The sequence below is a fragment of the Talpa europaea genome (genome assembly GCF_964194135.1).
Source record: "Talpa europaea genome assembly, chromosome: 3".
Classification (NCBI taxonomy): Eukaryota; Metazoa; Chordata; class Mammalia; order Eulipotyphla; family Talpidae; genus Talpa; species Talpa europaea.
The window spans coordinates 21,951,112-22,023,200 of record NC_140069.1 but is presented as its reverse complement, the minus strand read 5'-3'; positions in this window follow the sequence as shown (position 1 = coordinate 22,023,200).

Genomic DNA, 72,089 nt, shown 5'->3' with positions numbered 1-72,089 from the left:
GATTATTTATTTATTTATTTGTACAAGCACTGGGTACAGTCAAAAGTGCGGGAGGGTGAGAGAATTCACCAGAGTCAGAGGGGAGAGCAGAGCAGGCAGAATGACGAAGTACACTGCTGAGGGGAGCAGCGGGCGTGGCAGGAGAAGTCTGTGTGCCATGTGGGCCCCTCGCCCCGTGGCCAGGATCGAACCAGCGCTGCAGTGGCTGTGGGCAGCTTCGCAACCCAGCGCTCAGCTGCTGTGCCACCGGGAAGACCATGAATAGATTTTAAAACAAAGTCAAAACTTCTGCTGTTTATAAGAAACTCACCTTAACAATAAAGAGAAGCATAGAGTTAGAGCTAAAGGCTAGAAACAGTTATACAAGTAAATGGCAACTAAGAAAAAAATCAGGAAGTGCTATATTTATAGCTGATAAATTAGATAGATAAATTAGACCTAGAGATGATGGGTGTGAGTGGTAACACACATCTGTAGGGGTGTGATCCTAATCCTCTGAATACAGTGTTGTAAATTAGTGTTACCTCAATTAAAAAAAAAAAAGAATAAGAAAGCGATGATACTATGTTATGATTAAGGATTTATACAAGAGGAAGAAATAACACTCAAACATAATCATACATTGAATAATGGAGCACTGAGTTACATAAGATAATTCATAACGGCTCTAAAGAGAATGAGTGATAATAACACACTTTAATTTACCACTTACAACAATGGTAAGATCAATGAGACAAAGCATAAATAAGGAAATGACAGCTTTAAATGAGGAGACAGACCAAACAGGCTTAACAGACTGCTACAGAACTCTTCACACAAAAACCATTGCATACATATTTTTTTAAGTGCATAAGGATAGACCATATCTTTTCTATTATTTTATGTATTTTTACATCATTCTTCATTTTTATAAAAAAGAATAGACCATATCTTAGGACACAAGTTAATTGTGAATAAAACTACAAAGATCAAAATTATACCTAGTACTTTCTCTGACTACAATGTCACAAATTAGAATTTAACTATAAGAAAAAAACAGCAAACCTGTTTGGAGACCAGAGAACATGCAACTTAACAGCAATGGATGAAAGAGGAAATTAAAGCAGAAATTTAAAAATACCACAAGATGAAGAAAATCAATGAAACAATCTACCAGAATCTATGCAGCAAAGTGGTCTTAAGGGGAAGATAATTGCAGTATGGGCCTACATTAAAAGGCAAGAAAAATCCCCTAATAGCACACCTATACTAACTTGTAAAAGAGAAAAAAAAGAATACATGGAATTAGTAGAAGGAAAGGAAAACAAACATGGAAATAAATGAAATAGAGATCAAAAAGAATATACAAAGATCAGTGAAACTAAGAGCCAGTTCTTTGAGAAGATAAACAAAATTTATAAACCTCTAGTTAAACTAAATTTATAAACCTCTAGTTTATAGTTAAACTATAAACCTCTAGTTAACAAAGAGAGAAAACACAAAATATCATAAGAATTATTATGAACAACCATATTCCAATAAATTCAATAATCTTGAAGAAAATGACAAATTTCTAGATCAAATAGTCTACCAAGACTAATCTAAGAAGAAATAGATGCATGGAACAAACCAATCACAGCCATGAAAATTGAATTGATAATAAAAAATTTTCTGTGAAACAAAAACCCAGGACCAGATGGTTTTACAAATATTTATAATCCAACCTTTAAAGAATAAGTAATACCCACCTTGCTCAAATTGTTTTATTTATTTTAAAAGAAAAGAAAATCACAGACCATTTTCCCTGTTGAAAAAAATCTTCAACAAAATACTAGCAAATTGAATTCAACAGTATGTCACAAGGATTATATGCCATGATCAAGTGGGATTTATCCCAGGGATGCAAGGATGATTTAATAACATAAATCAATATTGTATATAATATCAATAAAAGTACATATAGAAATCATATAATAAAGTCAAAAGATACAGAGGAAACATGTGATAAGACTCAGCATCCATTTATGATAAAACCTCTAACCAATCTGGGAATAGGAAGAATCTACCTCAATATAATAAAGGCCATGTATCACAAACCAACAGCGAATATACTATTCAGTGGTGAAAAACTGAAAGCTTTACCTTTATGATTGGAAACAAAAAAAGGGTGCCAAATGACACCACTTCTGTTTAACATAGTACTAGAGGTTTTGGCCAGGGCTCTCAGGAAATAAAGGGAATCCAATTTGGAAAAGAAGTGAAACTATCACTATTTACAGATGATAGGATTTTATATAGGAAATGCTAAATACAACTTCAAAAATTATTAGAAATAATAAAGGAATACAGCAAAGTGGCAAGCTACAAAAGCAACACATAAAAATCCATAGCCTTTCATATACAAATAGCAAACAAGAAGTAATAGAAATTAAGAAAATAGCTCCATAAATAATTTCTTCAAAAATAATTAAATACCTTGGAATTAACAAAGGAAGAGACCTCATAACAAAACTATCAGATGTTACTAAATGACTTAGATAGTGACATAAAGATATGCTCATGGAGGGGTTATCAATATAATCCAAATTACTGTCTTCCCTAAAATAATATGCAAAGTTAACATAATCTCTATCAAAGTACCAGCAATATTTTTTAAAGAAACTAAACAAAAAAACATGGAAATTTTTATAAAACCACAAAAGACCACAAATTGCAAAGGCAATCCTGAGAAAAAAAGGAGAGAAAAGGAGATGTTACATTACCTGACTTCAAACCTTATTATAACGCAACAGTACTAAAAACAATATAGTATTGGCGCAAACGTGGACACATGGATCAATGGTACAAAACCTAAAAAATAGATCTACATACATACCAGCACCTACCTGAAGTTTAAGCTGTCATGACCATAAAATGGGGAAAAAACAATCTCTTTATAAATGGTGCTGAGAAAACAGGAAAGTCACACATAAGAGAATGAAATTTACTTATTAACACCATGTACAAAAATAAATCCCAAAGGGCTTAAAAATTTAGATGTAAGATCAGCAACAATAAAATACACAGAAGAAAATATTGGTGATACATTCCATGGTAAAATAAGATTATTTTTGATGACTTAATCCCTCTGGCAAGGGAATTAAAAACAACAACAAAAACAAAGGAATTACTTCAAGTTTATAAACTTTTATACAGTGAAATAATACACAAGATGATAGAAAAACACCCTGCTGACTGGGAGAAAATATTTACACAATATATAATCGATAAGGAATTAATGTACAAAATGCATAAAAGCTCATACTATTCAACAATGAAAAATGTGTATTTCAGTTATTGTGTTATTTAGTTGTAAAATTTCCATTTGGTTTTCCTCTACATTTATTTGCTGATAATGCTAGTTTAAAAAAATGTTTCATATAAGTTAATAAATGCTTTTTCAAGCACTTTTGTGATGTCTTACTTTAAAATCTTTGTTTTACGATTCTGAAACCTAACCTCCATTGTCAATGATTGTATTCATTTGATTTGAAATCTTCCTGGTTCTTGGCTAGGGAGGACATATTTTGTGAGTTGTTTTTATTTCTTTGTCAGTGCCCATTGGTATTTCTGAGTTACCAATTTCTTTGGCTCCAAATCTGAGATATATGAAGCCAAAAGAAAATCCAGTGTACTCACCAGAGTATTGACTCAGGTCATTTGCTAATCAGCCAACCAGATTTCTTTAGCGGGAAAATTATGCCTGCTACACCTTCCTGGGAGTATAAATCCCTTCAAAGACTATTGAAACACTCTCATTAGCCATACAACACTTTCCCTGAAAAATCCATACTCCTGACCTTTAAAATAATATATTTTCAGCAGAACTTCAATGCTCCCTATGATGTTGATATTATTTTTCTTCAAAAAAATATTAAGAGAAAATAGTTCACTAATGCTGAGAAAATTAACTCATTCACTTCCTTTTTTGCTCATCATACCTTAATTTCAATTTTCTTTCAAATACCACACTTTTCAAATAACCTCTTTTCTGAAGCAACTTAGTTTGAGCTTAGAGAGTTCTTGACTTCACTGTCATGCTAAGTATCTAAACTACTGTTTGCACACAATTTGGATAGTTTGCAAGTAGTTTCCTAATCTTTATTGTAACGCTTGTTACTAGAATATATAAACACAAAAATCTATCAATTTTCCAATAAATCAACACTGGGAATTCTAATAACTACACCTCCATAAGAATAAAACATTTTGGGCCTCCCTGGTGGCACAATGGGTTAAGCACTGTGCTATGAAGCAATCCACAGCCTCTGCAACATGAGTTCGATCCCCCGTCAGCCAGGGAGCAACCCACGTGGTGAAGCAGACCTCTCTCCTGACTCGCCCACTGCTCCCCTCAGCAGTGTATTTCAGGCAGTCTGCCTGTTCTGTTCCCCACTCTGTCTCTGGTGAATCCTCTCACCCCCCGCATCTTTGGCCTGTACCCCAGCTTTTGTATACATAAATAAATAAATATTTTAAAAAAAGGAATAAAACATTTTGGGAAAAGGTCTCCTTTTGGTAAACACTTTGGAAAAATCTGGCACTGTAAAAGATGAACTTGTACTTTATATCCTATAGACCTGTTTCTGTTCCACTTACTGTGTTCCGTTAGTTTTTTTGTCTACTTAGACCAGTTCCATTCTTTTTATTGCTATGCTTTTCTAATTGTCTCAATAACTAGTAGTATGAGTCTTAGCTTTTGGAGATTTTATTATTCATTGTAAGCATTAAAATATTAATGAAATTCTCCAGGTAATTTTTTAAATTAGCATTGTATTGGATTTAAACATGCTGTCACTGGGTATTCTCTTTAGTTAGAGTACTTGAATATTTCCTTTGTAAATGCCTGATCCATTTTTCATTAGATCACTCTTATATTACTACTATACCCAGATTACCCTGTATTTCCTCTCTCTGTTTTAATTTATACAGTATAATAGTATATTTACAAACTTGCTGAAATAGTATATTTACAAACTTGTACTGACGAAGTACACTGCTGAGGGGAGCAGCAGGCAGCAGGAGAGGTCTGTGTGCCATGTGGGACCCTCGCCAGTGGCCTGGGGTTGAATCGGCGCTGCAGCTTTGCAGCCCAGTGCTCAACCACTGCGCCACCAGGGAGGCCCTATGTTACAATTCTTAAAGGGAATGTACTAACAGTGGTTTTTTAGTAGACAACCTTATCAAGTCAATGAAATTTCTTTAACTCCTAATTTTCTGCAAGTTTAGTCACAAATATGTATTGACCTTTATAAAATATAAGCTGTTTTCATTTGTTGAGATGACCATGTGTTTTTTCCTTTTAGTTTGTTAGCTTGTGAATTGTGTTAATAAATTTCTAATATTAAACTATCATAAATTATTTGAATATAACATATGAGATCACAACATATTAACTTTTAAATTGATGGACATATTCTTTGTCTCATAATTTAGGGATTTCTGCATGCTTAAAATATTAATAAGTTAAACACATCAATACTGTCCTCTTTATTGTTCATCTATTTTTTGGACTCTAAGTTATACTAGGTTCATAAAATGAGTTGGGCAGCTTTCCTCTTCTGTTTTTCTGGAACAACTTGTTTGAGAAAGGGATTATCTGTTCTTGAAAATTGGTAGCAATGAACTGCAAAATCATGTGGAACTGAGGTGTGGTCAATTTTGGAAGGGTAGTTTGATTCCCATATCCAGTTGTTTAATGGTGATTCATCTATTCAAGTATTATATTTCTTCTTGGGTTTATCTTGGCATCTTGTATTTATTTTCAGTAATGTATTCATTTAAGCTACATTTTCAAATGTCTTGTCATATAGTGGTTAATAATGTTTTATTTTTAAAAAATCTGTTATGGTTATAGCTTTTTAATTTATTTTTCTGTACTTTAAAAAGCTATATTTCTAGACTTTTTTGTTTACTTTATCTAGTCAAGAAATTATTTAGTTTTGCTTTCTTAACTTTTATGTAATTGACTTCTTACCCTTACTTTTCGCTTTCATGTTCCTGCTTTATTATACTGCCACTTTTTAAAAATCAGTCATTTTATATCTTATGTTTAAATAGATTTATATAAAATTCTAAATATTCTTATATGTGCAATTTGAGTTCTGTCTGCAATTTTGACATTTAGTGCTTTCATTGTCATTCAGTTTGAAGCTTAGTAATTTTTACATTAGTTTCTCTTTATCCCAAAATATCATATTGTATTTTATTTTTAATTTTATTGTTTTATGATTAGAGAAAATGGTCTGTATGCTCATGATTACTTGGTGTTTGTTGAGGTTTCTTTTATGCTTTATTTGTACAAGTCCTGGTTAGTTTTGTGAATGTCCCATCCTTGGTAAAAATGTATTTTCTCTTTTTGTTGGCTGTAAGTATCCTTATATATTCATTACTTCATTGTAATTGATTATGTCCTTCAAATTTTATATACCTTTGTTTATTTTTAGTTCTTTTAAGTTATTAGTTTCTAGAATAATGGAATTAAACTACAAATTTTTTCATAATCCTTGTTATATATTTCGGGACTATATTTTTAGTTTCATATATATTCATAATCAGTACATCTTTTCAATCTCTAGTTATTTTTCCTAGTACGTAATTTTCTTTATTGCTCAAAGGTGAAGGTCAAAAATCAATTTACAAAAGGAAACATAGATTTAGTTACACAAAGTAGGAGACTATCTATCATGGTGTCACTTCATAGAATGAGAACTTTACTAGGCATAATAACTAACATTTCCTGCCTTCTTTTAAAAAAAATGTGCTAACTGATTCCACCGCCCCTCACTTGTGCATAATTCTGGCAACTACTTACTTCTTACTTTTTCATGCCAACTGTTAGTGACTAGTACAAACAACTACAGTGCATTGTTTAACCATTTATTATAAAATGAGGCATATTGACGGTTGATTTCCTGTGTGTGGATATTTACCACCAAGAAGGTACTGCAGGCTACTTGAAGTCTAATCTACCCGCTAACTTATTAATATTTTTATGTTTTTTAATGTTGATGCAGTAGATAATGTAGTAGATTTAACTTTTAAATATTTAAACCTACTATGTTGGTGGGGAAATGTTCTATGGTAACTTTTAAAAAAGAAAACCTAAGTGGTAAGAAATTATATCTCAACTAATTGACATTATTAATTATATTTAAGCACATTTAGATACTTGTCTTTTTTATAAGGCTTTATAGGCTAATGGTTTTTTCTCAACCTTTTTTAGCATTCCCCTACCCTCCTATGAAAAGAAGGTGGTAATAATGGGAAAGTGGTCCAATAGTTCCAAACATCCACCTTTTTAGCTGAGAAACTGTGGTAACAAGGGTGTGTGAGTGTGTGTGTGTGTGTGTGTATCCCCATAGTTTTTATTTTTTTAAAAGATTTATTTATGCATACAAGAATGGGTATAGGCCAGAGGGGGGTAAAGGGGGTTAATAGGATTCACCAGAGACAGAATGGGAGCAGAACAGGCTGACTGAAATACACAGGGAGGGGAGCAGTGGGCGATACAGGAGAGGTCTGCTGCACCATGTGAGTCACCTCCCTGGCCAACGATTGAACTTGTGCTGCAGTAGTTGTGGAGAGCTTCATAGTGCTGATGCTTAAGCCTTCCGTCACCAGGTAGACCCTCCATAATTTTTAAAAGCACTTTAGCATTAGAAATATCAGGGTGAATGTCAGCCCCTTTCTCCTCAATCTTGGAAACCATGACTCTTATCCATTGGTGGTGGTGGCAGGTAAAGGAAACCAGTGGGGAAAAGTGACTCTTTTACCTTTGAATGAAACTTTTGTTACAGTAGCAGTGTCTTCTAAGTATTCTACAGCACTTCTAGTAATTCACTTTTTCATTTGGTAAATCTTAATTACTATTCTCTCTCCTCCTTCCCGTGGCCCATTCTTTGTAGTGCTTGGACAAATTACAATTTCAGTTATATCTCATTATATTGTATTCAAAACAATTCATCTTCATAAACACCCTAATGGACCAAGGAAGTGTCAGGATTCTTTTTCCTTTCATATCAGTTCCTTTCCAAAAGAACTGAAAAGCCAACCATTATTTCCAGATTGTTGGAGAGCTACTCTTTAATCCCAGGAGACCTAAGCATGTTTTTAACCATAATATCCATTAAATTCCCATGGAATTAAAACCAATACGCCCAATTTTCCCTCCTGCCCCATAAGGTGTGCCTGGAATACTCTAGTATTATTTGAAATAATTAAAAAATTGAGATGGCATACAAACTTTTATTTTGGACACTTGGAAGAGAAAAGTAAGCAGCACTATTATATAAGCTCATTAAGGGCGATGCATCATTTGCAAATCCAGGAAGCCATAATTTCATGCTGGCATTGACTAAAAAGCAGCAGGTGAGTAGATTCATAGGGCTTATTATGTTGTTTTATTCTTTTCAATTAAGGTTATATTTATTGTCTTAGTGATATTTCAACACAACAATTACAGTTTAAATAAACAAGTGAAAGAATGCAGACACTTATTCAAAAGAGATGCTGTTAACATTGTTTTGTATTTTTAAAATTTGTGTTCAGTTGACTCCAGTAGGATTTAGTAAGTTGTTTCCTTTTTCAGATTTAATTATGAAACTCTACTGGAATTGTAGATAGTCATATAAGCTAGAGGAATGGGTATATTTTTATTTGACTATATTAAATGATAGTGATTTTTATTTAATTAAATTTCAGTGATGTTTGGTGTCAATTGACTTTTTCTTTTAAGAATGGAGGAGATGAAACCAAATATTTACTTAAAGTCATTTTGAATATTGTAAAAATATGTGCTTATTGAGAAAGTTGAATTTTCTCCAAGAAAACAATCATCCAGTTTTTTTGTTTTGACTGCATATCAGTTTTAAACTGGGGCTTTATAAAACTCCAAGTAAACACAGTAAGTATTCAGAATAACGTTCTATTATTTGTGATGTTGAGCAGAGGCAAAACAAAAGGGAAAGGACTTGGAATAAATTATCCATCACCTGAAATTTTTCTATAAAGGATGACTTAGAATTCTCTTTGAACTTATCAGTCAAGTATAAAAATACATTGGAGTCACTTAGTCAACTTATCCTCTATCACCACAGCTGAAGAGCAATGACATCAATAGTAGCATGAACTCAGTCATGAAGCTTGGACTTCCAACAGAAACTGTCTCTGAATGGTTCTCTCTAATTTACATATATATATATATATATAAAATGTACATATGTGTATATATTATATAGGTTATATAATTAATATATAATGATAAATGCCAGATGGCTCTCAGACCATTCCCACCAACACATTCATATACCTGCCCCAGGAAACTTTAATTCAAATCCTGGCCCTAGTATTTACAAATCTTGTGATATTACAAACAGTGATTAATAAATGACCATGAAGCTTGATTTTTTTCATCTGTAAATTGAAAATACTAATTTCTACTCTTAGGATTTTAGTGAGGTTAAAAAATATAAATCACAAGTCTGGAGGCTCTAGGGAGAAGTTTATGTCTAAGCTCATTCAGTTTATGTTAGAAGAATTTGGGCCTTGTCCTTGTGGGCCTGAGGTCCTTACTTCCTGCCTGGCTGTCAGCAAAGGACATTTCTTATCTACTGACAGACTGTCCACTACATTCTCACATGACTTACACCTATATCTTCAAGTTAACACTGGTGTGTCAAATTTTCCTTCTTCAAATCTCTCTAACTTCCTCTTCTGCTATCAGGTGGAGAAACTTCTCTGTTTTTCAGGATTCATGGGATTAGATTATGGCCACCCACATAATATCATGGTTTATTTATTTATTTATTTATTTATTTATTTATTTATTTATTTATTTATTGTGGGACCCTCGCTGGTAGCCGGGAATTGAACTGGTGCTGCAGAGGCTGTGGGCAGCCTCGCAGCCCAGCGCTCAACCGCTGCGCCACCAGGGGAGGCCCAATATCATGGTTTATTTTTAACACATAATCACATGACTATATCTCATTATGTTCACTGCTTCCAAAAATAAGAGGATGGCATCTCTGAGGGACCACTTAAGAAATTATACCTACTATAAATATGTATCCACTATATAAAATAATTATAATAAATAAATAATAAGTATAATAAGAAGGGATAAAAATAAATCCCAACTCTTCTCCCATAACTTTTGCATTTCTGTTTAGACTGTGTCAATAATTTCTCTGCAACTTATGCTTAAGTGTTGAGCAAATACTACATAATTTGTGAAAACATAAAGTACAGAAAACCAAACTGAGAAATTTTCATTATCTTTATATAAGCTCAGTTTTCTTTTATTAAGCATTTGTTATTCACCAGTTTATAGCTGTATCTCATGTAATCCTTACAGGTAATCCTATGGATGATGCTATTCTTAACATTGTTTTATAAGTAAGGAAGAGAAACAGAGAGATATTAAGTAAAATTCCCAATATGTCACTCATAGTAAATAATAGATCCAGAGCTTGACTTTGACTAGTCTGCATGCAGATACCAGGCACTCAACCTCTGTTTCTCAGGTGCAGCAAATTGTTCCTATTGATCACTCATTTGCCTAAAGAAGATGGCAGCCACTTGGAAATCCAATAGGCTGTTTTTTACAGGTAATTCTGCAACTGAGCTGAAAACTTTATGAAGGACTAAAGGAATAACTTTCCAGTAATTCAAAATAAAATTAATCATAATCAGATCTTTGGAAGATTTAACTGCATTAGAAGGACTCATTAATAGCATCGTGCTTTTGAAGCAGCATGAAGTAGCCTCTATTTGTAGGACTTAAGACAGGAGGCAGAAATGAAGTCCGAAGGACAGTAAACAGAGTCAGTTGAGTGCACATCACCTTTTTACCTGTTCCTTGCTAACATGGTTAAATAAATGCTTACAAATGATGAACAATTTGGGCATAACTAAATCCCACTAATCACAGAGTACCAAAGAACTCATTTAGACACCACAAAAAAAAAAAAAAAGAATTTCATGATCTAATGAGGTTTTCCCATCTCCAGTATCTGTGAAACATATTATTTAATAATACTTCAGAGATGCATATGTAATTTGAAGTAAATTAATATTATAAACAAAGTGTCTATTTTGGAACCCAAATCCAATTGCAATTGATATGTAGCATATTTGTCTTTGTATGCCTGCTTGGTTACTTAGAGAAGGTCTTCCCTAGACTCTGTATTAGACAGGAGAGTCTAAATCTGTTGGAGGCTTGTGTTACTGAGTGACAGAGGATCCTTCAAGGGGTCACAGCAATTCTCTATCTCCAATTCTATTCTTACTGTCCACTTATTCATTCATAATATATTCTCTATAATTATTTGTTGAATAAAAAATAATCCCATAGACAAAGACATTCCCTCAACCTCATCTAAAGAGGTTGAAAGTATGAGCAGCAATACTTTGCTGAAGATCTAGGACAACCTTTAAGAGGATTTTTAGAAGTGACTTGATCAAAGTCAGCACAAAGGCTGGTTAGGGGGCCTCCCTGGTGGCGCAGCGGTTGAGCGCTGGGTTGCGAAGCTGCCTGCAGCCTCCGCAGCGCCGTGCCATCCCCGGCTGCGGGGTGAGGGTCCCACATGGCGCACAGACCTCGCCTGCTGCCCGCTGCTCCCCTCAGCAGTGTACTTCATCACTCTGCCTGTTCTACTCCCCGCTCTGGCTCTGGTGAATTCCCTCACCCTCCCGCACCTCTGACTGTACCCTGTGCTTGTATAAATAAATAAATAAATCTTAAAAAAAAAAAAAAAGCTGGTTAGGGGAATGGAATATGTTTTCTGTAAAACAAAAGCAACCCATTTTTGACTTTTAGCCAGCCATCTTTGGAATATATGCTATGACCTTAAGAATCACTTATTTAACAATGTGGTATATGCTTGGAGGGTTATAGGTAAATAGGCTTGTTACTAGAGAAAATCAATGACTAGTTTCTCAAAGCTTAATAAAAACTAAGAAGTATGTAATAATGATAAAGAAGTACAGACAGCATAGATATTTTACTATCCCAAGAGAAGAACATGGAGTTTACTTCCTCTGGTACATACAGATGCCCATGAAAGGATTTGGCTTCATAGGTCTTAGCAGGTTGGCAATGGTGAGAATGTAAAACTTTTGCACTGGCTCAGGGAATGAGGAACAGAAGTTTTCTTAGAAAGAGGCAATTTTGTGCCTTAGGCATTATAGGTACATGATCTAATGAACATGTACTTTTCAGGGACTCCAAAAAATATTTGAAAACTGTCAAAAAAATATTGATTCCAAATATGAAAAGATAATAGCAAACTGAAAATAATAAATGTTTAATTAAATGTATGTAATGTATGACTTGTTATACTATCAGCAGTACCATGTTTTATTAATTCAATCTTGACTTTATTTATTTATTTATTTATTTATTTATTTATTTATTTATGCATATAATAACTGGGGTGTAAGCCAGAGGTGCAGGGAGTGAGAGGATTCACTAGAGAGAGTGGGGAGCAGAACAGGCAGATTTACTGAAATACACTGCTGAGGGGAGCAGCAAGCAAGGCAGGAAAGGTCTGCTGCACCATGTGGGAAGCTCCCTGGTCAGGATTGGGGATAGAACTCATGTTGCAGTGACTGGTGATAGCTTGATAGCTCTGTCTTTAACCCCTGTACCACCAGGGAGGCCCTTGACTTTATTTAAAAACAATTTGTAAATTGGATTTTTTTACTTTGCCCAAATTCTCAAGAGTGAATGGTAGCTATAGAGAATGTTGCTAATTCTCAATTAAATAAATTATGTATACCCATAATTTCTGAAACAAAATTCTCAGGATCTTTAAAATTTTTACAGCAAAATACATTAATAATTATTTAATAAATTAATGAAGTTTCCCAAGTTCTGAATCAAAGTATAATAAGCAACAGGATGATATCAAGAATTTCTTTTTGAATATCAGGAAAATTCAAAAGAAAACCTCTGAGTAATCTACCTGAGAGCTGAGTCTAGGGATGGAGACCTGGAAACACCACCAGAGAAGGTTGTTAGCAAGTAGCCAGCTTTTCTCCTACACCTTATGGGAAGTGGCAATAGTTAGTCATGGGTCCAGCCCTAAAGAACCAGAACTGAGTTCAGGGTACAGGATATTTCCTGAGGAATAAGTCAGTAGTTAGATCACTACAAACTAACATGAGATTAAAGCTTGATAGCATGTTGGGCTTGTTTATGAGCCCCTTGAGTTTTAAGCTACAATTAAGTTTCCCCCCTGCCCAAAAATATGTCTAGAGACTGGGAAAGGATAAGTATGTGGAGATCAAGACAGTCAACAGGTTTCTAAGCACATACTATATGCCAGGAACTGCACTAAGTACTGGGAAGAGTATAGAAGAGAACAGTCTGTGGCAAAATCCTGGGCCAAGGGGCTTGCTGTGTAGTGAGAAAGACAAATATTAAATGAAAAACAAGTGGAAAAAAGCGACTGAACAGAAATACTTGGTGATTTGAAAGTAACACAGAGACTCTGGGAGCAAGAGACCCAAACACAGTGTTACAGAAAAATCAGAAGTATAGCAAATACCCAGTGCCAGGAACCTTTTGATAGAATTTTCTGCCAGCAGAGGACATCACAGCAGAAGTCATTGGAGGTTTGGACAGGATCTTGGGATGGAGTCGTAGCTATGGATTTTGTGGAACTGCTATATCCATCAGGGCCAAAGAGTTCTGAGTTAGCTCTGCACGGACAAAATCTTTCCCAGTGCAATATCAAGAAATGCTCCCCTGGAATATGTTAGAGTGGTTCTGAATTACTGAGTTTTCACTCATGAACAAACTACCATTTTAAAAAATCTTCTCTTACTAACACTTCCTCTCAGACATGGTGGTTGCTATAATTGGGAATAATCAGTTAGTGTGGGCCTATTGGACTGTCCAGTCGAGAAACCTGTCCTTTTCAATCTTAAACATGTAACTTGGGCTATTGGAGCTTCAGGCATCTCTGACACATGTATAATTCTTTAGAATTATAACTAAGTTGCATTCAACACCAATTAGCATCATCATCAAAAATATTGTCCATGGCACACATCTCATGCTAGCAGCAAGCACTGACTGTACAAAGTACTCTCAACTGGAACCCACCCAGCCCGAATGACTTCATGAAGAGAAAATAAACAGCAGTGAGCAGGCAGCATGATCTGGGTAGAGCAGACTATTATTTGTTGTTTTCTTTTCTATCTCCAGTAACCCCCTTAGTACAGTGCCTTACTCATTAAATATTTGTTTAAAATAAAAAGTGTTCAGAACTTGGTATATATTTTTTCAAACCTAATCTGATTTTGAAAGCCAACCAGTTCAAGTCAAATCACCTAGCAGTTGTAGTGGAGAGAGTGTACCCCTGTCCCTTTGCCTTTTCCTGAGGGGAGAGATGAAATGTGAGAGTAGGGTCATTTGTACTGAGTTTAAGCTGAAAGGCCTTTGTGTAGGTGCTTTGAGTCGCGGAGAAAGGTATTCATTGTTTGTGTCTAGTGTTTGAAGATGACCTCAGTGATAGAGTTGTATTCCCAAGTGACTGAAGGCACTGTGGTCTTGGAGGCGTGTGGGAAGGCCTTTCTTTGGGTTGCAGTGAGAGCCTATTCATGGGGCCTGGTATTTGTAGCGCCACCTTTCTTCAGGCAGCTTGTCAAGATGAGTTGGCTCATATCTGTTAACTGCACACCAGGTTCCTCTGTTGGCGGGTGTTCTATTCCAGAATTCCATAGTTATCGAGAAATGAACTATGTCAACACAAGGTTTTATTGTGTTTTGAGCTACTTTCAAGCCTCTGACAGCTGCTATCATTTTGCAGAGCAAACTGCAGCTGAAAGTTTGGCAAAGGTTAATTTTTAAATGGATGTTATGCTGCTATATGCAGCATCTCTCTTGGTATTTGAATCATTCAGCACATAACCCCACCATTAGATCATTTTTTTGATGAAACTTTTGTTGGTCACCTTTAAAGCTGCATCAATCACTTGGTAATGGAAAAAAGTCAATGTAATGATCTGCTTTGAAAATAAACAGTATAACTTGACTTTGGCATCAAGAGCCTGTTATCATGTGGTAACATCATTCTATTCCAGTGACATTATCTGCTAAGGATATTGTGATAGTGGAAAATATTTCAATTTTTTTTTTATCGAAACAATGAAGCTGTGATATTTAATTACTTAATTATAGAGAAGTATTTTTAATTTGGGGAATCTGGTATGTTGACTCTCACAGTTTACTCATCACAAGCCTGGGCAGTGGTCATCAAGTTTGAACAGAATATTATTTAGTTACCCACCCCTGTTCTTGGTTCAATACTTTACCATGTCTTATTTTTCTTTCTTAAAGTTTAAGTTTTTCCATTAAGTTTTCTGGTTAAAAAATTAATTAGTGAGCTCACTTAAAACACTGCAGAACTATAAGGAAGTACAGAAGTGCTGGGAAATAGAAACTAGCTCCTTTGGCCAGCTTTTACATTTGGGGGCTGAGACCTGAATGAATGACAGTAAGAAAAGTATTTCCAAGCTGAAATTAACAAGTTAGAGGAAGTACATCCTCTCTCTCTGTTTCCCTCTACACATATACAATATGTTAAGGAAATTAAAAATAAAACAAATAGCCCTATAATATGTTGATTTGTTTTAGGTGATGAGTAAAGGCTGCCTTCAACACATTGGAGAAAGTGCACTGATATAAGATTGGAAGATAATATAGGATACTTCCTATTCTACACTAACTTTTCTACTGACAATCAGCAACTTCTTGAACTGTCTTCAGTTACAGCCAGTGATAGCCAAGATATAGGCAAGCTGCTTTTGCTGAGTACGTATGGTGTGTCAGATATCATGCTTGACCTAAAGAAATTTGGAAATGGAATATAGAAATGCACATATTGTTCTCAATGAGTTCTCCATGTTACAGGAGCAAGACACAATAAAAAACTATTCTTAGTGTCCACATGTGATTAGAGATGGGAGAGAGGCCTACAAATGGGATAAGAGTAAGGAAGACCACAGCCTGCTTACTCCTGTCTTGATGGTACATTAACCAGGATGGGTTAATCAGAAAATCAGAGAATCCTACAATTCCCAAGCTGGAGGAAACATAGAAAGAATAGAGTCCACCCTTCTCTGAAACTTCTGAACATCTGAGAGTCACAGTGGTTTTCCCACAGTCACAGATCAAGGACTAGAGTCCAGTCTCCTGACCAGTATTCTTCCCACTGACTCACTTTCCTTCCAAAGTTCTGTTTCCAGCCTGGGGATCAAGAGGATTGGAATTCTGTTGTGGAAGGAGTTTTAGGGCGACATTTGTTCTGTTTCACAGTTTTCCTTGATCGCCAGCCTCAATGTGAAATCTTACATTTCCTTTTCATTTATCTGGGGGCAAAGCATAGATTCCAGGGGTAACCTCTTTCACAAGCAGGCTGTTCTGCAGCTGGGCCACAGACATTCAGTGCCCTGATTTTGGCTGCTGAAACATTCTGAGTCACTACTTGGAGTGTCCCCAGATTTACAAAAGTGCCACAGGGACCACGAAGCAGAACCTTTGTGTATATGGAGGGTTGGGAAGAATGGAGGGTGTTGTATTGAGGGCTACCACCAAATTCACATGGGAGTTGTGTTCTCAAACAGAATATAAGACAAAAATGCCTTTTGTTTCTTCAGGCCACAGTCAGCCTGAAGGCTGGTGACAGTAAACTGTGAAGAAAAGTAATCCAGGCTGCTTTTGAGCTGGCACTGAGCGATTTGGGCTATCCATAGAAATATGACCTTTCTGTCTAGTGTGTCTCTACATTAGCTTGGTGTCTTTTGTAGGCTCTTTTAGTATATACAGCAGCTGAAAGCTCTTCTTTCATGGGCTTTTCAGGTAGAATATATATCTGAAAGGAATAATTCAGGACCTGGTTTTAAATAACCCAAAAGTTTGGTTGCAGGTTAATTCAAAGGTGGGTGCTGAGTAAATATTGGTGTTGTAACTCTTTTAAAGGAAAAAATACTGTGTTCATTCTTTATAACTTTAGTAAGCATACATATGCAAATTTACAGAATTGTCTCTTTTAGTTAAAGAGCCCCAACTCCAAGTCAAAACAACCATGGTTGATCACAAAAGTACACATACCACTGGTAATTTTGCATAACAAACAAAAGGAGGCATAAGTAATAGCATGGCTACCACAAATTCTTCTCATGTCAATACATACCTTTGTGACCCAGAAAACAGTAGATAGGTAAAAAAAACTCCTTGGAAAAATATAAATTCTTTAAATATGGAGTATGTAGATCTTAATCCAGTCAACAGCGTTTTTAAAATAATGCATAAATGTGTTATATTTGCATTCATGTAGAAGGCAGCATGTTGAAAGGAAAGTAAGATTGGAAGTCAAACCCACAGGGGTTAGGATCCTTATTCAGGCCCTGGGAATGTTACTTCACCTTGAAACTCAGTTTTCTCATTGGGCATTCCCTAAATCTTAGTCCAAATTTCCTCCTTATTCCTACCACAATAAATCAGTGGGGACATGATTTTGGAAGCTATTATTAACCCTGAACTTTTTTCCCCATACCTATGGTGGGTGTTTTTCAACTTTATTATAAAATTCCACATAATGACTAACTGTCTCAAGACCCTGCTTTTGTGAGGATGGGTGTATATACCTGCTTGTTAAGTGATAGTTAGGTTATTTATTTTACTGTATATTATTCTAATAAACAACTTCCTGATAAATATACTTTTCCTAAGTTGCTGAGTATTTATTTAAGATCAGATTAACCTGTGTATATCAATTGAGACTTTATGTATTATTCCAACAAAAAAAATATATTTTTACCACTCCATGAGTTTGACCAAGAAAAATAAAAAATTGGTTACCTGAGTATTTTTTCCCCATATCTGCCCTTTATGTGATCAATGCAATCATCACATATCTAAAAAAAGGCCCAGTTTTTCAGTCTATGTAGTGGCAAAGTTCACATTGAAATCAGAGCTGAGCAAGTGAAATTAAAACCTTTATTTCTTAATAAAAAAATAATATTCAGTTTGACATATCTAAATCAACAAATAGGTAAGTGTCCCATTCCTTTGGTAGGAAGGGAAATCATCCCCATTCCATGTAAATGCTTTCTTGTAATTGACAGGATTTGGTTTGGCAGTTAAACTTGCCAAGAATAACAGAACCTGGATTTTCTGAGTCTTTTTTTTTTTTTTTGGCAGTTATTCTGGCAAATATTTTGGAAGTTCTTTTGTAATTCTTGGAGAACACCTTCTGTAATGTGCCTGTATGATTAAGAGACACAGCTCGGCTAGACAATTTAATGCATGTCTGGTAGGACAATCCAACCTGGCCAGAAGTTGTTGGCAAACTATTGTCTATTACCAGAGAGTAAAGAGTGAATAAGAAGTTTCCCGACTACTTTATTACATTCTATTTTATTTAAATTTTTTTGGTATGTAATTCTGAGAATATTAATATATGCATAGCTTCATGTAACCACCACCACCATAATCAGAATACAGAATAATTTCATTGCCCTCACACTTCCTTTTACTATGTCCTTCCATAGTCACACTCTCACCCCTTCCTTGACCTCCGGCAACTACTAATCTGTTAATTATCATTAGAGTTTTATCTTTGAGGAATGTCCTAATAATTGGGACCATATAATAAACCTTTTCAGATTGTCATCTTCTGCTGATACAGTGCCTTTGGGATTCATCCAAGTTGTGTGTACTGATATTCCATTCCTTTTTATCTCTGAGCTGTATCCATTGTATTATTGGTTCCTGGGGTGTTTATCCATTGAAGGATATTTAATTTTCTTCCAATTTTTGGCAATTATTAATAAAGTTTCTGTACACATTAATACATAGGATTTTGTATGTCAATAAATTGTTTTTCTCTAGGATAAATTAGGTTTGGTATTGCTTGGTCATGTAGCAAATGTGTATTTGACTTTATAAAACAATGACAAACTATTTTTTAGAGGGGGTGTGCCATTTTGCATTCTTATGAGCAATGTGTAAAAGTTCCTTTATTCTGTATCCTTGTCAGCACTTTGTAATTTTAGCACTTACTAATTTTAGTCATTAGAATATGTATTTATTTATGTATTTAGAATATGTATTTTGGCTTTAATTTGCATCTAATAAATGACTAGTGATGTTGTGCATCTTTTTATATGCTTATTTTCCTTCTTTACATTCTTTTGGATGAAATTTTTATTCAATTCTTTTGACCACTTTTTAAATTGAACTATTTTTTCAGTGCTTTAGAGTTCTTTAATATCTGGATACAAGTCATTTCTTGAATATGTGATTTATAAATGTCTTAAATATTTTCTCCTGGTCTGTAGTTTGTCTTTTTATTTTCTCAAGAGCATCTTTTATAAAGCAAAATTTTTAATATCAATAAAGCCCAATTTATTTAATTTTTGCTTTATGTATTTTGGTGTCAGAACTCTGCTTAATCCAAAATCAAAAAGATGCTCTTCTATGTCTTCTTCTTGCAGGGATTTGATTAGAATTTCATTAAATCTGTAGATCAATTTGGGAAGAATTTTTATGTTCCTTGTTGTTGAGTCTTCCAATCCATGAACATGGAATGTCTCTCCACTTATGATTAGTTCCTTATTTTTTAAAAAATTCTGTCATCTGAGTTTGCAGTTTTTGGAAAATAGATTCTGTAGATTTTGTTATATTTCTGCCTAAGTATTTCATTTTTGGGTGTGATTATACATGGTCTTATGTTTTAATTTTGGTTTCCAGTTGTTTACTTGGAATATAGGACTATTGACTTTAGGGCCTTGGCTTTTTATGCTGTGAACCACTGGTTCAATTGTTGGGGGAAAGGATGTCCTGAACAAACTCCACAAATAGGTTTTATGGACCCCACCCTCACCCCAGACAAAAGAGATCCAAGACACCAAGGACTACAAATCCCATAATGTCATCACCACTGAAGGGAGGATTGCTGGAAACTGAGGGTGGAGTTAAGCAGCCAGGTTTGGTATAACAGACATGTGGGCCTTGGGGAGTCCTTGGTTTTGGCTGACTTTCAGCATGCTATTGGAGTTCCAGCTCAGCAGAACTGGTAGTACACAATCACCCATTTATCTCTCTCTTTTTCTCCCTGAGTTATTCATTTCTTCATTTTCCCTTTTTGAAATAAATCCTTTATTAACCTTTTTGTGTACCTGCAGTTGAGTCTCATTATAAGCCCCTGTTAAGCACGTGGGTGAGGACCCGCAGTCAGGCCAATCTATTTCACTTCATGGTTGCCCTGTAACATAAGAAAGTATTTTTTTTTTAATTGATAGATTTCTTGGAATTTTCTGTGTAGAGAAACATATATTGCCCTAGCTAGGACTTTGAGTGTGATGATGAATAAGTCAGAGAAGAGATCCTTAACTTGTTTCCAATCTTTTGGAGAAATTTTACCTATCTTTGAGTGTTCAGGAATTCATTTCCTACTTGTTAAGATAGAACTAGTCAGCACTAACTTTCCTTTTTCACACTGATGACACTTTCAGATTTTAGGCTATCTAGTGTTCAGGCCAGATGATAACAGAGGAAAATGAAATTGTGAACTCACCACTAGTTTGTGACACTTTTAATTGTGGTAGTTTCCCCCACTATCTGCTACTGTTTGCTTTCCTGAGTCCTTAGCTGCTCCAAATATCCTGTCCATGTTTTCTAGTTGCATTCACTGGGAGAGACAAGATACAGTGTTTTTCTTCCATCTTACCTGGAGCCAGAACCCTTTATGCCTTCAAAAATCAGAGATTTTTCTTTTGTTTATGTTTTTTATCCATCAAGTTTGGGGAGCAATTTATGGGCAAAATGTTTTAATTAATATTGAATATAGAAAAATTACTTTAGAAAAAATTTTCTCCCCTTTGCATTTCTTTTTTGATGTATGTTTGTTAAAAGATGGTGGTTTATGTATTATATATCTCAATATTTAAGGCAAATGAGATTATAGGGTGCACATAGAAAAAAGTTTTCTTACCACTTAATGCCCCAACAGACAATCAAAAGGCCTAATTCTTACCTTATCTTTCAATCAAATCTTGAATATGCCTCATTACTCATCTGATTACTCTCACAGTAAAAAAAAAAAAAAAATGACCTTCAAACATTTTATTATACCAAACTATTTCAATTCAATAATTATTATGTATATCCTTGTATAATAATGTAAAACCTCAACCTCATTTTAAAATTGATGTTTTATTCTGGCATTGATAAAGACCAGGTTCCTATAGGGGCACAGAGGCAGAGTTATCATGTTTTCTATTTTGCCTACCAACACTTTTTTATATCTTCTCCACTTACTAGGGATCTTTGGATCACCCAGGACTAGAGGATAGAGCTGAAAATGTGGAAAAGAACTAAGGGTCAGGAAAAACATTACTTGGTTGGCCCTATTGTGAGTTGACTTTGGCCCAAGTCTTGGTAGACTTGCATGGTTTTCAGATACTCCCCGCTCATTGCAAATATTTCCTACAGATCCATGACACAGGTGATGTACAGCCTCCACATCAACTCAATTCTCTCTCTCTCTCTCTCTCTCTCTCTCTCTCTGTTTCTCTCCCCTTTTACTCTCTTCTCTCCCTCTTTTGCAGAAGACCACATAATTTCCCAAAGTATAGCCCTCTACTCTGTTGCTGCTTCTCCTCTTTGATGTAAATCAGGCCAGTCTCCCGTATCCCTTAAGCTGTGCAAGTATTCCCTCAATTGAAGTCTAGGTCAGAAAAGAAACTATAGATAGGTTTGCTCTGGGGACCCAAAAATGGAGATTTGTGTCTCATTCTGTAGGATAAACTTGGATAACCACAGAAATGTCTTCCAGCATTCCCACATCTAGAATTTAGCAGACCTTGGGATAGCAAAGCAAAGAGGCAGGGAATGGTAAAGTGAAGATTTTGAGACAAGCTCCCAAACTGTACTGGAGAACATTCAATATTTTTTCCATGGTCATTAGAAGGGAGGGTGGCACATAGCCCAGAAGAGGCCTCATAGATCACAGTCAGCTTCGTCTTGAATACCCAGTCCATGCAGAGCCATGAAGATTAGAAACTTCCAGAAACAGTAGGTTTAGCAGCCAGTGGCCACAATCAGGCAATACACATTAAACTTCAGCAGAAAGGTCATGTAATTATTATGGTCTGGACATGTGCCTGCTCCCTGTACCTCCCAACCTGTGGGACAAGGAGGTATTTTGAGCCTCCTCCAAAACCAAACAACACCCAAGAAAAGGGGAAGGGCAAACAGAGAATAAAACTTCTGAATTAACTAACATGTTAGCATTAAAGAAACTAAGTTTTAAACCATTAAAGAAACAGTTTTAAACCAGAAGTATCTCAAATTGAAAACAGTAAGCTTTCCACTGATGAACTGGAAATTTCAGTTTTGTATAATTGAGTCTATTGCTGTGAAATTAAAATCGATTATAAATATGTATACTTGCCTAATTAATTGTGAACAATTTGAGCTGAGAATCCAATTTTAATATTTTGTCCTGTAGATTTAGTAAAATGCCTGAAACAAGGTAAAAATTGAGGTAACCAGTATTGTATTAAATTAGTATGAATGAAATAAAACTCTTCATTTGCACATTGGTTAATTGTCTTCTATCCTAGTAAATAAAATTTCTGCAACTTAATGAAAGTTACAGCTCTCCAGTTCCTCTTCCTCTGAGACTAGGTCTAGCCTCATCTTTCATGATAGCAAGTGAATTGTCAATTTCTCAGACTTTTTCTTTTTCGGTATCTTTGCCTTCTATTGTTTGCAGATGAAAGTCACTCTAAATGGCTCATCCCTTTTTCCTAAATATTAAAAAAAAAAAAAAAAACAAGAGTCCAAGGAGAAAACCAAATATTCGAAAAAGGGCTTTGAAAAATAAGACAGTACAGTTATTCTTTACCATAAAGACTTTCATCAAAATGTGTTTGTACTATAACTTGATTCTTCTGTTAACATTACCATACAATTTCATAGATGGAGAAGTGGACCTCCTAGATGTCTCTGAACAGTCTACAAACCTCTTTTCTGCCATTTCAGAACAACAACAACAAAAGCCCTACTGTAGGTTGCAGAAAACATGAGAGCAAACCAGAGCGATGGCAGAAATGATGGTAAAATTCAGTGATGTTTATTTTATTTTTACCTTTGAAATTGTAGGTTAATGATACACAGTTTAGATGAGATGGAAATGTATTTCTTGGTAATGAAAGGAAGTATAACAATAAAAATGTGAGCTCCAGGGTGAGACTGCCACTGTTAGGATTCTAATTGTCTGCTTTCTAATTATATGACCTTAACAAAGTAAAATAAGCTGCCAATACCTGAGTTTCCTTAGGTATAACATGGGGATAGTGATATGTTTACCTCAAGAAGTTATAATGAGTTGAATGAGTTAATAAGCAATTAGAACAGAGCTTAGCACATTGTAAACCCTCAACAATGCTAGTTGTTTTGAATAATTACTGATGATTAGATTTTATTGTTATGCCCTAGATATAACCCCCATATTCAGTCAGTCTTGCTATATAGTATTGCCAGAAAGGAGAGTTTAGGATCAGTACTCTGGTATCTAAATCATTTAACCTGAGAGATGTCAAGTGATATTTAATTGGTTTACATCCAGCAATTCAGTACAAGATATGACATTTATTTACCCCAGAGGTACAGAGAGCTTATCTCAGAAAGTACATGTGTATACTATATTTTCCAAAATTGAGCATCATTTTTATAGTGAATCATTGTAACTGACTTTCTATTGTTCTGAAAGATGACTGGCAATTTCTAACTACAAATTCCTAAACTAAAAATCTTATGGTATACGTCTAGAGGTTTGAAGCCATTTATCCATCTGTGGCTTGAAACCAGGCCTGTTTTTCAGAGGAAAATGTTGGCACTGCATGTAAGAAATCTCTTGGCCATCCAAGTGAGGTGGCCCTTCATTTTTGATTAGATTTTCATAAGAAAATGTTAACCTTACTCTCTGCCTATTTGGTTGTTAAATATGTAACAGAATATTTGCACTGAATGCTTCCTCTGGGCAATGTTCTTTGAACTCTTTGAGGACCAACTGTTATTCAAAAAAGAAAATTCATTTGTGATCATATTTATGGAACATTACATAAAGGACATGAAGTATGCAAGTCTTCAGTTTTCCTCTTATATCAAGCAACACCACCAAGAGTTGGGCACTTATCCTCTAGTGAAATCACTAGAAAACTGATCTTATTAAATAATGCTTGACCAAATTCATCATTGAGTATGCTACATATTCATTGTTCAAAACATGATCCACTACATAAAGGATAACACTGGAAAAAATAATCTCAGGTTTCCCAGAGAAAATGATAATTCTTCCATTATAACAAATACATATTTTAAAATTTTATTCTGATTCCTTATTTACTTGGAACTAAGAATCTTGTTGTTTCTAGAAACTTTTCTTTCTAAACTGGTATCAGGTCAGGCACAGAGAGCAAATGCTTATATTTTCATGGCTTACCAAGGTAGATAAGGGAGGCTGCTTGTGGTCAGAGGGAGCCAGCCAGGGTTGGATCACACAACACCTATTTTCACTGAGAGTCTGGAGTTCAGTATCTTTCCATACCCAGACACTATTCATGGTGAACCATTGAGAAATCTCTGCTCAGTGGTATGCATTTATATGACATCCGTTCAGATAATATAAGTAGTTGAAATCAACCTTAAAACCTTTGTGGAAGGGGGCAGGAAATGGAAAAAGTAACAATTTTTCATAAGCAAAGGAACAGCAAGACATGGAGTTTCAATATTATGAAATGTAGAACAGAATTCATTCAGTTCAGTGGATGCTAAAGTAATGGAAATCATCTCAGTAACTTTGAGTTGGTATGTCAGCATAAAGTTGGGTCCAGTGTCCAGACAAAACTAAGAACTATGTAAAATGAAAAGATTATGTATATGATTAAGACAATTCCCAGTGCAGATTAGCAGGAAAAAGATGGGGAGATTAAAAAACCAAACAAACAAACAGGTTTTCAGAAACTAGATAACACAAGGAAACATTGTAATCCACCTTCACTGGCAGAACTGCATAAAAGGTTTTATAACTGCTGATAGAGAAACTAGAGACTGAGATAAGAAACCCCTGTAAATAATATGAAATTAACTTTAAAATAGATACTTGAACCAATATTTAGTAAAATGTCTATTATATTCAATATATGTGTTTAGTAATTTTAAATTACTTTTTGTTCTTATAATCTTCTATAAATCTAAACCAGCAAGTTCCCAACTATTATTACAGTTGGATAATGGAGTAAATTTCACTCTTTTAAGGCAAGATTTTTGAATCCGGAGTAGAATAAAATCAGGTAATTTGTACTTCTCAGAACAGGTTGTTGTAAAAAGTCTTATCTTTCCTTCTGAAAGTGCTACACACTACAATAGCAGTAAACAGCCAGGCCCTACCTTCTATGTACTGACAATTCACATATTAACATTTTTAGTCAGGTAAACTGCTAGAGTTAATACCCAACTTCCCAGTCAACATCTTCACTTGACTATCATCTATACATTCTCATTTCAAAGAAAATGATATCTAGACCTTGCTTCTCAGTATCTTCCACCCAGAACCATCCTCATGTCAGTTGATAGTAATTACATCTTCCAGTCATTCAGGTTCAAGATTTTGGATATTAATTTATCCTTTACTTCCCATATTATATTCAGTATACCCTTTGACTTTATATGTTCAAAATATATGCAAAACTTAATCACTTTCCTCAGCTTCTTCTATTACTACACTCATCCAAGCTGCTCCTCTCTCATTGGATAATTGCAATAATCCTTAACTGTCTCCCTATTGCCTTGCTAGTCCTTTGCAATCTATTTAACATACCAGCTAGAGGGATGCCTTAACATGGGAATCAGATCAGGTCTCTGTTATTATTATATGACCTAATCTCATTATAGAAAGTGCCTGGTATATATTCTGTGCCAATCATGAACACATGGATACCCATTTGTAGAAGAGAACACTGATAATTAGACAAAATTGCTTACTTGCTCAATACTCATAGAGAGTACTAGAGAGTAGAGAGTAGCAGAATTGAACCAAGACATTTGAACTCCACTCAATGTTTCTATAACTCTCATTCATCTTCTTCTAGCCATGTTGATAGAACTTTCATGTTGTATCAGCAGGACATGAGAACCTACCAAACTTTGATTCTCAAGCACAGCTAGTTCTAGCAAACTTCCTAAGTGGGGCAGATTTTCCCAGGATTGCTTGTTCACGGATGACATTTGGCTCAGTTGGAACCCTCAGTGGTGACATAAGCAAATGGGGTTGTTTGGGTAAAACTGAGTGCGACATCTATCTATTTACTTATTTATTTTATGTCTTTGCTTTCTGAAATTAAACCCACATCCCAATTAGTGCTGTGATGCCTTAGGGTTTATAACTCTTTGTGTGGTTTTTCTAGATCCTTAGGTTAGAACTCACTGTGTATAACATTTGTACAAGTATTTGTTTATTCCTCCACCTCGAATATGAGTTTTTGTCTCAAAATACACTTTCCCAACTCCAATTAGTCCTTTATTCCAGCAAAGCTAGTTTTCTTACCTTTCCTCTTAATCTTCTTTTTTAATTTTCTAGATTCTTTTCTGTGTCTTCTTTCCTCCCTCCTTCCTTCTCTCCCTTCTTCCTTTTAGCTTATTTTCTCTGTATTACTTTCCCTCATATTATTTTCCTTATAAAAGACCTTCCTCTCTCTCTAAATATTCTAACATATCATCATTTAAAGATGTAGTTTACCTATGAGAAACATCCTGCTACTGTTCTTGAGTCAGAGAACTAATTTTCTCATTGATTTCAGAAGTTTGCAAATTAAATTGCTAATTTATTCTCCTATAATATACATTTTGGCATTACTTGAATTGCAAAATTAATAAAAACTAATTGAGGGCCTCCCTGGTGGCGCAGCGGTTGAGCACTGGGCTGCGAAGATGCCCACAGCCTCTGCAGCGCTGGGTGGTTCCCCGGCCACCAGCGAGGGTCCCACATGGCGCGACAGACCTCTCCTGCCACACCTGCTGCTCCCCTCAGCAGTGTATTTCATCAGTCTGTCTGTTCTGCTCCCCGCTCTGGTTCTGGTGAATTCTGTCACCCTCCCAAGCTTCTGACTATACCCCATGCTTGAATAAATTAATAAATAAATCTTTAAAAAAACCTAATTGAATTGCAAAAAAAATTCCTTGAGTATACTGCCTTCTACATTACCTCAGTTTAGTTTGCGTGAGATTACTGATGTAAGCTGTATAGAGAATTAGACAATCTAAAAACTTAAGGGAGAACTTTAGTACTTTCCTATTGAGTCTAATTGGAAGTCCTTTAAGATCAACACTGCAACTTAGTTATCTCCTTTTTTTCCCCCCATAGCAACAATGCCTGGCATATTTTAATTATCCAATAAGTATTGAATACTCAACTCCCTAGAGTGGAATTTCTATGCAAATGGAATTATTACTGGTAAACTCCTGCTAGGAATTTGAAATGAAAGAGTTTACTCCAACATCCCAGAAACTTGAGGAAAATTTTCTGTCCCTGAGGATTGTCTTTCTAGTTTCACTTCAGTTGAATCTTTCTATGATACGAGTCTACTTCCTTGAGCTTGCTTCCGATTTTTCACCCTGACTTACCTGCAGTCTTAGGAACTGACAATAATGGGACATTTTCAGAAGTTCTTGAAATCAATTATCCTTCACTGAAACATTGCTGGATATGGAATGAATCAAAAACATGTGGATTAAATTTCCCTGAAAATTTCTTTGGTTATAAAATTAAGAGGAAAAAGTGTTTGGCTAGTTGCATTTTGCATGATGCCAAACCCAAATTGTTTGAGAAATGTGTGTGTTGGTTAGATAAACAAACAAACAAGTTTTATTTCCCTGTTGGCTTGTAAAATCTCATATTCACTGTAACAATCTCAGGTCCGCTTGCTGCTAGGTTTTATAAAGAGTTTTGAGAAGGCTATGGTTTCCATCTTTGATCGTTGGAGGCAAATAGCTATATAGATAATTGTTTCCGAGAATGTGAACAAACAATTGCTGATATTTCTTAGTAGATTTTAATAAACTGAGTGGTGTAAGATGTATTTATAGGATTAATTGATTTCTGAATTTTAACTGAATAATTCATCTAAAATAGGTTACTTCGTGAAAGAACTTAGCTGACTCGTTAGCTTATTCCTAATATATTTAAAAACTTCAGCATGATATACATAATTGAAAAGGAAAAAAATGTCTATTATTCAGAAAACAAGTTTAAATGTAATTTAGTTCTCAGATCCTAGTGAAGGGAATATTTGAGAGTCAAAATGGACTTCATTATCATGGTTGTTATTGTTCTTCTCATCCTCTGCATAAAAAAACAACTAATTGGTAAGCATCTCTGTCCCTATGCCCAGCACAATTTAAGAAGAGCCACATGAATATGTACCCTGGTAACTAGATAGACTTGGATATGTACAGTTCAGTAAAACAGAAGCAAGATATTGAGAAAATCAATGGGTCACAAAATATTTCTGTCAGAGCCTTTCATACTGTGCAGAAGTATCACCTAGAGAAGTTGAAAAATAAAGATTGCAAGTGTCTCCTCCCTTGGCCAGACGTTTTCATCTGAATTAGAGGCCAGGAATCTGAATTTGAATCAACAAGGATTCTGATATGTGTGGGATGAATGTTATTCAAGTAACAAAAACATGAATTTTGCTTTGAGAAAAGAAAAGCTATTAATATTGGGGAAAAAAAGACTGAGGAAATTCTGTCCCAAGACATAGGAGACAAGAACAGTTACTCCAACTAACATCTGTTGGTTTGTATAGATGCTAATTTTAGATTATAATTATATAATTATTTTAACCTAATATATAAATATATTTAATTTAGATTATAATTATTTCCAGAAATGCATCTTTTCATACAGTAAATATTTACTAAGTGCCAAATAAGTCCTGAAAAAATAAAAAAACATAAATCCATATCTTCATGAATATGACATTCTAGTTGGTGGACACATTCAGTAAAGAGTAGGTAAAAGATGGGCCTTCCCTGGTGGCGCAGCGGTTGATGGCTGGGCTGCAAAGCTGCCTTAGCCTCTGCAGCACCGGTTCGATCCCCAGCCACTGGCGAGGGTCCCACATGGCACGACAGACCTCTCCTGCCGCACCCGCTGCTCCCCTCAGCAGAGTATTTCTTCGTCAGTCTGCCTGTTCTGTTCCCTGCTTTTGCTCTGGTGAATTCTCTTACCCTCCCAAGCTTCTGACTGTACCCAGTGCTTGTATAAATAAGTAAATAAATCTTTAAAAAAAAAAAGAATAGGTAAAAGAGCTTATATATCCAGTAGTAGTAAATGTCAAAGAGGAAAAAAAAAAAGTGGCGAGGGATGAAATTTTAGCAAGAGTGGAGTGCTGAGAAATATTAGATGTTTGAGTAATACTTAAAGGAGACAAGAGTATAAGAAATAGTCACTTGGATAACCTAGGCTAAAATCAGTTGTAATGCCTTGAAATAGAAGCACGGCTGGTATAGTTAGAATGGAGTGTTTCAGGAGAGCGAAAGACAGGAGAATGGTTTTAGGGAGTTTCAGCAGATCATCGGCTTTGGTTTCTTTTCTTTTTTTTTTAATATAAAAATTTTATTTTTATATTCCCCATACAATTGCAACCCTCTTATTTTGACCCCAATCCCTCCCCTCCCCGTCCCCTAACCCCCATAGAGTGTCTCTGGTTCATAGTTGTTTGTTGATTTTGATTTTCACTTTCTTATAGTTATTCATTTTCCTGGTCCCTTATTTAAGTTTTCTAGATTCCTGCTATGAGTGAGACCATCCGGTATTTTTCTTTTTCTTTCTGGCTTATTTTCGCTGAGCATGATCCCTTCCAGCGCCATCCATGTTGCTGCAAATTGCATGTGTTTATCTTTTTTGAATGCTGAGTAATATTCCATGGTGTATATGTACCACATCTTCTTGATCCAGTCATCTATTTTTGGGCATTTGGTTTGTTTCCAAACATCGGCCTTGGTTTCTATTTTAAGAAGTGTGGGGTGCAATTAGAGGGTTTGAGCAAAATCAAAACACAGAATGTTTCTACCATAAAATCAGTGACAATAAAATAATGATTTGCTATTCACTTTTTAACATTTGCAGAGCTAACAATGCTCAGTATTTGGGATAGTGGGATGTTATTGGATGGTAGTTGGGGGGAATGGAGAATGTGGAAAACCTGACCCCATGGTCAAATTGTATTGTAACATATGTGGGGATTATTTAAGTCATTTGGTCCTGAATGTTCAAAGTAGTCAATATTTGCCTCAATTTTTAGTGTGTTTTAGCATGTAAATATGGATTATTTTTAAGGAAATTGTCAATGAAATAAATGAGAATCTGGTCATGTTGGAAAGGTATTTGAAATTGGTGGATTAAAGTACATTGTATGTATAGTTAGTGAAATCTTTCATTTCTATTGTGTAAAGACCTAGGGTTTTAAATATTTATTTATTTTTAAAATTTTATTTATTTATGCATACAAGAGTTGGGGTGCAGGACAGAGATGCAGTGGGTGAGAGCATTCACCAGAGACAGAGTGGGGAGCAGAACAGGCAGGTTGACTGAAATACACTGCTGATGGGAGCAGCGGGCAAGTCAGGAGAGATCTTCTGCACCGTGTGGGTCACCTCCCAGGCTGGGGATCGAACTCATGTTGCAGTAGATGCAGATTGCTTCAGAGTGCTGATGCTTAACCCCTTGTGCCACCAGCAAAGCCCCTTAAATAAATTTGTATTAATATCTTGAAGAGAACATTAACTAAAGTAAATGAGAATCACCAAATATCCTGAGAAAGAACCTAAGAAGATGTAAAAAAGGCATGTGAGCTATTTGGGAATAACAAAGTATTCCTGACCCCTTCAAATATAATGACTTTTCAGTCCCTAGCAAATTATAGTTGATATTTCAGATTACAGAGTCAGGGAGTATTTGTTTTCCAGATTGCTAAAATACAGCTGGACTCATGGGAAAAATGCTGATATCTCAAATCAATAGATTGTGCCCATGGTGGAATTAATACTTGATAAACAAATAAGAACTGGTCATACAGTTTGATTAAGAGAGAGCTTTTGTTTGTTGTTGCCTAATTTCTTTATTCTTTAGCAACATCTTTGATCTCATCTCCCTTCTAATTAACTAAAAATGCCAAGTCACCAGAATGACTACTTTTTTAAAAAGATTTATTTATTTATGCATACAAGAACTGGGGTATAGGCTAGAGGTGTGAGGGGTGAGAGGATTCACCAGAGACAGAGGGGGGAGCAGAACATGCAGACCTACTGAAATACACCGCTGAGGGGAGCAGTAGGTGAGACAGGAGAGGTATGCTGCCTCATATGTATCTCCCTGGCCGAGGATTGAACTCATGTTGCAGTGGCTGGCGATATCTTGATAGCTTGTGTGTCTTTAACCCCTGTGCCACTAGGGAGACCCCTACATTTTTTTTTTAATGAATGAACTCATCTGTTATTTATTACCAGAATAGTATCTTCAAATATTTATTCATGACTTCTAGATATTTTTTCCTTGGCACTGACTCTTGGATTCTGTAAGTCCACTTTATCTCTATTTTAATGAAAACGAGGTTAAGGAATGAGGTCCACATTTTTCATGTTCTTGTGTGTTAAAGATATTGGAACCTACTAAACATTATTCTACCTCAAAAAATACTAAAATAAAATAATATTTAGTACTAACAAAGGGGTATAACATTAACAAATAGGGAATATTTGGCAATTAAATATAGAGGTGTAATTATTAGTGTCTTTTTTCAGACGAGGAAATGAAATGAGTTGACTACCCAATGTTAAAGATAGGTCAAGTCCAGTTAATCTGACTTGCCTTCTTATAGTCTGGGTCAGAGATTTAATTGTCTAAGAAAGGGTGGATACTATCTGTGATTCATTACTAAAAAACCCTAGACTTAAGATAAAGAATTCCAGCCAGCCCCATGCACACATTTAACATAAAGTAGGGTCATAGAATGTTAGAAGGGGAAGTCACAGTGTAGAAAGTAGTCCAATTCTCTCATTTTTTAGATAAGAAATGTGTTCTGTTAGACCTTCATGCTCCAGCTGCACCCTGGCTGTAGTTAATTTCTTCTCCGGCTGATACTACTTTCTAACTCAGTACGCTTCTGCAAATCATTACAACGTAAATTTGCTTGTCATGATTATTTGAATTATGACAGCTTATTCTCTTCCTTGGCAGCAAAATAAAAAGTACAGGTCTTCTGTGTGTGTTTTTTTTTTTTTCCAAATCAAGTTTTCTGGTAGCAATCTCAAAATCTTAACTGTAAGCCACTTCTGCTGCTTTGCTAACCAGCGATTTAGAACATAAACTTCTGGATCAGAAAAATAGAGAATTCAAAGTAAAAGAAGAAGTAATATTTGGTTGAGTTGACTTGGCTTTCTTTGCTTCTTTAGTATTCAAGTGGACAATTTGTACAATTTCCCTTGCTTTGATCTTAGCTGCCCACACTACCAAGTTGCAGGCCCCATTACTTGCCCATCCCTCCATCCACTGACTTTGAAGGACATGAAAAAAAATCACCCATTGTGAAATTTCCAGACTGAAAGTGCCTACAGTTGTTGTTACTGCTGACTTGGGCCATATGAGAGGATGCAGCTCCAGCCAGGTCTGCCCCGAAGTCACCCACCCTGCCAAACCTCTGGATTTTGCCAACATCATTTCCTGAATGATGAAGCTCCCCAATGTGTGTCCACTGGCATGCCCTTGAAAGAGCAAAAATACCCAATCAGGAATTAATTAATGGAGAGAAGATGCAAGACAGGGCTTTCTATTTAACTTGGAACCATAATAACCACGAAATGGGCCTGGGTATTTTGTGAATCAGATTGCTGTCAAATCCATGTATTTTTTTTTTTTTTAATCTGGATACACTTCAGTGATTGTACTGTTCTTTGGTAAGAAATATTTGAAGTTCAAAAACCTTGAAGACATTTAGACCATTTTCTTTCCCCCTTTTCAAGTAGAAGTTTGTATTTTGTCCACCACAAAGAGAATGCAAATGCCAAAAGGTCTGAGTTCACTCTGAAAGTCCAAACCCACAAACTCTGATTGGCTTCTCCACTTGGCCAGATATATTCTCCAGGACTTCTGCCCTACATTGAATGGGACAGTATGATGTCATAATGAAGAGTATACTGTGGTGCAGACCACCTGAATTCAAATCCCTAAACTGTAACTTTGAGCAAATTGTTTCATCCTACTTACCTTCAGTTTAGTTTATCATCCAATGGAGGTAGAAAGACAACCAAGGGCCTTATAATACTGTATGCAAAGCATTTAAGGACCTGACATGCTGTAAGCAATTTATGAGAAGATTGAGGGAACTAACTTTTCTGTAAGGTCTATTTGCATTTGGGTATTTTTATGCAAATGAACTGAAATTGTCTTTTGTAATGAAGAAGACTAAGTAAACAATTGCACAATGTTTCCCACTGTTAACTGTAAGGAATCATTTTAAAGAATCCTGAATGGGCACTTATACAGCAATTTCTGTCTAACATATTGCAATGCTGCCACCACTTCCTTCTCTCTATTTTTCCTTTATATTTTAGTCCAAACTAAAATCTTTTTCCATTTTTACTAAACCCAAGTCAGTATCTCCCCCTATTTCCCTTGGTTCCCATACCTGTGAGTGCATATGAAGTACATTTGTTATTATTTTAGTTTGATTTTAAGAATATTTTCTGGAGGAATGTACTAATAATGGGGAGACATTAAAAAGGAAATAGAAATGGAACTTGCAAAACAAGAAGGCAAAGGAAGCTAGGAGGGATAGATGCAGAGATGCCAAAGTGAATGAGCTACAAAGACTAACTGTAAAATTTCCGTAAGACCTGAGAGCTAGTAAACTAGGTGATGAAGTTTTAGTACATTTCACATAGGTGCTGGTGACAGATGAATTACATAATTATGGGGTTTTTTTTTTTTGAGAAATTCAAAGTGAGATCTAAAAAAATTAATTCATTGCATTTGAGTGAAGACTGGCAAGTGAGAATTGAATGCTCTGTTTACTCCACAGGAATATTAACGTTTGCGCTTCATGAAGAGTTTATTCAGACCCTGAGTAAACTCTTGTGTCTATTGCTCTTGATTTTACTCCATGATTTTCCCATTAACTCCAGGATATATATTTTGAAAGTAAGTCATATATTATTTGTAATACATGTGATGCATTTAAGTGAAGAAATACTCTGGAGCAGTGGTTATAGGTAAAAAGGATTTAACAGTGAGGATTGGGACCACTTGCTAGATTTTCTATATTCTTATGGACATGTTTCCTCTTTTAGATCTTTCCTTGGTCTTGACTAGGTCTGCATTTAAATTTTTGTTTGAGATTGTGGTTTCGAACTCAACTTTGTAAATTGGAAATCAATTTCACTATAATTTGATCTCATCCTCAGTTTCATCTTCTGTGACCTAAGGAACGTAAGGATTTTCTGTTCTATTTTGACTGTATTATGGTTCTTGATACTATGCAGTGGTACTTCTGTTACTGGCTACCAGTGCTTGTTAGAGTACTTTTGTAAAGGTTTGATTCTGTGCTTCGAATATTCATTGAAACAGCCAGCCAGAGAGTGCTATAGAAATTGAAATGCCGCTCAGCTCTGACAGTAATTGCTTACATTTGCTAGGGTTTTTTTTTTGTTGTTGTTGAAAAGGAAAATAATGATTCAATGACCTTGTACACTGCTTTGATTTTTAGATGTATTAAGGGAACAAAACAGATACAATGTAGAAGTTTTAGTCACCAGTCAACCCATTTTACCCAGTCACTAAAATGTAAGACACAACGTCACTAAAATGACAAGCCATTGTTGTCAGCATAACTGTCCAGTATTTATTAGGGACAACAGGGCTGTATCAAAGAATCTTTTCAACTATGGTCTCCCTTCTGCAAGTGTTAATTTGTAAGAAACAAAATTATCATTTATCTGTACCAGACTTACTGTTTTGCAGCACATTTGTTAACCTTTACTTAATCCCAAAACAACTTTTTCCTACAAGTACTTTTATCAAATCCAATTCAGCAGGTGAGGAAATGGAGGCACAGGGAACCTACACTCACTATTAATTAACAGAGTGAGTATTCAAATCTGGATAGTATATTTTAGTTATGAATGCTCTTACCTCTGTAACTAGTCTCTCAGGAATAGAACTAGAAAGGTAGAGTAGGAACTCTGTGTAATAATGAAAAAAAAGTCCAAGAGTTAGAAGAATAAGTTTATTAAAGGTTGTAGATATGGGTAATTAATTGTCCTGCTGCCCTGGGCTTCTCTGAATTCCATTGCTTGTAGGACTCAGTGTGAAGACTGAGGCCTGTCCAATGTCAGCAAGAGGTGGAAGGGCCACTTGATAAGTCATAGTATAAGCTGAATGCTGTGTGACCCCAGACTGCTGTCTCCATGGAATGAATATAAGTGTGGTGAGCATCCTTTCTCCAATTTTCCACTGGATATTAGCTATAACTTCTGCCCTGAGAAGATTGAAGCTCTAAGAATTAAGAAAGGCCTCAGGGTTCAGCCTTCAGGTTTCAGGAGAGAAGTTATTCACATACATGCATGCTTCTCTAATTTGAAGTTAGACCTTTTTTAGTTATTCAAACATAAAAACACATTTATATACAAAATATGCTTTATTAAATCCCCTAAATGTCTACATCACTTAATTATGGCCACATGACTTCAGTAGAAATGTGAAAGGCACAAGAATGTGTACTGACATCAGAGACAAAAGATGGCCTATGCCTTTAGCTCCTATTTTTTTTTTCTTCTCCTCATCCTTCTCTTTTCTTTTATATTTAAACAGTTTGTTGAAAACTAGTCCATTTGTCAAAGGGATAAGGAGAATTATCTATTTACGTTTACTATTATCAATGCCCCATAACAGGGATAGTTGCTTGTTTGTCTTAAAGTGACTGAAGTTTATTTGATGCTTATTTTCATCTATACTTTCCTTGACTTTAGTTTTCTTTAATTAACCAGTAGAACTTGTTATATAGTGGGCAACAAATAAATGGCCCATTATATTATATTTTTAACCATAAAAATTTAGAAGAATTTCTAGGAGGTTAATACTACAGAACAGCAGAGATTCCTAGTGTAAAACTGAAGATCATTAGGAAATTTTCCCATCGCATTTTCTATGTGGGATGGTGAGTTGAGACAGAAATATGGATAGATAGGGAAAGACAACTAGAATTTATTTATTAAACATCTGCCAGCAGTTTTCACACATACGTTATCACGTTTCAATCTTTAATAATTTGGAGAAGTAAATATTTTCACACCATTATTTATGTATGAAAAAAAATCAAGCCTCAAGAAGCTCATTTGTTTAATATCATATTCTCTGTGGCAAAGCTAACATTCAGAAACAGGTTTGTGTCTCTAGATTTATGTATGTTCTTTCCACTGAAGTACATTTCTTAGAGGACATCACTTAATAGCTTTCCGCTTCCTAATGACACAGAACATTCATGATAAACTTTTTATATAAATTAATATCCTTTTTGATTTTTGGAGTCTTTCTTTGGTGGTATAGTGTTTTCTTTCCTTTTAACCTCTTCTCTGCCCCTACTGGACCTTCTTGGTAGGAAGTTCTTACTTATTAAGATAAAAGAGAAAGAAACTTGGTTAGCATCATGACATTGAAATGATATTGAGACTGTTCACTCAATCACAGGAAGAAGTGTTTTATTCTGGTTAAAAGAATTCAAAGTATCAATATCTCCTAAAGCTCTTCCTCATGCCACCTCTACTGCAACCAGGGTGTCTGGTCCTTGGCATCTAAGATACATGAAACCTATACTGCTTCCTACATTTTACAAATATGGAATGAAACTTTCAAAAATCTTTCCCCTGAATTTTTTTTTACAGGATATTTTGTTTTATTATATTTTTTGGCAATAAAGAGGAAAAAAATTCTGTTAGATGTTGAAATGTTTAGTTTAACACTATAATGAAGTTACTTCAAAATTTAGTGAGATTATTATTGTAGGGCCTCCCTGGAGGTGCAGTGGTTGAGCACTGGGTTGCAAAGCTGCCCGCAGCCTCTGCAGCGCAGGTTCAATCCCTGGCGAGGGTCCCACATGGAGTGCAGACCTCTCCTGCCGCCTGCTGCTCCCCTCCGCAGTGTACTTTGGTCCTTCTCCCCTGAATTCTCTAAAGAGACAGACTTCTTTTTACATTCCACAATCAAATTCTACTCTCCCAAATCAAAGACTTCACATATATCTTAAGATGAAATCTACCCAGATTTTCAGTAGAGAATTCAACTTTTTAGGAGTACCAATTTATAAAAAGGCATAATGACAAGAGATTCTGAAAACCAGAAAGTACTGGTATATGTATGAACAATCTAGATATCCTCAGAACTCTACATATACAACACTCACAAATGCAGATTCTTTTATATTGGGTATGGAATAATTGCTACTGATAGTGAACATGCTAAATGTGCTACACACATTTTCTTGCTTAATCTTTGTATCAGATCTATGGAGTAAACATTAGTAGTTTAATCCTTCAGATGAAAAGATAGATTCAGACATCTATGGAGTAAACATTAGCAGTTTAATCCTTCAGATGAAAAGATAGATTCAGAGAGTTGAAATTACTTACTCAAGATGCCACACTGGTAATTTGTGGGACTAGTAGTCGACACCATGTATGTTTTTTTAACCACTATGTGCAATTGAAACACTGCAACATGATAAATGTTATTCTCCACTGACATCACTTGAGATACTGTATACTCAGGGTGGCTTTAGAATGGAAGCTTATGTTGAGTCCTGCTCTATTACTTGTGGCTTACCTCACTGAACTTGTTATGCTTTAGGTTTTCTGTAAAAGGGGAATTATGGTAGCTACTCCTAGGACTGTTTAGGGATTCCTTGAAATTATACAAGCATTTTATAATTTCAGTATTACATACATTTTAATATCTTAAATGATAAACATTTTGAAATGAGAGATGAATGAAAATAGTCACAAAGGAATTCAGATTTAAAGTATTTCACAATGAACTTTATATTTATATGTTTCTTTTTGTTTTATTTATTCTCTATTTTATTGATTTGACATTTATAATCATGTCTACATAACTTTGGGGGTAAATTTTCATATCTCATATGTGCATGTGCACATGCTTCATTCACCCTCTGCCAATACTCCCTTGCAGTGACCCATCTCCTCCTTTCTCGCAGGACCTTTCTCCGTCCTCTCTTCCCTTCCTTATATGCCCCCATATTGTTCAGAGTCTAAGAGTTGTTTTTCTTGTGCTTTGCCAATATGTGATCTTTTGTTTGTTATATTCTACAAATAAATTAAACCATCCAGTATCTGTCTTTTGCTTTCTTAGTTCAGTTTCTAATAAATACTTTCCCCTTTCTTTCTTATCCTATTGATTCACTTCTCAAAAACTTACTGCATAAGTAATACTGCCAGGAATATATAGATGGAAGTAACATAGTGCCTATATTCATATTATTTAAAAATCTAGGATTATAAATTATAGATTTTAGAATTTTTATCAAAATAGGAAAATTATGGAATGAAGTTTATTTTGCTTACCTTCCCTTTTAAAAAAATCTGCTTTTAAAAATACTTATTTTCTTTGAGCTAATACTGCCTTACATGATTCAGAGGAATAGATTCATACCTCCTCAGAGAAAAGAAAGCAAAATAAATAAATAAAATTTTACTAAAAAAAAATCTGCTATCATAACTGAGGGAAAAAAAAAAACATAAGCAGCCAGTCATTTTATTTGCCCTGTATTCATTGTTTAGAAATAGTTATGCCTAAATGCTTTAAAAATTAGTCTTGACTGTGTCTCTAGAATCTCATGAGAACATGTGCTCATTTATAGACAGAGTCCTCTATCTGCACATGAGGTCTTCCCAAGGCTGTGAAATTTAGGCCTTTAAAACCATTAAGATTGTTAGCTTTGACTGCAGATAAGTAGAATAAACAAACCTCTTTCCAAGTGGGACTAGTTCTGTTGCCTTTTGAAGTTCAAGGAAGCCACAGTCTCAAAAACAACATATCCCCCAAACTGAGAACTTTCTGATGGGTTTCATTGTGTCTAATGTTTCTGACAGGTGCAGATAATATAATATTTCTATGTTGACTATGAATAACTTTCAATAGTTTCCTAATTCTTGTTAATCTTTCCAATTGTATGTACTTAGTTATTTACTTACCTACCTCTTGGCCCAAAATGGATCTTAATATAAAATATACTTTACTTAGTCAGTGTCTTTTCACTCCTAAATAATCAATCAGTATATCAGTGCAAAAGAGAACTTGAATATGTATTGTTTCTCAATTTTAGAAGAAAGTAATGGTTTTCCTATTAACTCACTAGTTTTGATGCTTTCTTCTAACCCAGTGATGTACCAGGAGCAATTTTTGCTCCCAGTGAATATTGGGCAATGTCAAGAGACGTAAATTGGTATAACCCGAGTACCATGTGGTAGGTAGAGGCCCTAGGGATGCTGTACCTTACAATGCACAGGGCAGTTCTCTGCAACACAGAATTATGTGACCCCAAATATCTGCAGTGCCAAGGTTGAGAAACTGTGTCATTATTATTATTTGAAAAATTTTGGAGATATAATTGTGTTCTTTGGGGTTAATTCTCCCAAACACTGTAGATTTTTCAGTGGCAGAAAAATCTGCCTGTAAACGTATTAAGTTCATCAGCGAAGTAGCATACCCAATGACACCTCACCCAAAAGTTTTTTTTTTTTATTCCAAAAAATGAAAGAAATCAGATTTTGACTTCCTTTGATTCTTTTGAAATGCCTTCTTGCTTTTATTTTAAATGACGTGTGTATGCTTATGTGAATGGGCATGACACCCTAATATTTCAGTGGTTAAGATCTCTGAAGGGGTAACACAGACTTTAGCAGTCAGGTAGAAAGATAGAAGAGTAATGAATGTGATACCACTTGGTAAAGCATTGGAATTTGGATGACTATTGTGAATTACTTTCATTTTTCCATAATCTTGCTAAGGTTTTCTCACTTTAAGCCATTTGTTCACACTATTTCCCTCTTCCTTAATATTAAAAGTCTATCCATTCCCCAAGGCCCAGCCTTTCTAGACAAGTTCAAGAAAAAGTGATTATTTCTTCCTCAATAAACACTGTGGTTTCCAACACTCTTCCTGGGGCCCTCTGTAAAAAAAAAAAATGCATATGTATTTATGCATGTGTATCTTATTAAAAATAATGTCTTTGACTAAAGTTTAATATTTCAAAGGTAAATCATTCTATTTCATATCTTTCATTTTTCTCATAATTTCTGTTTACTGAAAATGCACTTAATTGGCACTCAATAAATTCAAATGGATTGGTTTTATTCCCCCCAGAGTTGAAGACAATGGTAACAATAAAGGTTATTACCAAAATAAGGTTCCTTACAGCAGAGGAACTGTGTGTCTTATAACATCTGAATGGAATTATTTATTCTTTCTTACTTTAATTATCCCTCAAATACCCTCATTTAGATTATTTCACTATAATTACAAGGACCAGAAAAAGATACAGTTTATTAACTAATGTTAGGAAGACAGAGAGCCACACCAAAAAGAACTATCCTTTTTCATTTAGTATATTTTCAAGTATTTAGATTTTCTATAAACCTTTCCCACAGAATGTTCTTTCTCCTTAATGAAAAATCTGGAGGGAGAGAGGAGAAGGTGAGAGGTGAGGATAGATAAGAATTTAGATGTATTTCTTACAGGGCAGCAGAGTGGAGTGGTGCGAGACTTTGACCTGGAGCCCTAAAGCTTATCTCACATATTTGTTAATCATGTGGAAGAAGGAGCACACAGATTTTAAGCCATTAACTGTTGCACAAACCACTCATGTGAGAGAATAGCAGTGATACATGAAAGCAAAGCACCAAATTTTGCAATTCTGCATTTTTCTTTTTAGTTTTCCTAACTGTGTTCATACCAGAAAGAACAAATCAAAATATGATGAGGCAGACATTCTCTATAGTCATGCAATGAGATCACAGTTAAATACTAACATATTTTATTTCAGTATCCCCTTGAAAGTGTTTTCATCTATTGCTTTCCAGTTCACAAGTAGCTTTATTCTTCCATCTCAGTACTAAAAATTCTGTTTGTACTGTTGAAAATTTCTTTTCCAAACAAACACAAATTTATATATTGCAGATGTGAATTCTTTAGATTAAACATAGGATCACAGTTTAAAGGTTAAAGATAAAGTATAACAGACTAAATATTTGCTCAGTATACTCTATCAATTATATAGCATTTAATATCTCCAATGTGCTGACTACATTGCCCATTATACATAATAATTTTTGTTGATTTTACTTTTGAGGAAACCTATTCATTTTTAAGACTTTCTACTCATTAATAACCTGAAAACAAGTTTAATTTTACTCTAGGGTGGTTGTAGTTATGTAGTCTTATATATATAGAAAAGAGTTTATATTTGAAAATGCCAGTTACAACCTTTTTCAAACAAACACATTCTTCAAATACAGGAACAGTATGTAAGAGGTACATAGTAGGTCAAGCATACTTAATATAAACTTTATGTATACTCTAAGTCACAGAAGAATAATCAGTGTATAATTGAATTACTCAATAATGTAACCAATTGACTTGATGACCTTGGATATTAAGACCTAATTTATTGAGAGCCAGAATCAAGATTGTTTCTGTTAAACAATGATTCAACATCTCATTTAGTCCCCTTCATTAGCCTCACTGATTACTCAAGGCAAAATTTTTTTAAAATGTAACATTCATTACTCTATTATTCCTATTACATCTACATCTTATATTATTAACATATTATTTCTAATACATTTATTGAGATATTCCATAAAACTTTATTCCATTTGCCTTTGTATCAGAGAAATCAGTTACTCTGAATTCCCCTCATTGTTCAACATTTTATGGTATCATGTATCTTTTCAGTTGATTTATTATCATTTTGTTGATTAATATATGTAGCCAAGGTTTAGAGAGATGCCTAGATGGGCTTGCGGAACTGTTTACATTATTAATGTTTGCCACGTAAAAACTATGTTTAAATTATCTATTTGTGTAATGTAAGAGCAAATTTTTAATTGTGCCTCATCAAATGTGGCATTGTTTTCCCACTACTTTTCATAAGATTTTGAGCAGCTGAAGTACGAGAGGTATTTGAGGCCAGCGACTCAATGACTTAGAAATTGTTGAGAATCTGATATGGGTAATGGTGGTACACAATGGTTATCATTCTGCCTGGCTCTTGAGTGAAGACAAGAGACTATGGCAGTGAGATTTCCATTTGTTTAAATGTATGCTGTAAAAATTCATTGTTTTTTTGCTGGAACCATTGTATATATACAACCTGTCCATTAGTCACCTCATACATTTTATTAACACTTCATACTTTATTTTCTTCCTTTGACCCCAGGAAGATTCCCAAGTAATTCTAAAACCCATTAGTATCTCTGAACACTCACAAAAATCCATAAATGATTTCTTAATGGTCATTACTAATTAGTATTAAGCAATCTTGGGCAGCTAGAAGTCATTATATGGAGACTTTAAAATAGATCTTTAATGTGTGAATTCTCTTATTCTCTTTTGTTATACTATCATTTTCCTTTTGAGTATCTAGAAATAATGCAGCATGTTTACTATTCAGTAAAACCAGTGTAATATATGTAAAAAAATCCATTTTCACTCTACTTTATTACAGTATATTAGTTATAAAAATAAGGAAGTTGCAAAACTGCCGTAACTTACAAAGAGCGTGATGAATCCTTATTGGCATCTCTCCCTTCCCCACTTCTGGTAGGCCCTTTGAATAAAAGCAGCTACAGACAAAGGGCTAAGTAATACTGAGTTTAGGTATGATGTGCCCCTGTGGGCACTTGTACCATCTGAGGAATGATTTATAGTACTTGGGATAGCACAGAAGCATGGGATATAGAATAATGTACATGGAAGACAAATCCTGGATTCACTGTATCCTCATTGTGTGCTTTGGGCATGTCACCTATGAAACAAAGATGATGCTATTACTGATCTTATATATCTGTTAAAGAATAAATGAGAAAATGAATACAATTCCTAGCAGAGTGCCTGTTATGCAGGAAGCACTCCAATAAAGGTTAATCATCATTTTCTTTCTACATTGTGCCTGAGAAATTTCACTGAGAATGACTTCTTACACTGAAAAGGGAGGACCCTTGTGCAAACTGGTCACTGTAATTATACAACAAGAGTTAAAAACAAATCTCCCAAATAAGAGACCGGTATTTTTACTAAAGTACATGATGGGGTGGGGGAATGTTGCTGTTTATTGGTGTTTATTTAGAGTTATAAGCAGATATACAAATAATGGCTCATAGAAAGCTCTGTAATTTTGTTCTCTAAGTTTTACTCAGTGTTGTCACTTAACTTGGTTATCAGCAGACAGTATGTTCAAAAGTGGAAATTTCAGTCTTCAGTGATTTCCAAAGCTGAAACACCTGATTTAGAAACTGTGTAGTTATTTCAAACCAATTGTCATCATTTAGAATTATTAAAAAAAAAAAAACAGCAAAGGAGCTTTTGGAAGGCACTATTGAAACCGATAAGAGTTGAGAGTTTTCTCCCTCCTAATTGTTTTGGCAGAACAGATATGATAAGGAAAGAGGTGTTTTTCTAAGTGCTTTCCACATTCATCATGGGAGGAAGGCACCGCGGGGTGTGCTTAGCAGGGGGACCATATAGACAGGTGTGCTTCTACCCAGACTAGCATATAGATGAGTTTGGATACTCTTAGAAAACCAACTGGAGAGAGCAGGCAAAGGGAGAGACTATTACAGTAAAGAACCTTCCATGCATGGGAGAATAATGCCTGAGAAAGAACTTGGCATTTGCAGTTTCCACAAATTTTAGTTCAGAACTTCCTCCTCTGGGTTAGTTCCTTTCTCAGCCACAGCATTAAAGAAAAGAGCCAGTGTGGTGGTAAAGCATTCTCCGTTGGAAGTCAGATTCCTGAACTTAAAATCTGACTTGGCCAATTTTAGGCCTGGCAACCTTGGGAAATCTTTTTAGCCTCTTAACTACAATTTCTCCATCTCTAAAATGAGATCTAGTTCATAGTTTTTTGTTTTGTTTTTTTTTTTTCTTTTTTGGTGGATAAAATCAAATAATGAAATCAAGGAACTTAGCATATTTAATGGGATAGTTTTAATGCTCAACAAATTAGGATTCTGATTTGAATATTTTGGGGACACTTTTGTTCTATATAAAAAAGCTAATCTAGTGAGATAAAATTTGCTGTAAACTAAATGTTGCAATGGGAGCCTTAGGAATCCAGAGAACTAAGAATATGGAAGAGCTTGCCCTACCCAGCTGCTGGAAGAGTAAAGTTAAAAGGTTATACCACCGAAAAAACCAGAAAATCAACTTAATGTGTAGATATCCTGCATGTTCAGTAGAGTGACATAATATTATCCATCAGCCAAGCAAAGCCCTGTTGTTTAGGATCTTGGCTGTCATTAAACTGATTTGTGGCCCCTCAAGATTAATTTGTTTTAGACCTAACCTCCATTACTACAGATTGTGTCTATTTGGAGATAGGGTCTTTACAGAGGTCATCAAGTTAAAATGAGGTAACTAGGGTAAGTCCTCATCCATTATGACTGGCATCCTTTAAAAGAGGGGAAACTTGGGCATATAGATATGAATAGAGGAAGAATATCACATGAAGAGTCACAGTGAGAAGACAGCTTACAAGTTAAGGAGAGAAGTCTGGAACATATCCTTCCCTCACAGTCCTCAGAAAGAGGTGTTGACATCTTGGATTTTGGAATATGAGACAATAAATTGCTATTTTTTAAGACTCCCAGTTTGTGGTACTTTGTTATGTCAGTTTTAGCAAACTAATACACATATTTAATAAAAAGTGCCCCAAAGTAGAGGATATTGGCAGTGCAGGTAATAACACATTAAAGAAGCAAGGCCCCCCTGGGTTACAAAGCCAAGGTTACAGACTCCAAATCAGGAAAGGCATCTCAGAGGAGTTGCCAGTTTTAATGCTGTTTGACCCTGTTAGGTCATGTGGGGAAAGCCACATCCTAGAATCTCTCCTTTACCCATACAGTCTTTCAAGAATTTTTGGAGCACACTGGGAATAATCCTTCCATCTGCTTTCAACTAAATGTCAAAAGCATGCTCAAAGGACTCAACATATTTAGGTAGGAACTTATATTTGGTTTTAGATTAATGGGGAGTAAAAGGTATGAAACTTACTTCCTAATTCCTCCATTTTTTAAGTCAAATTCATCTGATCATAAATGTCAAATAGAAATATTTCCACTTTTTCCTGACTGATACAAGCTACTGGAGTTGTAGTTAGCTGTGTGAAATTAGTGACATATCCAGCATTTTGTCAGACATTTATTGAAATATTACTGTACATAACCTTCTGTTGACATTGGCATTTCAATAGTAGATAATATTTGGTTCCTGTTCTGCTGTCCTGGGATTACATTCTAGAAAGGGATGTAAGGGTGTAAACAGAAAGCTGTGTCAGAAAGTAATAGTCACTGAGTAACCCGGGGATACTATGAAAGGGCATCTTCCGAACCTGCAGGGATTGGAGAGACTATAAAAGGCTTTAAGGAGTTAATAATGCCTAGGTAGGTAGTAAAGGTCAAGGGAAAAGAGGGGACAACCCAGAATATGGCATAGGAAAATGGAGATGACATGGTGCATCTACATTATACAAATGAGTTTTTGTCAAGATGATTAGGTTACAGAGAGAAAGAGACAAGATGGGAATAAGTAGAGGGTGGAGTGGGGTAGACAAAAGTTATCCTTAAAAAAAGGCAACAACAGAGATACAGCAGTCCCATGGAGTAGGGAAATAACTAATTAGGTGCTAGAGTATTCATTTTGTAGCAACAAAAAAGACCTATGTTGTTTTTTAATGGTGTCACTTCCATGTTGTGTGGGTTCTGAGCACCTAACCTTAAGTGGACACTGCACTTAGTCCCCTCATTGGCACAATGAGAGGACTTGACCATGGTCTTTTAGTTGCAAAATGATTCTGCCATAAACAGTAAGATCAAGGTCTCCTGGCTGATGTGGATAAAATGCAGCGTTGGTTCACCCCTCCACAATTCTAACTCAGAGAACCCTGGACCCTGGTATACTGAGTTAATAATTTCATACTGGGAAGAATGATGTTCAAGTAATGTTCCCATCAGGCAGAAATCCTCTTCTCCTAGAGTATAATAAAATTTATTACTTCTCCTAGAGTAATAAAAGTCACACATTTATGACTTAAGTGAAATAAAAACCATGAGCTTTGGTTGTTTTTGTGAAAAATCTATCATGTCTCTGTGGAAACTGGAAACTGATTTTTTATCACTCAGGCTTACTGTAATAATCACAGACTTTTTTACACTTGTTCCTTCCCCCAAGAAACAACAGGACTTTTACAGCTTAATTTATGAGCAGTTATGGTTATGGAAAAATTAAGTGTTGAGAGGAGAGAAACATGGTTGGCCCTTTAAAAAGCTCTCAAGCAAGTAGAATTTATGCAAGTGTCCCCTTCCCTCACTGATCATGCCATGTTCCCACTCCTTTCTCTCTCTACCCTCACCTCAAGCTGCTATGTCATTTACATTGGTAGCCAATAAATGAGTGATGCTTGTTAGCCACTAATTACGAACTGAAGAAAATGATCTCATATATTCCTTATAAAAATCCTTGAAGATGTTACCATTATCCCCGTTGACAATTAAGGAAACTGAGGCTGTATATGTGAAGTAACTTTCCTGAAAACCATATATTTAACTAGTAAATGCCAGATCTAGAACTGGAATCTTGATCTGGTTTATCCACCAGTTCTTGCTCTTATTCCCTCCCCTGCCCCCTGCATACTCCCATTGTAGTATATCTACAGCTGTAGTTGTAGATATAAATATTGGTTTCTAGACAGTGATTTATACTCTGTCTTTGAGGTTGGTCCTGTTTCTTAATGCGTCTATAGTTTCTAGTCTCACGTATAAATGTGGGGAAACTAAACCTATTCATACTGACACACACTAGGTATAACTCTTCCAAATATGCAGTTTTAAAGCAATTAAACATTATTTAGAGGGGGTGTTTGGTTTTAATGGATAGATTACTTTGCAGAAATCTTGATGACAAGTATCTGTAAGTCAAAAGTAGGTAGACATTTACCAGGTATAAAATGACAAAAGTGACAAGTTGAGGGTCCTAATTGACATTTCATATGCCACGGAGAGAAAAGAAAGTATGTGGGCAGTGAACACAAAGTAATTAGTCAGGAGAGTTTTTATGGCCACATGACTTAACATTCTGGCAGAGGAATCAGAATAGTATAACTGGAGAAACCACAATAGTGATTTCTCCTTCCTTTCCCCAGACCCTAAAAAAATGATAATTAACAAATGATATAGATGATAAAACAACCAAAAAGCAAAAAAGAGAAATTCATGTTTTGTCACTTGTAGAAGGATTTGCTTAGCTTGCCGTGGCATTATTTGGCTATGTTCAGCCTAATAGTCCTCTTATTTCCCTCCAATAAATTGTCCCTCTCCTCTCTCAATACACACACTAGCCTAAAATCAATTAACCATTTGGAAAGAAGGAGTCATCTCTTGCTCCTCTAACTTTCAGAGATGTTCTGCAGGGCACTGTGCCGCATAGCAGTTGAAAGGATATTCAACTTTCATCAAATTGTTTCCTTTGTTTCTGGTAGGATACCCTCTCCCTCCCCCCCTTTCATTGGCCATATGGATGATTCCAGAGAATTCTACATATTAAGAAAATAAAGACTGCTGTTCTTTAAGCACCCAGGGACTAAGTTTCTTTCAACTTGACATTACAGTTGACTCGGACACTTAGTTCAAGGACTAGAATCTTCATGATGACAGAAGGTCTGTACGGTATTGTATGCACAGCACCAAGGCTCTCCAAGATGAACTACAATTCAGAGAGAATAGTTGTAGGGTAAAGAAAATATCAGGCTTTTCTGCCCTTCCGCCATCAGGATAGATGATGGATCCTTGTCCTGAATGCATGCCTGATGGCGGGCACCTGGAATAGGGTGTGGGCATCGGTAGATGGGATTCAGCTGAGCTAAGACTGTGCTTTTAAGGGCGGCATCACGGGGGGACGCCAGCAGCAATAGCAGCAGCAGCAGCAGTAGAAGCCGAAGCAGAAGCCGAGAAGCAGCAGAACGAACGCTAGAGAGCCTAGATAGAGTGAAGACTTGCTGGGGACTAGAGGCCTGCCAGCCTCCCAGCCCCCAGCCAGCACCCCTGCCTGCCATATGCCTGGTGAACCCCAAATAAAAAACCTGCAAAACTACTGAGGACTCTGACTCCTCCTTTACCTGGTCTGCATGGGATCAGAAAACCTGTACTGTGGTCAGTCCTGCCTTTACAATAGTCTAGCATTATAAAATGAACAGTAGGTATTCTGAGAGTTTTCTATGTCCATTAAATTAAGTTTGTCACTATAGAGGGGTTATTAGAGCATTTCCTTCCTCCTTGGTCTCATTCACAGTTGTAGGTTGTCTTTTGTAGATATTCAGCTTAACCTCCAGTCCACAGCCTTCAGTCTCATATTGCCAACCCCTCTTATATCTCTTCACAATTCAAATGTAGCATGTCCAAACCATGTCCTTCACCTTCCCTCCTGAACTGGCTGACCCCTTAATTTCTCACATGTGTGTCAAAAGAGTAATCTTTTACTCCTCCCTCAAATTTCTCTCTCACTGTTCTCAATATCAACTCAAAGAGAATTTTTTTTTTCTGTCATTGATTCTCTCCTGGCCTTGCCACTCAAGAAACTGTTATCATATCCTAGCTGATACTGCTATCACTAGGTTTTTTCCCCTCTGATCCTTTCTGCATATCATGTGGTTACACTTTTCTCAGGAAAGTGCTTTCGGTGTTCCTTCTCAGGTTCTGAAGCCTTAAGTAGAATCCAAGATCACCTGAATCAGCTTTAAATGATTTGCAAATTTTTTAATGTATTATTTTTTATTGATTTAATGTTGTTTCCAATAATATATGATTTAGTTGCAAGGAGAGCCTCTATGTTATTCACCAAACATTCTGTCAGTATGAGGGACTTCAAGGTGCTAGAGAGATGTTTGGGAGAAAAGTAAGACATTTCCTTCAGATCCTTCTCCCTGAGATTCAGAAATGGGGGTCTCTGCTTGTTTGGGGATGGTTCTAAGCATCCATCATAGGTAAGAGGAGCTTTAAGAGCCTTTGTATAAAGTTAACACATGGTCAGTGAAAGATGGTACTTGGAGGTAAAGATGGACATTATTTTTCCATATCTGTGGCAGAAAATCATGGAATTACCTTTAATTCAGCTTTTCTTGGAAATGACTTGTCCTGGAGAACAAAAGTTTCCAAAGATCTGAATACTAACATCATAACACCAGGTCCTACACTGAAGCTTCACTCCCTACTTCTATAGAGGATCCTGCAGTAATCAATGGGCATTATGAAGTGTTTTCAGTCCCTGTCACCCTCCCAGGAACCACTGGAAACTACTTTTCCAAGGACCCATATAACCCTAGTTTCCCTCCAGCCTCACACCTGATACAATCTAGCCTATGGAAGTGGCTAAGTGAGGAATGTGAAACTGCTTTAATCCAGGGAGCCCCAACCCTCTTCAATGACACACTGGGGAGTGCTTCCACCCCTCCTCAAGGAAAAGAAAGGAAAGGAAAATTTAATGCTGTTACTGTGCATTGGCCATTATCAGTCAAGTCAAAGCCAACTTCTACTCATTAGCTCTCCACCATAGTAATACTCCTCTCTTGAATATTGTTTAACACAAGAGCTACCTTGGAATGAAAATGTAGAAAGGGATAAGACCTTGAAGATAAGCAAATCAAACCTCCTGTTACTCTTGCCAAGTGAAAGTTCAAGCATAAATATATTTGGGAATTTTACTGAGGCATATTCTGAATTCTACATGTGCATAGTACACAGGGTGTTCTATATTATTTTAATCTGCACAACAAACTTATAAATTAGAAAGATCAAATATTACATCCATTTTTGAAATGTCAGCTCACTGTAGATGATAATCAAGAAATGCTTATTGATTGTATAGCCTTTTAAAATATCTTATCTCCTCTTGACTAGTGCAGTAGGCAGAATATGTCCCCTACTTTCAAATGTCCATTTCCTAGTCAATGGAAACTATTAATGTTATGTTACATTACAAAGAGACTTTGATGACATGATTAAATATCTTGAGATAAGGAGGCCCTCCTAGATTTTCTAGTGGGGCTCAATATAATCACCAAGATCCTTATAGGAGGCAGACCAGAATGAGAGAGAGGGTGAAATCAGAGACAATTAGGAGAGAGGGAGGGAGGGGTTGAGAGAATGCTGCATGCTTTGAAAACAGAGGAAGCAGCAGCAATGCCCCAAAACTACAGGTGATACCAAGAAGCTGGAAAAAAGCAACAAAATAGATTCTCTCTAGAGTCTTCTGAAGAAATACAGCCCTTTTGATACCTTTATTTTAAGACTTCAGAACTCCAGAACTGTAAGATAATACCTGTGTGTTGTTTTAAGTCAACAAATTTTTGGTACTTTGTTACACCAGCAGTAAGTCTAATAACACTTAGGTAATACCCAATTAATGTCATGTCTTTAGCAACAAAGTTGATGATCTAGTCTGTTTTAGCAGATATGTATTTCTGGATGGAAAGCAAAGTTGGTAAAATAATGATGGATGTAAATTATTTGGCATTCAATTAGCTGTTAGGGTCAATTGTATATTTTCAGCTTCCAGGTATCAATAACTTCTCTGTCTGCTAACATGTTCAGGTGATATACCTTGAGTCAGAATGCACTGCCAAGTGAATATGGCCACAGATGTCACGCTTGGGCATAAAAGTAAAACTGTGGGTAGGGCCAGTGCATATTTTTAAGGGTCAGTGAAAACTTTTGCTTACTTAATGTGTTTTCAAGCTATTTTCAAGGTCCAGTAATACTGTGTCATTTCACAGTTATTAATTAAAAATGAGAATTTGCTTTTGTGACCGTATAAAGAACTCTGCTCAGAAACCTCTACATACTTTTTAGCTTTGGGGGCGGGGGGTGGGGTGGGTGTTCAAGTTTGTCTGCCGAACTTCATTGGAAAGTTTTCAAGGTTGTCTGTTGAACTTCATTGGAAAGAAATAACCTTCACATGAAAACCACATTTTTTTTAATTAAGCATCTATTTCACTATTAATAAGATTCTAGGAAATTCAGGTCCTTCATGCTGTTTTCCCCATTATTTGTTTTGTGGTTTTTTCAAGAGGTTCAAACTAACTCAGCCCAGATACAAGTAATAAGCTTTCAGTAACTTTATGATTTTCCCAAGTCTCTAGCATTAAAAAAATGTATTTCTGTAGAAATAAGCAATCTTCAATGAGACATTACTGTAATTCTTAAACTTATATATTCAGTTATACTGGATAAGATGATTGAAATATAATGGGTAGCCTCTTATTCCTCATAATTACTAGCAATTATTAAACACCTCTATATGTCCAGCTCTGAACTATTTTACATTTACTGGTATGTGCAATTATCAAAACAGTGCTATGATAAGATGTGGTTAGTTGATTATATAAATAGTTCCATTTTTTTCATACATCCTTTGTCTTACTTCTTTCAAGCTACTATGACAAAATGCTACAGAGTGGGTGGCTTATAAATAACAGAAATTTATTTCTCAAAAATTCTGAAGACTGGAAGTCCAAGATCAAAATGCCAGTAGGCATGCATGGTCACGTTCTTCAGTGAGGACCGTGGTTCTTAACTGGTACTTTCTCACTGTGTGCTCACATGATTGAAGAGGCGTAGGGATCACTCTGGACCTTATACGGCACTAATTCTACTCATGAGAGTTCCGCCAGCATGACTTAAGCACCTCCCTAAAATCCCACCTCCTATTACTATCATCTTTGAAAATGAGGATTTCAACATATGAATTTGGGGGCACACATTCACTAGAGCATCCCTGAAACCTTACCCTTTAATAACTTCATTTAACACAGACTCAGGACTTGACCATTTTTATTTGCTCTGACCAATGGAACAATGTTAAACTTGACCCAAGCATAGAGTTGAGAGACTGTTTGTATATTTTCCATCTGTCTCTAGTTAAGCTGTTACTACCAGTGAACAGGCTAGATTAGCTTCTGGAGAGACCTGAGATATATGTGGAGTAGAGTGAAGATATTCCAAGTAAGGCCAACCTAACCTTTTCATCCCCAGCTGCCCTTCCAGATGAGATCAACACAGCCCAGCACAGCCTAGATTCTGAGCAATAACAAATAACTAATACAAGTTTAAACTCTGAGTTTTAAGGTGTTTGGTTATTCATCAGTAGCTAACTGATACATGTAAACACTAAAACTGTACTTATCTTGTATATGAGTAAACTGAATTTTAGAAAGATTGACCAACATTTTCAGGACTGATTCTAAAGTCTATGAACTTAACCATATGTGTCAAACCACAATTTGCAAAACTGTGAAGTGACCTAATCAAACTAATTTTTTTTATACACACACACAGTGTTTCCTTTTTAAATAACTTGTGCTTCTTAAATAACAGTAATGAAAATTATGAAACAGTTGTGATTTTATCATCTAATGGGGGATTAGATGATCTTCATTGTTCTGTTAATTTCACATGGATGACACTTGTGACATCCTGGAAGAAAAATTTACCAATTTTATGGAATTCTTATGATCTGCAGCATGTTTATGGACCTGCCCCTGTAATGTTGCTAATTACTCTCCTCCAGTCATAATGACCTCTGGACATTCCCTTATAGTAATTGTAACTATTCATTTCACATCTACCATCCCATATTTTCATGATTCCCTAGATGGGGAATAGTGCTGGGAAGAGATATCACTTTCAGTAGTGAACTATGGTTGGAATTTTCAAAATATTGGATTTAATACCTAATACAAGTGGGGTTTTGTGCATACATATTAGTGTTTAACAATCATTTAATTAAATTGTTAAGGCTCAATGAATTTTTACAAGGCAAAACAGTATCAAAATTACCTATACTCATGGACAGAAGTACTTAGTCATTGGAAATAATCCTTCTGTGTCCTCTTAATTGCAACCCCTGCCATCCCCTCAAAAGTAACTGCTCTCATGACATTTTTTAAAGATTTATTTATTTATTTATGCATACAAGAGCTGGGGTGCAGGCCAGGGGTGCGAGAGGGTGAGAGCATTCACCAGAGACAGAGCGGGGAACAGAACAAGCTGATTAACTGAAATACATTGTTGATGGAAGCAGCGGGCAGAAAAGGAGAGGTCTGCTGTGCCATGTGGGTCAGCTCCCTACCTGGGGAACTCATGCTGCAGTGATTGATAGCATCATAATACTGAGACTTAACCCCTTGTGCCACCAGGGAGGCCCTGCTATTCTGACGTTTAGAGTAATTAGTCCTTAAATTTCTTTCTTTGTAGTTTCATCGTCTAAATGAGTGTCCTTAGCCAATATTGATTTCTTTTGACTGTGCTTTTTTAAAAGTTATGCTTTGTCAGCCTCTTATCCTCTCCACCACTCTCTTATAATTTATTTGTTGAAGAATCTTGGATGTTTAATGATTTCAAGGCTGAGGCAGTAAATATGTAGGACAAACACACTTCATTGTGGGGTTGGGGGGAAGACCATATCACTTATATGATTAACTTTGTACAGTTTATTAATAAGCTGCATTGTTTCAAAAATACTGTTATTTTGGCATAGTTTGTGTATTGAGATAATAAGCCCATGGATTTTCATCAATTAGCATCAGCGCCAAAGAACACATTATGTTAAACAGTGAGGTTAACAATTATTTCTCAAACAGGCTTGATTGGCTTCTAGGGAAGCTATTAACAACAGTTCTATTCAGCTCATACCTACTCAAGAATGATATCATCACTTTAGCCATTTATATGCCAGTTTTTCAATCAGAAATGATATAGAAAATGTTTTGACTTCAACTCTTTTACTTTGCCCAATTGTTCCTTCATGACTTTTCCCTGCCAATTTAGGAAAATATCAAAGCCTGGTCATTATGTGGGATCATGATGCTACAGTTTGAGCTTTTTTTTTTTTTTTTTTCAGAATCCTCTACTTCAAGTCAGGGTTATTTTAGAATATCAGCTTACAGTATAATAGGGAAGGTAAGTAACCACATTGATTACATGGAAATCTGAGTACTATATTCAAAACCAACAAACTTTGCTTTCTGATTATAATAGCAATACATATTCATTATAAAGGACTTTGGTGGACAACACAAAAGTAGAAAGAAAAATTAGAGATTTAGAGACTATTCTCTTCATTTTAGTTTTTAGGACATATGTTTAGTTTTCATTTCCATGACAACAACATGCTCTTACCACTGCCCGAATACTGTTCTTTTTTTTTTGTTTGTTTGTTTGTTTATTTATTTATATATTTATACTAGCACTGGGTACAGTCAGAAGCGCGGGAGGGTGAGATAATTCACCAGAGCCAGAGTGGGGAGCAGAGCAGACAGAAGAACCGAAGCACACTGCTGAGGGGAGCAGCGGGCGGCAGGAGAGGTCTGCGCGCCATGTGGGACCCTCCTCCAGTGGCCGGGGAGCAGCCGGGGATCGAACTGGTGCTGCAAAGGCTGCAGGCAGTTTCGCAACCCAGCGCTCAACCGCTGCGCCACCGGGGAGGCCCTGCCCGAATACTGTTCTGTTGACTGTGTGCTAATGCCACCTACCAGTCTCTTTTAATTGCAACCGTATTCAAGATGGGCCGCTGTTCAGGGTCCTCCCTTCATCATGTGAACTCATCCTCAATTTGGTGTTGCCCATAATCCTTGCGTGAAACTATCTTCTGTGCTCTTTGTATGTATCCCTCTCAAAGATCTTTGGACCAGGGCTCCCTGGTGGTGCAGCGATTAAGCGCTTGGCAGCGGCCCGCAGCCTCTGCAGCACCTGTTCTATCCCCAGCTGCAGGAGGAGGGTCCCACATGGCGTGCAGACCTTTCCTGCCGCCCGCTGCTCCCCTCAGCAGTGTACTTAGGTCCTTCTGCCTGTTCTGCTCCCTACTCTGGCTCTGGTGAATTCTCTCACCCTCCCGCGCTTCTGACTGTACCCAGTGCTTGTATAAATAAATCTTAAAAAAAGAAAAAAAATCTCTGGACCACTGTGAACATTACTCCAAAGTGAGCAGACCTGTGTGACAGGTAGCACATTAGAGCATAGCAATGTGGATGATCAGTTAAGATGTAAAATAACAAACACTAAATCCATACCTTTCAGACCAGGTCAGTAATCTTCCTTGCTAATTCCCACCCGGTTCTTCTCCTTCATCTCCAATTGGGAAGTATTGACCATTAAGGAATTTCATTAACTTATTTCATCTTTATTTTCAGTGTGACCTCTCAGCTTACTAGGTCTCAGGGTGAGGACAGGGGGAATTCAGCTGCTCTCAAACAATTATATTAGTTTGATATAATGACTTGTACTTCACTCTGTGCCTGATACAATGAAAACTCAGACTCAATGAATATTAGTAGTAGAAATACAAGCAGTAGAAATTTTAAGTTGGAGGATCCATATATCATCTTAATGAATTTGTTCAGCATATAGTTAGAAATATAAAAACAGATTAAATAAAATATAAAATATTTAATTAGCTGAGTGATACATTCCATATCCTTCCTTCCTTTATAACTTGAATCGTCCTCAAAAGCCATGGCCAAATCTGGGGAAACTCCAGTCATCTGTACACTTTCAACTTTACTCAGAAACATACATGACTTTATTTGTTCATTCTTAATAGATACCCAATAGATTTCTGTAATAGGTTTAAAATTAATTCATTTAGGCTACTGAATTTTAGGTTCTTTGAGAGCCAAGAAATCACTTAAGCCATCCATATAGCTTTCAGATCTCATAATAGAAGAGCTAACAAATGGTATGTTTTTTTGTAAATATTTGGTGAATGACTGCACCCATAAATTTAATTACACAGGAGCTTTGTGGGCTACATCTGCTTCTGTTCCCCTAAGAAAAGTTTTGATCACAAAGGGCTATTACATTATCAAAAGTTAGTGAACTCTTGGGCCTCCCCGGTGGCGCAGCGGTTGAGCGCTGGGTTGCGAAGCTGCCCGCGGCCTCTGCGGCGCCGGTTCGATCCCCGGCTGCTCCCCGGCCACCGGAGGAGGGTCCCACATGGCGCGCAGACCTCTCCTGCCGCCCGCTGCTCCCCTCAGCAGTGTACTTCGGTCCTTCTGCCTGCTCTGCTCTCCGCTCTGGCTCTGGTGAATTCTCTCACCCTCCCGCGCTTCTGACTGTACCCAGTGCATGTATAAACAAAAACAAAAACAAAATAAAGAAAGAAAGAAAACATGCCTCTATATATAAAAAAAAAAAGATTTAAAAAAAAAAAGTTAGTGAACTCTTTCTAGGAATTGTTGCACATTCATTACTATATTCTGAATGATAATCTGGTAAAGTTAGAATAATAATCCTGAAAGCAAAATGTCTTTAAGCTCATTTATTAATTTTCATACTCAGCATATATTGATGAGCAATAATTTTATTCCAGAGTTAAATCAGGCAATGGGAATATAAAATGTGAAAGACTGGTTTGATTCGTCTTCTTTTGAAACATGAAGAATATAATAGATGGGCAAGTTAACAGTTAATTTCAAGAAAACACAGTCAACGCAGATGGTCAAAAAATGCATAGCTTCAACTAGTGGTTCTTAAACTTAGTAGGCATCATAATCATTCAGAGGTTTTTTAAACACAGATTTCTGGGCCTGTCCCCAGAGCTTCTAATTTATTGTACCTAGGATGGGGTTCCAGATTAGCATTTCAGGTCCCAAATGATGCTTATGCTGCTAGTCTGTTGATCACATTTTGAGAACCATTGGTTTAGAGTAAAGGAGCCATTGGTAAGGCTGTGTTAAACTATTCAACTTTATTATTTTAATTATAACTTGAGGGAAGGATAGTTTCTTCCAAAACCCTGATTGACACACATTAAGTCCATGTTGAGATTAGGAATGATTTTGCCATGTTAAAACATGTAAAGCTTTTTGTCAGCAATGCACTTGATCATCCTAAATAAATTCATTATTATTTATGTAGATATATTGTTTCCTTCCTTCCTGACCTTTCAAGGAGAGTTTGATCTTTAACAATTTCTTGCCACATGTCCTTTTTTTCTGGGTAAGGAAGTAAAGATGTGAAAAAAATCTTTGAACACAAGGAACTGAATTTTATTTCATTTTGTTTTATTTTAATCAACTAATATATTTATTTTTAATTGAGGTGATATTAGGATATCCCCATTAGATACTGCAACGATAGTACACCCACCACCAAATCACCTAGAGTCTACCGCCACAGTCCATTGTGCTTCCTTCCCTCTTAGTTCTTACTCCTCCATGTGTCAGTTCTATAGTGAGCTTTCAAGGGTTAATTTTTAAACTTGTCTTTATCTGACACTTAATTTGATTTCTATTTCAGATGTCCTTGGGGGTGAGAGGGATGTTTCTTTGCGATCTAAAAGAACAGAGATACCCTGGTTAGGTTGGAGAGAAATCTGAGGTCTCTGTTCAGAAATGTATGATAACAGGGAAAGATTGCCTGTTTTCTAATTGTAGAGGCATGCAAGTTCTCCTAAAAGGGGTCATCAAGCAAGAATTGTCCTAGACTGTGACCTTCAAGCCTTGCTCATGATTCCCATAACCCAAACATGGGGAACAGAAGCAACAGAATAATCAGACTGACAGCAAACTGTGAAAGGACAAAGGGAGATTCTGAGTGATAACTAAGGGACTACCCCCAATAACCCCCCAATAATGTGGCACTGTATAAGACCTTGGGCTGCTGACAACCTGGAGGAACACCATTTTATCAGAATGGACTTCTTGCCAGATGAATTTGGACAAGGATTTAAATAAATTTAATGACAACAAATAAATGTTATTTCTTACACACCAGAATTTGTGGACACAGATTTACACTGTCTTTCTTAGCTAATACAGCAATTATAAAATTATTTTAATTGAAATTGTGAAACCAGTACACCACCCCTTCACATACATTTTCCATGAGCTTTTGGGGAAAAGCTAATAAAAGATTTCATACTTAATGTGCACTGAAGAAATATTGGTGAAACCTGAATGTCTCCATTCATGCCCAATACTTGGCTTAGAATGAGAGACACAGTATACTGTAAGAGAGAGAATGAGGTGCTGTGGTAAGGAGACTAGGTTCAAGAACCCCTAGCTTTGATTCAAGTATACTATATGATAATGGTATGACTTTGGCCAAGTTAGCTAAAAGCTCCATGCCCAGTTCTGCATTTGAAAAATGACTATAACAATAGTACCTCATCTCAGGGTTGTATTCATTCATCCATTCATTCATTCGTTCGTTTGTTTATTTATTTATTTAGTTAGTTATGCAAGCATTGGGTACAGTCAGAAGTGCAGGAGGGTGAGAGAATTCACCAGAGCCAGAGCGGGGAACAGAACAGGCAGACAGACAAAATACACTGCTGAGGGGAGCAGTGGACATGGCAGGAAAGGTCTGCATGCCATGTGGGACCCTCGCCGGCGGCCAGGGATCGAACCAGCGCGGTGGAGGCTGTGGGCAGCTTCACAGCCCAGCACTCAACCGCTGCACCACCAGGGGAGGCCCCTGGTTGTTGTATTTAATGAACTAAATCTTTGAGTTTTTAAATATAAGAATTTAACATTGATGGCAACTTATCAACTACAGTCAAAAATCAAAGGAGGGTATTCCATGAATGAATTTCAAGTAAACATAATTACACCTCTTAGTGTACATTCTCTTTGGAGGTTTAAACTTAAGAAACTTTCAAAAAACTTATAATTTGTTGTTACTGTTGCTAAATAAGATCTGTTTTAAAGCATGACTCACTGAAATTCTATAAAATATTCAGTGCATTAACACAGACAGTTTTAACTTTGGCATGAAACTCTCCAGATTTTTAAACATTAAACAACTTAATTATCTTTGGACTTCAATGCTGTTTTTATACATTTTTGTCCTTCATAATTCAGGGTATAAAATATTCATTAATTTTTTTAACAAATAATAAAATAATACAGGGCACCCACGGAGAGTTCAAGTGCGGTCCACTGTAACATTACATTGGATTATAAGAATACAAGAGTGGCTTCTTCTTAGTTATTTCATCCTATTAAACATCTGTACATTTCATTTCAGCTAATATTAGAGCTGGCTTTCTTGGTTCCAGGCATATGGAATATCCTTTCCCCAAACAAGCTCTGTTTCTTGTAACTCACCATGTCCTTTTTTGATTCCTTAATTCCACTGGCAATTTGGAGCAGCCTGCTTACTCATGTTGTGTCTGCAGCTCTGGAATCTTAGCCCTTGAGTCATGTAATTTTGGAAATCTTTGCTTTCTGTCTTATATATTAACAGCAATCAGGCAGCCCCTTAAGACCTTGCTGGAAACATCCCAAAATACCTCGGTTGTTATTTTGTATTTAGTTTGAAAGAATTCCAGTTAAGTTAGCTTTAGGTTCCTAAGGCCACCCAACTGAGTACAGCCTGGAGATTTCTATTTTGGCAAATCAGCACCCTTAGTGGCAATCTGTGGATTTCCTAAAAGCCACACAATCAATTTGTGATATCAGACTTCCAAAATCATAATTTAACTTTTCATTCCAAGGAAAATGTTTTCTGTGACCAATATTTAGTACTAGTAATTTCTTTCCTATTTAGTTATCAATAAAAGACTAAAGATTCACTATACTCAAATATATTTTAATGAAACACTAGTAATAATTAAGGGATGGCATTTATAGAACATATGTTGCATACACTGAATATATTTATTCATTGAATTTATATTAACCTACATGCTGAATGCATTACTAGTCACTGGGAAAGCAGAAACAACTTTAAACACAGTTTCTCTCACAGGAAGCTTATGACCTAGGTTGACAGGCAGAAAAACAAACAGGTAATTTCAGTACAGTGTGTTGATTGCTGTACAGGGGTAAGTACTGATTATGATGAGAGAAGGAAGATAGAGCATCAGGAATATTATGGGGTTTGGGTTAAAAGAGGTATCCTGGAAGAGGTTATGTCTTAGCTTGATTAAAAGGTGGTAAATAATTTAGCTAGTAAAATTGTCATTTTAACATATCTGCATGCAGAGGTTGGGTAGGGAGAATAAAGAAAATAATCAACAATGAGACATGAGACAAACAAAAATATGGCCAGTCAGCCTGCACAGCAGAGAGGAATACTGCACAGAAATCCAGCTGCTCTGAATGTCAGATTTTGCGATGCAGCTTTTTTAAGGATACAGTAGTCCCTCCCCTGGTGTGATCAGCAGCTGACTGTTCTGGAAGTCATTCTATTCCTGAAAAGTCACTACAATCTTCCCTTTTTTCATTCATGATGGGTTAAGTTTAACACTATGCAGTAATTTCTTTCCCTTATTTTCAAGTCTCTGAGGAATACCACACTGTCTCTCACATGCATGAAATGTACCATTAACTCAGCAACATGCCCAGACAGGGTTAGGTAGATATACATTAGATTTATTTTGTTCTCAAGTGTTCAGTTCATTCTAACCAGGTATCTTTAGATTTTATGACCCTTCGTAGATCATTTTAATGTTATTTTCTATTACTTCTTAAGACATCTGTCAACTTCAGAGCTTAATAAAAGCAGATTTTTTTGCTATGTTTCCTGAAAAAAAAAAATGTAGCCACGAAGTGAGGAAAGCATTTTGGGCATTTTAGACACAGGAAAAAAAGACTAAGATTATTCCAACCAGTGATAAATTTAGACGATCTCACTCACATATTATTGTAGTTGTGGTGGATTGTAAAAATGACCACAATGACTTGTGTATCCAAGTCCTTACAATGTGACATTGTAGATATTCTCATAAATAGGTGGAGTATATTTCTTTACCTCTTGAATCTCGGTAACTCACATGACTTGTTTTGGTCAAAGGGGCTAAGAAAATGTAAGAATACAAGAAAAGACTTGACCAGGGTTTGCACATTGGAGCTTCACCTCTTTGCTGGTATAGAGCCAGGTGACCACCATGTTTTATGAGCCTGAGTTAGCCTGCTGGGGGAAAGAGTTTCCAGAAAGGGGAACTGAGACCTCTAGACCTGTAGGATGTCAACTTCCAGATATATAACGGATGTCATCTGTGGAAGGAAAATAAGCTCTTTTCTCCCAAACATGTTCCTATCCTAATCCCCAGGCCCTACGAACATGTTACTTTCCATGGTAAAAGAGACTTTGAAGATATGATTCAGTTAAAGATTTTGAAGTAAGATTATCCTGACTATCCTTGGTGGGTTCATTTTAGCCACAAGGGTTTTTGTAAGATGGAAACAGGAGCATCAGAGTTAGAGAAGGGATGTGAGAATGAAAGCAAGAGCAGAAGCCATAGGGAGATTTGAAGATGCTTTACTGTCAGCTTTGAAGAAGAAAGGAGAGGACATGAGAGAAGTAACATAGGTGACTACTGCCTGTGGAAAGGCAAGGAAACAGATTCTCCTCTAGAGCCTCCAGAGAGCACAGTCTTGTTGACACCTTGAGTTAAGCACAGTTAAGATTGCTGATGTTCTGAACCATAAGAAAATAAATTTGTATTGCCTTAAGCTGTTAAGTTTGTGGTAATATGTCAGAACTGCAATAAGAAATACTAATACACCATATTAGAGTATCTAGTGGCCATCCAACCTGCCAGCCAAACACAGCTGCATGGCAGAGTCCAACAGAGATTAAACTGGTACAGACTAATAAAGTGCCCAGACTCCCACAGGGTCATGGACAATAATTAATAGTTTTAAGCCACTAAATTTTGGAGTGACTTCTTATGCATGAATGGCTAACTGATACACTGTTCTATAAGATCAAAAAAAAAAGAGCAAAATTTGTTTATATTAAGTTACTTAAAATAGTTATTTCTCTAACTCTCTTCTGGGTTTTTATATGGATTCTTTATGTCTTCTGAAATTATAAATGAATTTCATGTACGTTTGTATCCAATACAAAATCATTATCCACTGCCTGTATAGTATGGGACTAGAACCCATAGTACCTGAAATTTCTTCTGCTCTCAAGCAAAATAGAGTTCTTATCCTAGAAGTATGATCTTTGCTAAAGTATCTACATTTCATAAGCCAGAAAGAAAAAGAAAAATACCGGATGGTCTCACTCATAGCAGGAATCTAGAAAACTTAAATAAGGGACCAGGAAAATGAATAACTATAAGAAAGTGAAAATCAAAATCAACAAAAAACTATGAACCAGAGACACTCTATGGGGGGTAGGGGGCAGGGAGGGGAGGGATTGGGGTCAAAATAAGGGGGTTGCATTTGTATGGGGAATATAAAAATAAAATTTATTTAAAAAAATAAAATAAATTTAAATCAGAAAAAAAAACAAAAAAACAAAAAAATAAAGTATCTACATTTCAGTGTCTGTATCTTCAAAAAAGGAATAATATTACTTACCTTGAAGATTTTTTTTGAGGAATAAATGAGAAAATGTTTCTGAAGCATTCAACTTTACATGACATCCATTAAATATTCAAGAAATTTCATCCAAGTAAGAATGAAATGAGGGAAAGCTAGGTGGCAATATAAAAAAAAAAAGGAAAGACAGTATTATGGAAATCAACAATGACTACTATTTATTGTGTATATGTTCTGGAAACTTTGTTAATAGCAAATAGTGATATCAACCCTGCAAGGTATATATTGATATTATTACTTCCATTTTGCAGATGCCAGACTTGAGATTCAGAAGGTTAAGTGACCTGTTAACCGTATTTCAGCAGCAACAGTAGGCTTTTACCCCACACTGTCTGATTCTAAAGTCTTTCATCTTTCTGTGCCAGGTGACCCACAGGTGATTGTGACGAAGTTAGCTGGAGCCAGCGTGATATTTTAAAAATGTATATCCGATCCTGTCAACTAGTGTTTTATAGCTCCCCTTAGTCTATAGAATCAAGTTCAAAATCCATAATATGGTCCAATTATCTTATCACTATGGAACTTTCCTCCTTTATAATGCTTCCCTGTCCTCTAGTTATGCTCACCTCTACCAGCATAGTGTGATGTCTTTTCTCACTTCTAGACTCTTCACATATGCTGATCTCTCTGATGGAATATTCTTTCTTTCCTCTTGGTCTTGCTAACTCATCCATATCCTTCCCAAACCATTTTCTTCCCTGATGCTTGGATTACTTTAAATATTTTTGTTGTATATATTTTTATTTAACAATTTATTCTTTCCTTTCTTACCCTTTATGCTTGAGTTTCCTTGAATGTCTTTCCTAGAGAGATAAACCTCTTATGGTGATTTTGTTCAAGGGCTCCCTTCTCTGGAATCTGTCCCCAGTACCCAGGAATGATCTCTCAGAACCACATCTCTATTTCTTAATTTATTTACCTGTTCCATACTGTCCATTAGTACAGAGGTAGTCATCTAACTTAGGGTGGTCATTTATGTTCATGTTGCCAAGAATTTGGAATTTTGAACAAAGAGGTGTAGAGCCTAAAGGGAATTGAAACCAAGTTGTGTTTATGGCAGTTCTCTACAGCAAAGATTCATCAACTCCTGCTTCATAGTTCCCATTTTCCCAAGTTTAGATGTTCACCTCTACTTCGAATTTCTAATTTCCTTCAGTCTTTAGGGCTGGCTTCTCTTACTGATGCACTCTGAGCTCCATGAACACAATGTGAGAATTTTTCTTACTACCCACCTCTTGTAAGTCTGTTAAATGCCATGATATTTTGGAAGCATGATAGGAAAGACATTCACTTATCTCTAGATTTATTTTTTAAATTTTTGGCATTGTGGACTTTTTTTTTCAGAAAGCTTCTATAGTGGTTATTACTCAATGAGCTACTTACATGTAGCCTAAGACCATTCCTAATGCCATTACTTGTCTTGCTTCAACTCAGCTTAGACTCAGTCATCTCTCTGGAATGCCATGAGAAGACATTCTATCCCTTGTTGAGGAACTTGACTGACCACAATTATATTATTATGCCTATGTCTGTTGAAAAATTCCAGGGAAGGTTAGAAACAATCACATGGGATTTTGGCTTGAATCAAATGAAACCAGATTGGAATGAAAAAGCAAAGATAATTTGAGCAGTGTAAGAAATTACACAATTATTAAAAGTATCAATTATGCTGCAGTTTTTCCATCCCTGACTATGCTATAAATTGTTCACACAACAGTGTACTTTTTAGAGTTTGGGTAAGAATCCTGGTGGTATAAAATATAAATTCTGTTGCATGGTTTCTAGCTGCTTTGCATCCATGTACTATATATTATATCCATTTCCTATATTATATAATCATTTCTTGTCAACACAGCTATATGCCTCTTGCTCAGTTTGGATTCTATAGTCATCAAAACTATGATACTGTTACCAGGATCCTTAATTTTCTGCTACTCTTTTCTTCATCCACACTGAATGGTTTCAAGACCTACCTTCCCTGCTTTATCACGTAGACTGCTGAACATTGTGAAAATAGCATTATATAACCACAAACTGGAACTATTACAGTTAGGATTTTCAAGTCCAGCCACTTGGCAAGTCTTTTACTTGATGCTGGTTAACAGTCTAAGCTTTCTCTTTTAGCACATAACTTTGACTCAATAATGACAGAAAATAGAGGCCATGAGATGCTAGTAATTACCCTTCCCTATGTTATAAAACTGCCCTTTGTAGCACATCCTTTTTTTTTAATTAAAGGAAAATGAGTTGCTATTTATCAGATTTGCGTTGTATTTGTGCAACTCCACACTCATATTCGTATTACCTACAAAATATTTCCACTATCTAACCAATAGCCTTCTCAAACTTAACATGTTCAAAGCAAAACTCATGATCTTCCTTGCCAAATTACACTTTTCTGTTTTCTTCTCCAGGCCAGTTAAGTTGTTCAGATCCCAAATTCTGGATTCATTTTTGCCAGCCAAGTCATTGGAATCTCTTGTTGGGATTATGACAATAACTTCATGATGTATCCTCTTTCTTCTGCCTTAATGCTCTACAATCTAGTCTCAATACAACTTTTGAAGTTAAACTCTCCACTGTCTTCACAATTCACTTCAATAAAAGTCCAGGTCTTTCTAATGCCTCATAACATTCAACATCTCACTATCACATCTTTGACTTACTGTTTGCTACTATCTTCACTTATTTTTCCTTGTTCTTGCTTGAACATGATGGGCTTGTTTGGCCGTATGCCTTTTGTATTTGTTGTTCTCTGCCTGCAACAGTGTCCTCCAAGGTATTTGTGTGCCTTTCCTATTACTTATTTCATACTGTTGTTCAAATGGTTTCTTCTTGGTGAGTGCTTTCTGATTACTTAATTTAAAATTGTCACCAACCACCTAATCCTACCAATCACTCTCTATCTCCCTTTCATATCTTGTCTCCATACTGCTTACCATGATCAAACGTTTTGTATATTCACTTTTTGGCCTAATTGTTGTCTTTTCCCACCAAAATGTAAAATGCATAAAAAAGGGATTTTTTTGTTAGTTTTCTTTACTAATGCGTTTTTCAGTGCTGATGACATTGTTGGCACATAGTAGAAGCTAAGTAAATATTTGTTGAATGAATGGGTGTTTTTTCCATTGCTTGCTAAGGAATTTCTTTGTTTATACATTGAATCCAATCTCTTCTGCCTGTTTTAGAAATTGATTAATCAGCTACTTGCAAATTTTCCTGCATTTTTTTCTCTCTTCCTTTCTTTAAATTAATGTTTTCAGCCTAAAATGTAGTTAAATATCAGTAATATTTTTTAAAACATTTTTCAAATTTCCAACTAGTGTTCTCTTTTTTAAGATTTATTTATTTATTTATTTATACAAGAACCAGGGTACAGGCCAGATGTGCGGGAGGGTGAGAGGATTCACCAGAGACAGAGTGGGGAACAGAACAAGCAGACTGACAAAATACACTGCTGAGGGGAGCAGCGGGCGAGACAGGAGAAGTCTGCCGCACCATGTGGGACCTCGCCGGCCAGCCGGGATCGAACTGGCACTGCAGAGACTGTGGACAGCTTCACAGCGCTGGGCTCAACTGCCTGCACACCAGGGGAGGCCCTCAATAATATTTTTTTAAAGTGCACCTTCCCTCTATAGTCTCCAATTCAGGCTGAGATTTTATGAAAATTATAACAAAAGGACACAAAGTAGAATGAACACATTATATGAAAGATGGCATAGGTTAGAGGTCAAAAGTGAATTTCAAATATAAGAAAATTGGGAAGAGAATTGGGAGCAAGCTGAAAGAGGAAATAGAATATGAGGGCAACTGTCGTCCAGAAAACATGGACCAGGGAGCATTAATATATGTGTAGGGGGAGGGGTGTGTGGGCTTGTTGGGGACACTGCCAACTAATCAACCTGGTGATGTCCAGAGAATACTTGAACACCAGTTGAGGGGGGAAAAAGGTAGACATTAGAAGTGAGGCTTAAAGGAGGGCATTGTTTGATGTGTGTTTTTGAAAAACTGCATCAGTCTGTTGATCCATTTCCTCTCCTCAGTGTTATTCATAGCACTGTTTACTGCAGAGCCAGTCAGCTTGGCAAGACATTGTGTAGTAGTTAACACTTTAGATCATGAACATGTATTGCTTTGACTTATATTTTAAACAACTAAATATGGGAAATGATTAAAGATAGCAGAAGGAAAGGCAGGGAGGAATAGCACTTATCAGCATAGATGCATGCACAATACTATCCAGATTTGAATCCCAAGTGTGCTATTTACTAGCTGGATACCTTGGGTAATTTGTGCCTCTGTTTTTCCTTTTGTAAAATGGACATAATGAAATATTTTTCCTTATAGTATTGCTGTAAAGATGAAACTAGTATTTTGAACATGTTATATATCCATGATTATGAGCCTAGGCAAGAAAAAATGAACCACTATGGACCAACTCAATATGTCTTATTTCCTTTAACTTGCCCTATGTCTGGTTTTCCTAATAATTCCCAATTTGATGTTTTTTTGAGGGAGAAGAATAAAAGTTGATCAGTGCCTTTCTTCCTGCTATCATCATCTTAAAATACACTTTATCCCTTTCCTCAATTCAATTTTTTTTTCACATTGTAACTAATTTAAGGAACAAATAAGAGCTCTCATTATGTGAAATCCCTGGCCCACAGAGTTCTCTTTACTGTCTTGCATATATTGTTTATTCATCATAGTTAGCCTCATTTTATGATGTATGTAATTATCAGGACCACAGAAATTAGTATTTTATAGACAATATCATTATGTAGTATATACTTTGTTTTGCTAGTTACTAATGGTTTTTTGCGTATGTTTATATATTAGTAGCATTTTTTTATGAAACATTGATTTTTCCCTTGAATTAATCTTTTCTGTACAATCTCATACTTCCTTCTCCCTTTCACCTCTAAACCTCTAGAAATGGAAATTATGCATTCCAAACTATGTGGTTTCCATTTCCTCAGTTCCTTTACTCTGAACTCACTACAAATTGCTTTAATCCCTTTACTAAAGCTATTCTTGTTGGATACGTTTTGATTTTTTACTTGCCAGGGGGAAATGTATATATTCCAGTCCTCATTTTGTTTAACCATTTAACTTAACATGAACATTTAACTACTTGTTGTATCTTGAATCTCCTGGAAACTTCTTAAATCTTCTCTGTTAGACTCAAGAAAAGTCCTTCCTACCTCACCTCCCACCTCTGGTCGTTCCTTCTCAATCTTCTTTATAGGCATCAGTATCAAAGATGATCTCATATATAGCTTCCATTTCACAACTGTTTAGTATTAGAAATATATGATGAATCAGATATTCATAGGGTATAGCATCACTACATTTAATGGGAAATATTTCTTTAGAGTTGAAACAATGTAAATTATCAAATAATAAATTCTAAGAAACAGATCATTATTAAGATAATGGCACACTCTTGGGAATCCATAATTGTGGAAGTAAAGTTTCTATGAGGACAACTTTTTTCATGTTCAGAGGTATAATGAGGAAGAAATATTGATTGAATTGCCTTACAAAGCTGAAATCATTGCTAGTAAAAAATTTGAAATTGCAGTTCTTAGAAAACTCGCCTGTATAGAAGTTCCCTTATACTCTCCTTTTGATCCCCCCGAGCTCTACTCTGAAAAGTAGATACATTTAGGAGTGCACTAATTATAGATCATCTGGTGGTTCTCATAGGGATAGAGAGTGCTTGTATTTCCCACTTCTCTTTTCCATGCAAGGAAATCTTTCCTCTCAGTTCTTTTACTTTCTTTTTCCTGGGGGTATGAATGATTTACAGATTGATGAGTTTGGAAGAAGGACCTGGCAAATATAGTTCCTTCTCCCCTTAGCCTTTGGAATCTTCCTGCATGCAGAGATACTGCCCTGGTGCATCATGTAGAAACCTTAGTGGTAAAAGTTCTGATCCTGCTTTTTACTCAGAGTAAATGAGTAAGAACATTTGCTTAATTCTATGTCCCAGCATTCAAAAGTCCATTTTTGACACGTGCTCTCCAAGAGTCCTATATTGGTCTTTATCTAACTTTACTTTTTTTAAATTTCAATTGTTTAAGTACTCAGGAAGGCAAAAAGAAGTGTTATTCAATAATCCCAGCAAAGTCCATGATTAACTTCCATATAGGGCTACAATTATAACACAGTGCCCTGGAGAAAACTTTCATTTCATAGACATAGTCTTCTGCTTGGTAATAGTTCCAGATGGAAATCTTTCTATCATTTTCTTTAAGTTGAAACTTAGTCATTCTTAGAATGATTTCATTATATCAAAGAGACCAAAGTACATCCCCCTGTGATATATTCACCACATCCATCTCACAATAGTAGATGCAGCTGAAATTATTATGGTTACATATTTTTGTTCCCTGCTATTGTCATATAAATATTAAAACAAGTAACAAAAACTATTCTACCACCTAGCAAAGTAAGAAAATACTAGAAAGAGGTATAAGTGAAACCCTGCTTTCTTTGTTGAAAATTAAATCTTGTCTAATATTTAGTTCTCTACTTTTCTAGGATTTTCATATATTCAATTTGAATGAAAACCAATTTTCTCCAAACTAGATTTTTTTTTCCTGAAACCATTTATTTATAATAAACTTTGAAATTATGCACAGGATCCATGACAAATTAAAACTGAGGGGGGTTCTCTGCTACATAATAGTCATTAAATACATTTTTTAGTGTTCACTTGAGGCTATTAAAATGTTATAACCTTTTATAGATAGTTCCAATTAGCACCCCTAATTTATATGTAAGGGAAATCATGATTCATTCCAGGTTAAAGGGAGAATGTCTGGCAGAGTTAAAAGCTAAAACTCTAAGGTTATAATCCTGAGTCATGTGAGTTCCAGTAAACTTAATTTTGTAAAGATTTACAGAGTAACTACCATGTATGAAGGATGGTATTAGAAACTGGGAGATCCAAAGTTTAATTGCACCTGTTTTTTTTCCCTGCAATTTTTACTCATAAATGGAAGAGACAGATGTGAATTCCACCAATCACCCTATTCTCTTCTGTGGCAACATGATAGCCAGTGTGGGTTTTGGCTAAATGGATAAAGGTTAGGTTTGGGTTCCTAAAGGCTGGATGTAGACCTGACATAAAAAACATAAAAAGGGCCTCCTTGGTGGCCTACTGGTTAATTCTCAGCATTATCACTGTTGCAGCCTGAGTTTGATCCCTGGTCAGGGACCTAATCCACATATGGTTCAGCAGACCTCTCCTGTCTCGCCTGCCTCTCTTCTCAGGAGTGTATTTCAGTAAATATGCCTGTTATGTTCCCCACCCTGTCTCTGGTAAATCCTCTAACCCCCCGAACCTCTGGCCTACACCCCAGTTTTATACACACACACACACAATTTAAAAAAAAAAACAAAAGAAAGTAAAATCCAAAATCCAAAAAATGCATCATTATGTCTAGTGCCTATTTATTTGCAGTATCCCATATCTATTTAACCCAGCTTCTTCTAGGGGAAGCTCCAAGCACCAGTTTGTGCTCTGAAGCATACAGGAATGAGGAAAAAGAAAAACAAAATCAAATAGTACTCAACAACACAATATCAACACATGTTATTGAAGAAGTCTAAAGTCTGTCAATGTGGGACTTTCAAGAAAGGAATTAGTCACCATTAATTAGAATTCAAAGAACCAGGAGATTGGTAAACACTAGGACCAAGTAAAGAATTAGAGTATGGCAAAAGGTAAAAGAGAAGATCCAAAGTCATTACAAAGACAGACTTCTCAGTTGGTGATTCATTTCTGGTGGCTCCTGGCCATATAAATTGTGAGCTAAAGGCCTGGATTCAGAGGATATCAGCCAAGAACGCGATCATCATAATGTAGTGTAAGGAGGACAGGGATTTCGACAGATCATATAAGTTGGGTTTTATTTCAACAAGTTATTTAAAAAAAATGATGGCTACGTTTCTTTACAATACTGTATATGATGTAGAGGTTTAGATCATGCCTATTCAGATATATGTCACCAGACCACACCTACCACCAAGGCACCCCTTGTCCTCCACCAAAATCCATTTTGCTCTTCACACTTTGCTCTCTATCACCTCTCCCTCCTCTGGTAGCTTTAATTCTGCTGATAAATTTCTAGTGTTTGTCATTGCTTTGTTTTTTCCCTCACCCTTTTTTGCTTCTCTATATTCCACATATAAGTGACATCAGTAAGTATTTATCTTTTTCATTCTGGCTTATTTTGCTTAGCATTATCTCCTCCAGTTTTTGGAAGAACATATACTAAAATTGGAATGATCAAGAAAAGATTAGCATGACGCCTGTACATGTTCCATTTTTTAAAAACTTCCTCCTGAACAAGTAGGGTACTGTAGCGATGGAGTACCTAACATACACAGGCACTTCAGCATATCCATACATTTTTTAGACTTCTTCTCTTTGCCTTCTTTTACATATGTCTGGAGGTGATTGAGACCAGTCCCATGTAGAACCATTAGGAATGAGATAGGTTGGTGAGTTTACAGTGGGAACAATAGAATTCTGTTTCACAATTTGAGAAGAACGATTTTCACCCTGAGGGATAAAAAGATGTCCTTCAGAAAAAGGAAAGTCAAAATAACAGATACAGTTGAATATGAGGTGTAGGAAGAAAATAAACCCTCTGAATTCATTACTAATCCTGAATGTGGAAAAGGCTGTATTCATTGTGAGAAAGCTCTGCAAACAGGTAAATGCCAATATGAATTCTAGAACAGCAACTTAGTAATTTTGTGATTACCGGCAAGTCAAATAATCTCTTTGAACTTTAATGATAAAGCCAAAATTATGATTCATACCTTTCAACTTGAATTGGAGGTTAGAAAAATCTCTTAATATATAGGTAGTTGTTATTAACAACCTTCAAGTCATAGTCATTTCAATGGCAGTGAATGAAAGCAAACAAAATGAATGGAGAGTAAATAAAAATAATATCATTTTGATGCATGAGTGTTTATTAAATGAAAGAAAATAGACATCTAGAAGGTGACAAGTTAAACTTATTTTTAACCATCCCTCTTTCCCTACTCTGAAATAGGGCAAATCTATGAAAATAAGGGCACTTGGTAAAAATATCCAACTGAAGAAAAGATTATAGAAAAAGAAGATATATGAGAGAAATCAACAAATTATTTAAAGTTTAATGTGAAGATCATTTCTATTTCAAGATTAAAGATAAAGATAAGATAATAGGTGGATATAGAGATGCTGAGCTAGATTAGAGTTTGATCTCTATGCCTAGACTTTATAGATAAACAGAGTTCTCCACAAAATCGTGCAC